Source organism: Eumetopias jubatus, unplaced genomic scaffold (genome assembly GCF_037043125.1).
Source record: "Eumetopias jubatus isolate StellerSeaLion01/CBP00866 unplaced genomic scaffold, mEumJub1_p1.0 scaffold_16, whole genome shotgun sequence".
Taxonomy (NCBI): Eukaryota; Metazoa; Chordata; class Mammalia; order Carnivora; family Otariidae; genus Eumetopias; species Eumetopias jubatus.
In genome coordinates, this window is record NW_028274822.1 from 85253942 (window position 1) to 85324749 (window position 70808).

Genomic DNA, 70808 nt, shown 5'->3' on the forward strand with positions numbered 1-70808 from the left:
CTCCAGCCACACAGGTCCTTCTGCTCCTCAAAGAAGCCAATTCACCCTCCGAGGCTTTTGCTGTCCCCGCTGCTAGGAGCATTCTCTCCCAGTCTCTGCTCAGAGAGGACCCCCGAGCCCACAGGAGGCAGCCCCTGCCCGTGACTTCCACACCTCTCTATCTCATTCCTATGGAAGATGTGTTACTACCTGAAAGTATCTGGGTTATGCATGTCTTTATCTTTGTCCATCTACTCCTTACTAAGAGTGTCATGACAGGGAGTTTGTCACCTGCCAGCCCTCTCCCCCACACTAGCACAGCGCCTGGCACACAGTGGGGGGGGGGAATGAGTGCTGGTGACACAGAGGATAAGGGGGTCTCTACCCCAGAGGGTGTCTGGAAAATTAACTATGAGCGTGAGACACGTGTACATGGTGCCTGGCACGTAGCAAGTGCTCAGTAAGTGAAAGATGTTATTTCTTCAATCAACAAGTATTCATTGAGCAGGTGCTGTACGCCCGTCACGAGCTAGGAGCCAGGGAGAGAGTAGTGAGGAAAACTGAAAAGGACCCTGCTTTCCCTGAGCCGACTGTTCACTGACACTGAACAAAATAAAGAAGTGAATTACACAGTATGTCAGGAAGTGATAAGTGCTCTGCAGAAAGACAAAGCAGAGAAGGGATTCTGGACGGCAGAGGGTGAGTGGCTATTTTAAACAGGGTGGTGGGGAGATCTCACTGAGGAGGTGATATCTGAGCAAAGATCTGAGGGAGGTGAGGGACGGAGCCTCGAAGATGTCTGATGGAAAAACACTCCAGGCAGAGGGAAGTGCAGGTGCAAAGGCCCTAGGGTGGGACCCTGCTCACGTTAGAGAATTTTAACAGTCTCCTCTCTGCCGTTTTCTTTCTCAAAATTGACAAGTGCAAGTGCCTCCCGCCCAAGGGCTGCCGAAAGTGTGCAGCATCTCTCCCTGTGACCCAGCCGCCTGTCTCTTTAACCTTGAATGCCTTTTTGGGTCTCATGTGTCACCGGGTGGCGAGTGAGCTCCCCTTACTTCAGAAGAACGGCATGGGGTGGGGGGGCCTTAGGTGGTGTCCGCCTCACCTATTACTGCCAAAAGTGGTCATGGGGTTATTTTTAAACATGGGGAGGAAGTATTTATTGTTTCCCAGCCGAGGAGAGCTGGGCAGCCTGAGGGATTCTTCTGGGGAAGCAGTGTTGTGTCCTTTCCACCATGGTGAGTAGCAAGGGCTCTGAGAGGTGTGATGCTGCAGGGGTTGGGGGTGGGGGGGGACTGCACCTGTGAGCAGAGGACCAGAGGGGGAGGGGGAGAAAGGTGGCTTTTGAGGGCCCCAGACCCTGCTGAAAAAAGCAGTGCTTGCTGTGTGCGCACAGAGGAACCCCAATCAATGCCCCGATAAGCCACAAATAACGGCAGCTCCCAATAACAGCAGCTCCCAGGGACTCGCAAAAACAAAATAAGAGAGTTGGCTTTTTTATGGCTTGTCTACTGACCTCTCTAGGAATCAATAACTCCCAGGGCTTGCAAAATGGGATTGAACGCTTTTAAGGATCAAATTGTAATTCTTTTCTCTTGTTCAGGCAGCTGGGGAAAAGAATCTTTTTGTTTTCACCTTTTGAACTTGCAAATTTAAAACCTTTCTCCCTGTGTTGTTTGGTTAGGTGTCCCCCTCCCAAAGCAGGAAGCCACCGAATCAGAGCCAGCCTGGGGGAATGGTTAGGGGCACAGACTCTGGAGGCAGATTGCCCCAAGTGCTACTCCGGTTTTGCCTTTCTGTGACTGTGTGACCTTGGGCAAGCAACCCAACCTCTCTGAGCCCAGGCTGACTCTCCAGTAAAATGGCTATGGTAGTAATAGCATCTACTTGTGGGGTGCCTGGGTGGCTCAGTCAGTGAAGCGTTTGCCTTCGGCTCAGGTCATGATCTCGGGGTCCTGGGATCGAGTCCTGCATCACGCTCCCTGCTCAGTGGGGAGTCTGCTGCTCTCTCTCCTCCCCTCTCATGCTCTATCTCGGTCTCTCTCTCAAATAAATAAATAAATAAAATCTTTACCAAAAAATAGCATCTACTTGCCTGGGGGTTAAATGAAATCCTGTATATACGGCGTTCAAGCATTTGCTCTATTTCTGGTGGGGTGGGGTGGGGACACAGGTTAACTTGCTTTTCTCTGCACTGTCTGCCATATGCAAGGACAGAAAATTCGGAGAGGAGATTTCACTGCCATCTGGATCAAAGGAGAATTTTCGGGGGAGCAGTGGGTTTTAACACCCTGAAAAAGTGTCATTTCGTAAGGGTACTCCTCATGGTTTAGAGAGCCTGACAGTGTCCCCCCTCCAATCAATTCTCCTTCTGTGCATTACTGAATTTTTGTGAAATGTCCTGAAACAAAGGCGGCTGGATCCTGCTGGGGCTGATCTGAAAGTGTTGCCTCCTTCCCCAGAGATGCAGCTCCACCTCCCCTAGTTTGCAAAGGAGGTGCTGCAGGACCCACGATCTCTGACCATCCACCAGAACCAGCGTGCTTTTGAGACACGTGATTCCGTTTTCCTCTGATCCCTCCCGTATCACTGTTTTGAGAGGAGTGTGGGCCTCATACTCCCATTTCACAGATGAGCAGCTGAGGCTCACTCAGAAATGGACAACCTCACCTAGTTCTCCAGCTCCCAGCTTCTGACTCTTTTCACTGATGCTTCCCCCCCCACCCCGACCCTCTCCAGGCACCGAAGAAAGCCAAGAAGAGAGCAGAAGGCGCCAATTCCAACGTGTTCTCTATGTTTGAACAGACCCAGATCCAGGAATTTAAGGAGGTGGGTGCAGCTGTTGAACCATCCGCCCAGATGGAGAGTCCCACCTGTTAGAGGGAGTGCTCCCTCGGTCCATGTTCCCTGCAGGGACCTCTGGGCTAGAAGTTTTTATCCTCCAAACAATCCCAGATCCAGTCACAAGACGTGGGTGAACCGCTTAAAGAAATTATTTTTAATATTTTTTGCCGATCGTCAAAGTAAAGTACGTTTCTTGTTGAAAATGTTGGGGGCTGGAATTCAGAAAAGCACAAAGAAGAACATAAAAACGACCTACAATTCTACCACCCAGAGATAATCAGTTAACATTCTGATATCCATTCTTCAAGTCGTTTTTGTATTACGCCTATATACTTTTAAACTATTTTTAAACTATTTTGCTATTTTTCTTTGAGCAATTCCTCAGCAACATTTTCTATCATTTATTGAAACCACTCCCTATGGTTGGAAGTGATCTTTGTTTAGACTGTTCTACAATTATGAATAACACATCTTTGTTTATTTCCTTGGGGTAAATTCCTAAAAGCAGAACTGCTGGGTCAAAGGCATTTTTAAAAAGGAACTAAAAACCAGGACTGCTGGCCTTCCAGAAATGCTGTACTAATCCCTACCCCCATCAGCCTCAAAAGGAAAAATTGCCTTTTCCCCCTGTATCTCCAAACATTGGGTATTAATAGCCTAAAATATCATTTCTGCCAAACTGAGAGACGAAAAAGAGTATCTCTTGGATTTTAAATTATATAGTCCCCCATTGTTGAACACTAGCCAGGTGGAAACCCCATCGCATTCTATGGGAGTGTGCCTTATTAAGTAAACCTAAGTACCAATTAGGCCAAATTAAGCCACTGCCCGCAGGCTTAGAAGGATAGACTCTAAATTAATTTTCCAGCCGTCGTGATGGCTCACACTGAGTCATCCACACTCCCATCTGGGCCTTTAGAGGAAAATATGCTGCAGAGGCCCGTGTGTTCTGTATCAAAGAGGAAACCATTTGGGGCTTCCAAGTGGGACACGAACACTTGCACTTTTTTGTCCTCACTAAAGTTTAGATCATAGGAATGTTATGTCCCACAGGCCCCCAGGGAAAGAATTCCCAGGACAAAATATTCGTATCTGAACTTGAAATTATCACCTTGCAGGGAGAAGACGCTGCCGCCCCTTCCCCCTCACCCTGTCCCAATCTCTGGAATGAGATCAGTTGCTGGGGGGCGTGGAGGGGGGGTGCAAATACTTTCAGGAACCAGCTGCAAAGAACTCAAAAAAAAAAAAAAACATGGAGATGATAAGTCATTTGTAAAATGACCAGGGCATTTACAAGGCTCTTGGGAGCCTTCATGGGAGCTTCCTGGGAAACATTACCAGCCCCATTTTATAGATAACTGGGCTTTGGTGGTGGGGTGGGGGTGGGGAATGAGACCCCAGGTATTAACTTGATTTTTTAAATAACAACTTCATAGATACGTAATTCACACAACCCTAAATTCATTTTGTTAGCTACGTGCACAATCGGTGCTTATTTACTGAAGTCACAGAGTTGTGCAGCCATAACCACTAACTTCCAAACATTTTCCTCACCCCAGAAAGAAACCGCTGAGCCATTAGCAGCCACTCTCCCCCTCCCCCAGCCTCTGGCCACCGCCCATCTATTTTCTGTCCCCACGGATTTGCCTGTTCTGGGCATTTCGTAGAAATGCATCATATAGCACGTGGCCTTTTGCCCTGGCTTCTTCCACTCAGTGTCCTGAGTCAGGGCTCATCCGTGTTGTAGCTGGTGTCAGGGTCTCCTTCCTTCTTCTTGCTCAGTAGTGGTCTGTTATGTGGCTAGACCACATTTGGTGGATCCATCCATCAGTTGATGGATATGTGGGCCGTTTCCAGGTTGGGGCTATTGTAAATAAAGCTGCTATGGACGCTCAGGCACAGGTTTCCTTGGGGACAGGTGTTTTCAATTCTCTTGGGTAGACGCCTAGCAGTGGAATGGTTGGATCCTACGGGAACTCTATGCATAACATTTTGAGGAACGGCCAGATGTTTCCGATTTTTGATTCTTGATCTCATGTCCTTCAATGCTCCCTGAATCCCAGAATCCCATTTCCCCCAGTCCATAGCCCAATCTCTTGGGCTCCTCCACCCAACTTCTCCTGGGCTGACCAGCCAACCGCCCCCTTCCACAGGCCTTCACCATCATGGACCAGAACAGGGATGGCTTCATCGACAAGAATGATTTGAGGGATACCTTTGCTGCTCTTGGTATGTGCCCCCCACCCCGCTAGGCGTGCAGGAGGGTCTCCTTATCCCACTTGCCTGAGGGGCAGAAGGTGGGACCACTGAAAAGGTCAAGAGCTTGTCATTTTTCAAGAAACGGCTCAATCATGGTTGGCCTTTAAGACAAACTTCGGAAAACAGCAAAGTGTTTAGGCTTTAAGTGTCTTCACATATCTTTCATTTTTCTTTTAAAATAATTTTTTTCTGTAATTTTGAATGCAATGCCAGCTCACAATAGAAAAATTTGAAAAATTCAGAAAAGTATAAAGAAGAAAACTTAACCACTAGGTCACATCCCACTGTCACATTTCAGCCTCCAAATCTTTTCTAGATACATCTGTTTTTTTGTGAGGTTTTTTTTTTTTGTTGTGGTGGTGGTGGCTGTTTTAAGATTGGAATCATTCTATTTTGGATTCACCTTTTTAAATTTAACATCTCAACAGTGTGAGCACAAGTGTATGGAGCTTTTTCAAAATATGTGTCCAACCCGCCACCACTCACCCCCATTCCACTCCCACTCCCAGAACTCAGGGCTTCCAGGAACAGCTGTGTAGGTTGTGCACTACACCATTTTACAGATTACTATTCATGTCTGTAGTCACCGTAGATTTTTATATTTAAAACATAAATTATCTTAAGAAGGGGTGGCTTTTAAAAATTTGCACAAAGGTGCAACGTGGACTCGTGGCAGGGGCTATAGCACAGGCGTGTTGGAATCTCCGAGGTTGTGTGGGTTACAGCTGGTATAATCTGAAAAAGTTCCAGGTGATTCTGATCTGTCTCTCCCACCTCCAGCTGAGAGGGATAATTTATAATAGGAACAGGGCGCCTGGGTGGCTCAGTCGTTAGGCGTCTGCCTTCGGCTCAGGTCATGATCCCAGGGTCCTGGGATCAAGTCCCACATCGGGCTCCCTGCTCAGCGGGAGGCCTGCTTCTCCCTCTCCCACTCCCCCTGCTTGTGTTCCTGCTCTCGCTGTGTCTCTCTGTCAAATAAATAAATAAAATATTTTTAAAAAATTAAAAAATTTATAATAGGAACATTTCCCATTTAAGTAAAAAGTTAAAAGATCTGGCTCTCTACCTCTGTCAAATAAACAAATAAAATCTTTAAAAAAAGTTAAGAGATCTGTTTAAAATGTTCCAGGTTCTGAAGACACCACTATAAAAGTAGATAGCCCCTCTCCCCATTGGATGTGTGGGTTGTTTCCAGCTGTCTGGCTATCATAAATAACACCGTGGAGAACATCTTTTCCAGTGAATCTGGCCCGCCCACTCCGTCTCTGATTGTCCCTAGACGAGATTCCCTCGAATGGAATTACGAGGGCAAATGCCAGGGTCCTGACGGCTGTTTCCGGCCCAGCCTGGGGGTCCGTGACTGTGTCTTTCCTGCCCTAGGGCGTGTGAACGTGAAAAATGAGGAAATTGATGAAATGCTCAAGGAAGCTCCAGGTCCAATTAATTTCACTGTGTTCCTAACGATGTTTGGGGAGAAACTTAAGGGTAAGTTCATGTGTAGGTCCATACGTGTATATTTGTGTATGTTTGACTGCATCTGTGCATCTCTGTGTGTCTTTACGTGTCTTCATCTTTGGGCATGAACTAAAGCACCAGCAGGGCAGACAAAGGTTGGCAGAAGATGAAGGCAGAGTAACACTGGGGGAAGAAAAAAAAAAGCAGCAGCTCCCATTGCTCCAAGGCTCACCCTGAGCCAGACCTCATGCCACGCACTTTGGATGCATTACCTCGTTTAGTATCTAGGAGGTAGGTTCTCTTCTTATCCCTAGGGTCTAAGGCTCAGAGATGGAAAGCCACTTGTCTTTGGCCACAGAGCTAGCAAATGCTGGAGTCAGGATTCGAATCTCAGTCTTTCTAAATCTAGATCCACGTTTGAGTTTGGGTTTGCTCAGAAATGACTGGATTCGCAGCCCACTCTTTCCAATTACCAAGGTTCAGTGCTCAGAGGAAGGCAGGGCCTTTCCTCCAAGCAAAACAGCCTGGCTTTGGCCCTTCCATCTTTGGAGGGAGTTGGGCCCTGCCTCCTGGAGTACCATGGGTTCTCGGCCACCCATGGCATGTTCAACCCTGTTTTCTGTTTCAGGGGCAGACCCCGAGGAGACCATTCTCAACGCATTCAAAGTGTTTGACCCCGAAGGCAAAGGGGTGCTCAAGGCTGATTAGTGAGTGGGATGTGTGGGGGAGACCTGGGGGTCCCCTGCTTCCCATACACACACCTAGTGCCAACACCTGCTGTTCTTTCTTGGCAGCGTTCGGGAGATGCTGACCACGCAGGCAGAGAGATTTTCAAAAGAGGAGGTAATGGGGCCCCTTGGACACACACTGCACCCCAGCTCCCATGTTACCCCCTTTCCTAAAACACCCTGGCCCCACACTGACCGAGTACCTGCTACTGAGCCCCCATCTCATTTCATTCTCTCAACCACTCTATGAGGTAGGGACTAGTATTATTGTCATTTTATAGTTGGGGAAACTGAGGCCCAGGGAAGTTAGTCACTTGCCTTAAAGGACACCACCAATGCTAAACTCTGGGGCCTGGATTCAAAGCCAGGTCAGTCTGACTCCAGGGCTACTTTCCTCACAGTGCACGGAGCCCTGGTTAGAGCACCAGTTTCCTGATGTAGTGAGGGTGGCTTGCAGGGTGCCACATATAGTCATGTAGGTTCCGCACTGTGCAATTCTTCTGGATGCTGTACTCATAAAATAATATTGCAGAGTATCTATTTGTTGCGATTGTTTTCCAGCAGATGGCAGTAAAGTGTCCTGTTGTAATTTTATTTTTTTCTTAAAGCAGTATACATGACTTTTTCTGGCAGGTAGAAAAGGGGGCACTTTTGCTAATTCACCCAAAGTCCTGTATCAATAAGCAATAGTCCTGTCAATGTTATTAATGAAATATTTAAAAATAGCTCCTTCTCAGGCCTGATGGCATGAGGTTTCACATTTCACTAAAAATTGTATTTAGATTTCCCCCTAAAACTCAAGCACTTAAAAGAGCCTGCCTTCACCTCCTACCAGCTTGGTGCCTTGGGACAAGCTCTTTAACCCCACTGTGCCTCAGTTCCCTCATCTGTAAAGTGGGGATGGTAATAAAACTTTCCTGGTAGTACGCTGTGAGGATTGAACAAGTTAATATGCATAATGTGCTGAAGCATGTGATAAGGACAATGTGTTAGCTATTATTGGCCAATAGGTATTTTAAAAAATAACTAGTCAATACTTTTTAAATGTGGAAATTACATGTTGAAAAAAAATCTAGATTTCTCATTTCCCTCAAGGAGTCAGATTCTCTCAAAAAACGTGACCTCCTAGCCCATTCGACAACATTCGGCTGGCTCTGCCCAGTTGCTGCCCCTGTAGATTGGTTGTGTGTCTGCTTTTAGCCACAGGCCCCCCTTTGCTCCCTTACACAATCTGCCTAGCCCCTTTGTACACCTGCATTTGCGATCCCTGCTTTACCTGCTACTACAGGCTGGATGCCTGGGAACATCCCTGCAGGATGGCCCATGGGGTCAGCACAAGGCCCATGGGGGAGGCACGGAGGGAGATGTTGAACCTCAGTTCAGGCCCAAAGAGTGTCTTGGCTTCCCCCCACCTCCCAGGGAGCCCTAGAGCTAGCATACCCTTCTAAAGGTCCCAAGTTGGGCCCCACACTGATCAGTTGGCTGTGGGCTGCCCCAGGAAGGCCATGACCTTGGGGCTGTCAGCTCTCTGCAGCAGCTGAGTGACAAGGCCTTCCTGGAAGGGGACCTGAGTGTCGTGTCTCCACACCCACCACAGCCCTGCTGCCTCTGCCTCTGCCCGGGGACCAAGCCCACACCCAGCGGTCCCTCTCGCTTCCCCTCCCATCATGCTCAGTATGTGTTGCTGGTTCATTGCAGATTGAACAGATGTTCGCCGCCTTCCCCCCGGATGTGACTGGCAACTTGGACTATAAGAACCTGGTGCACATCATCACCCATGGGGAAGAGAAGGACTGAAAGGGGCTCACCACCCAACCCTGGGCTTGTCTTTGGTGGGGAGGGGTGGTCCCTGCTCTCCTCTCACTTTGCCCAGTAATGCTGCCATCCCTGCTACTGGCCTGTTAGCTTGTGGCTGCCTCATTATCCACCTCCATCTTCTTTGCAGCCTCAGGGGCATATAGATACCAGGTGGCCACACATCCTGCAGATGGAAATCCATCCAGAAGCTGTGTTCAAATAAACAGGATGTTGTGTATTTGTTCGCGGTGTTTCTCTGACAGAAGTGCCTTGAATAAGGAAGATCCTTTGCTAGTTCCCATGAAGGCAGAGTATGAGCAAGTGATGTCCCTGCTGTCATTATTATTGAATTTTAATAACTCTTTATTTGAAATAGACCTTCACAGCCACTCAGGACTATTTCTATGAAGGACCACGATTTAGTGGAATGTTAACTAGAGGACCAAAGCCCTTCTCTTCAAAGAGCTCAAGCATCTGTAGAGCCTAGCTTCCATGACATCCTCTCCTTTAGGATGCCATTGGAATATTTCTCCCTTAGATGTGCTTAGACGGGCCCCATGAGAAATGAAGAGGAAGAGGCCTCACATTCATTCTAAGACTATGGCTCATTCAGCAAAGAATCACATCCATTAACTATAAGGTTAATTTCTAATTTCAGCGGTACTAGTGGTTTGTTCTGGTCACAATCTCGGGGGGGGGTTTCAGGAGCCATGGTAACCTCCTACAACTCTTGCTTCCTGTCTCAGCTCTTCTGTTCTAATTTCTCTATTCCATCCCAGGGTGGCTCCCAGAACCCTAGTCTAGTCTCTTTGTAAGGCGTGTGAGGAGGCACTAGGGTTACGGAACAAAACCTTTATTTTCTCTGGTTAAGGTACAAACGCAGCCCCATCCGCCTCAGATCACTAACTTCTTCTTGAGCCTCAGATCATCACCCCTCTCCGGTATGCTGTCTAAGTCCCTGCTTTGAAACTCTCTCGCAGTATAGTTGCTGAGCACCAGCTGCCGAAGGCTGCTGTGGTCCAGGGCCTGCTCCACTGTATCAAAGAAAGGATTTGTGTGAGGAGTTCGGAAGTCAAACCCAGCATGGGGTGGGCGTAGGCAGCTTCCTTTCCAGGGACAGTGCGTCTCCGCCCCGTTTATGGATGCCCAAGGCAAGGATGTCCAAGCCCGGTTTGGGGTCCCTCCACCATGCTGGGAGTGGAGGGTGAGCATTCTTGAGGTTCAGGGAGGAAGAACATTAATAGAGATATACCGCACAGGGATGCCCAGACAATATTTTTTTTTTTCTCCCAGAAGAGGATGTGAAGGTGAGTTTAGTTTAATGTCAAAGAGACAGGGCTACCATGTGCAGTCGTTCAGGATGTAGACTGCCCAGACATCTGGTGGAGACACGTGAATGAATGGGCTGAAATCCAACCCCTACTTGATTGCCAAACCATGTCCGCACAGAAGGGGCCCCTTTTCTCAATCTGTCCAGAGGGGGCGCCTTTTCGAATTCATACATATGAGCCATAGAGACTAGTGCTAAGAGAACGCAATGATTATCAACATTCCCTTGAGCAGAAGTGAAGACATCATCTGCAAGTTCCTGACCTTGTGCGGGCAGCATTACGAGCACTGCGCCCTGCCACCCTCCTTTTAGGAACTCAAAGGGCCAAGGGAAGCTGTGCTAAGGTGGCTAATGCCAGACCCAGGTTTCACTCCTGCTAAGTTTCTGTTGCCTCGACTAAATCAAACAGGAGGGGGTATGTGTGTGTGTGCGCGCACGCACCTGTGTGTTGGCACTCTTCCCTGACACACCTGCACACCTGAAGTGCTACTTAGGGAAGTGGGACAACTTTTTTTAAAAAATCCAGTTTTCTCTGATTACTAAAGCCGCTCAAGATCATTGTAAAAGAAAAATTTAAACAATACAGAATGACAATAACTTAGAAATGCAAAGTTCTCTGTAAATCACCACCAGAAGTACCCACTGTAAGTCAGCCTATAAAACCCTGTTTTTATATGCATTATCAAGATACCTTCCTCCCTCTTCCTCCTCCTCTCTCACTCTCTCTCTCATTATATACATCTCTTTCCTCATGATACATCAGGGTTGTCAAGGGCCGTCTTGTACACGGGAGGATTTTTAACAGCATCCCTGGCCACTAGATGCCAACAGCACCCCCCACCTCCCAGATGTGATAACCAAAAATATCTCCAGACATTGCCAAAAGTCCCCTAAGGGGTAAATCACCCCAGGTTGAGAATTACTGAATATATATATATATATATTCTTATAATCCATATTTATTACAATTATATACATAATTGATATTCCCTGTGTGTGAGAGTTTATATCTCCCATTGCATTCTTTCCCACGTCTGCACAGTATTCCTATTGCATGGACGGGGGAACTGTAAGTCATTTGCAACGACATGGATGGAACTAGAGGGTATCATGTAACCAGTTTCTAATGGGTGGGCATTTCAGTCACTTCCAGTTTGGGGCTGCAGTGAACATCGTCCTACTTTCATCTTGGACCCTTGAGTAAATGTTTCTTGAAGGAGCAGTTTGCGCGGGTGAGATTATGGCCTTAACAGGTGTATCCATGTCTCAGGCTTGCCACACCTGTGACCACACTGCCCTCCAAAACCCAGGTGGCCGATTTTCTCCCCACCTCCAGAGAGAAGGGCTGCTTCCCACAGTGAGGGGAGCGTCCTGAGCTTCGGCCCCAGAAAGGCGGGAAGGTCAACAGCCTGGCCCCAGGCGCCACAGTTAGACATCTGCTTCTGTCACCAGCCAAGTCACAGCTGCTTCAGCCATGAGGTTGGGGGACATGGTTGGGGCGGGCCAAGGGTGGAGTAAGACCAGGGGCATAGCGGGAGGGGGACAGATGGGATCAGGGAACCTCGTGTGCCTGCAATTTGCCAGTTTGTAAACTGTGGACATTTTAAGGTTCATTTGAAACGGTCACAAAGTAGTGCTTAAAAATATATATATATATATCCAGGATCACTAAACTCCAGGATCTTCATTGCGCCCTAAGGAGAAGCATCCCCCGGGGAAACAGTCAAGGGCCACAACCCCGGTGGAACCCAACGGAACACATGGGCCCACGAGGCTCATAAAGGGAAACTGAGGCTCTAGCCTGCACACTGTCGCCGGCACAGGTCTCCTAGCAACATGCGCAGGTCGCAGGAGGAAGAGAACTCACCTTCATCCAACCTGTCGCCAAAGGGGTCAGCCCCAAACACTGGGGGGACGACCTTGATGGGTTCTGCAGGCTTGAGGAGGGCAGAGCCGCCCCAGAAAGGGTTGACAAATGGTGGCGGGACCTCAGTCTCTGCCCCTTCCATCTCCAGGATCCGCCTGTAGGACTCTAGCAGCAGCAGGTCATTGGTCTTCTTCTCAATGATGGCTGGAAAAAAATCGATCAGAACCAAGACGGCAGCCGAGAGACCTGGTTCGGGGTGGGGAGGCGGGGTAGGGATTTGGGGTGACGCCCCCTGCTGGAGAGGAAGGGAAGGAACATGAGGAGGCCTTTCTTGTGGGTTATCCCATGCATTCTCCAGGGGGCAGTATCACCCCGAGGGGGGCAAAATTTGGTAGTTCAGAGGCAAAAACAACAACAACAACAACAAACCTGACTTTATAACATAAAACAGATATGCATACAGAACATAAACAACTATATAGTGTATCAAGAGTGTTAAAATTGCCTGAGGGCGACAATAAGGAAAAGAATGTCTAAAAAGTTTCCTTAGGAGGCAATAATGAAAAGGAGGTTGAGAAACACTAGGTTACACCAAAAACTGGGAGCCCTGGGCAGCCCCTTAAACTACTGATTTTTCCCCCTACGCACTCTCTGTCTCAGGCTTCTGGGCTTTTGCTCATGCTGTTCCTTCTGCCTAGAATGCCTTTCCCCACACCCCTCCGTGAATAATGCCTGCTGGTGTTTTCAGACTTGGATCAGGGCTCTGCCCCCTGCAGGAACATTTCTCTGACCTGCCTACTCGGGGGGACGTGCTCTTGCTCTGTGTTTCATAGGCCCCTACTGTCACCAGAGGCTTGTGTTCATTCACTCACTCTACAAATGATTATCGATGCCTGCCATGCCAGGCGCAGGGCTGGATGCTCCAGATGCATGGGGGAAAAACAACGGCGGTAACAGTAACAACGAAGACAAGATGCAGTCCCTGACCTGTTGAAGCTCATAAGTTTCAGTGTATGTGAAGAAGATGGAAAGAAAGACAAATTCAACAAGGAAACAAATAGATAAACATATCCCTTGCTATACAGATGCTCATTATCTGGATTAGGTAACTACTGGACTTGGATACAATGTTTTAAATAAACCTTACACCACCTGTACTGTGGCTATTCTTCTGAAAATCGGGAACCAAAAATATTTGCATCTGGAACTTGCTATCAGATCTCAAAAACCTCATAGATTCAGAGAGTGAGAGCCACCTGTATATGGAGACAAACTGTGTGACTGCTACATAAAGGGGCTGCCATGACAGGGAATAATAGTGTGGGGGGGGGGGGGACCAGCTACAGGTGGGGCAGCGGAGGGAGGCCTTGCTAGAGAAAGGACATTTAAACTGAGATCTGAGGGGCGCCTGGTTGTTTCAGTTGGTTGGGCGACTGCCTTCGGCTCGGGTCACGATCCCAGAGTCCTGGGATCGAGCCCCGCATCGGGCTCCCTGCTCGGTGGGAGGCCTGCTTCTCCCTCTCCCACTCCCCCTGCTTGTGTTCCCTCTCTTGCTGTCTCTCTCTCTCTCTCTCTGTCAATTAAATAAATTTTAAAAAAATCTTAAAAAAATAAATAAACTGAGATCTGAGAATGAGGAGGAACTGGGACAAGGATTCCAGGAACAGCTTGTGCAAAGGCCCTGAGGTGGGAATGTGTTGAGGGGAGGGTAGCAAGAATACATAGGAGAGTGTGACTTGAAGTGGTAAGCAGGGACAAAGGGTAGGACGAGGGAGTTGAGAAACGGAAGCAGGGGCCAGGCTGTGCAGAACCCGATAGGCTGTGGGCAGGAAGAAGTTAACACAGCAGTCCTGACTGCTATTCTTTTTTTTTATGTTATGTTAATCACCATACATCATTAGTTTTTGATGTAGTGTTCCATGATTCATTGTTTGCGTGTAACACCCAGTGCTCCATTCAATACATGCCTCTTCTTTGAAAGGCCTGCTTCCCGGGTTGGCACCAGGCTGGCATCCGGGAACTTGGGTTTCAGGAAGGTTCCTATCATCATTAACTGATAATAGCAGCTCAGTGTGCCTAAACTGTGTATACAAAACATGTTTCTGCTAAACACCTGTTTTATTTTCCACACCCTGGACACAGTCTCTCTAATGAGCTCCTCCTGGTTGACAACATTTCACCTATATTGTCACAACTCAATGCTGGGGGAATTAAGCACATCCTGTGTGACCCCACTGGGAGAGGACCCTTGGAAGCTTGCTCCTGGCTTCCTCCAGACTTCACTCCAGGCTCCTTTTTCCTTTTGTTGATGTTGCTTTTTATCCTTCTGCTGTGACAAATCATAGCCACAAGTACCACCATATGCTGAGTCTGTGAGCCCTCCTAGCAAATCACTGAACCTGGCAGGAGGGGGCATCATGGGAAACTCCCAAACACAGATTGTATTAAGAACCACAGGTTTTATTCTAAGAGCTGTGCAAGCCGTTCATTCCAAATTGTCCTGATCTGTGGAGGTGCATCCCTCCTGCTCTATCCTGAGCTCAGGTTATGGCTAGAAATGTGTGAAATAGGCATTTGCTACATGCCAGGCACTGCTCCGAACACTTTAGTTCTTCCTTTCCAACCTGTATGCTTTTCATTTCTTTTTCTTGCCTTATTGTATTGCTTAGGACCATCACTATGATATTGAATAGGAGCAGTGAGAGCAAACATTCTTGCCTTGTTCCTGATCTTAGAGGGAAAACATTCAGTTTTTCACCCTCAAGGGTGAGGTTAGCTGTAGGTTTGTTTGTTTGTTTGTTTGTTTGTTTAAAAGAAAGAGAGAGCACAAGCAGGGGGGAGGGGCAGAGGGAGAGGAGATAGCTGACTCCCTGCTGAGCAGCGAGCCCTATGTGGAGCTTGATCCCGGGACCCCAGGATCATGACCTGAACTGAAGATGGACACTTAACCACCTGAGCCACCCAGGCGCCCCTAACTGTAGGTGTTTTGTAGACACCCTTCAAGGTTAAGAAAGTTTCCTTCCAGTTCTAGTTTGTGGAGTGTCTTTATCATGAATGGATGTTGAATTTGTCAAATGCTTCTTCTGTCTCTATTGATATGATCATAAAGTTTCACTAAAATTAAATTTTATTTAATCTTCCCAACAACCTTATGAGGTAGGCATTGGGTTTACTCCTCATTTTTTTTTTTAGATGAAAAAAAATAAAGCATGGAGAGGTTCAAAAAGTTGCCCAATGACACACAACTAGTAAGAGGAGAACCAGGATTTGAACCCAGGCAGGCCAGTGTTAGTGCCCACATGCTTCACCACTAGGCTCACCGCCACCCAAAGAACAAGTCCTCGTGCCTGCTCATAGAAAGCTCTGGAAATGGTTCCTAATGGTCCAACGGGCCCCAGCTTGACTCACCAAGGTACTGTGGAAGGTTGTTGTCGGTGATTTTCCCCGTCTCCCCCAAGTGCCCCAGGATTGTGGTGGTATCACAATTAATCTTTTTAAACAGATTCTCCACCGAGTTCTTGAGATACTCCAAGGTCTTGCTGATTTCCTTATAGCTGCTCTCATACATATCTGCCTCCTCCGTGGTCTTCTTCAGTTTCTCCTGGTAACAGACCCCAATTCCCACCCTGCATCAGCCAGACTGACACCCTAGGCTCAGCTCCCCACCCCCAATGAGGACCTTCTGTGCCAATGGGAGTTTGGGACCCTCTGGAAACAGGGTCTCTGAACTACAGATTTTCAAACCTCTCAGGGGGTGCAAAATCAATTTATTAAGCCTCAATCAGCATTTTAAAGAAAGAAAATAAATAGAACAGAAAAGAAAGAGAAAATACTAGTATGCATTACAGGTAAAGAGGGGAAATATTGTTAAATGGACATTTTGTTTCACTTACAATATATGTACGTGTCTATATGTGTACTGGATTGCTTAACTTTTAATGTTTTTTAAAATAGGCTCCACACCCAGCATTGGCCCAAAGTGGGGCTTGAACTCACAACCCTGAGATCAAGACCTGAGCTGAGACCAAGAGTCAGATGCTGAACTGACTGAGCCACCCAGGCGCCCCAGGATTACAGTATCTTTTGGAAGCTGGTGATTCATTTTTTTAACGTTGTGGCCCACAGGAAGGAATACATTTTATACTGCGGCCCAATGTATGCGTGCATACATACATACATACATGTGCGTATGGGTGTGTGTTTATGTGTATCATCTAATCAAATGAAGTGAAAGTTTCACAAATCAATGCTCTCATTGTGTGTTTTAATCTTTTCTGTTCTGTTTCATTATTTTTAAATGCTGGTTGGATCCAACAAACTGATTTTACCACTTGCAGTTTAAAACACATCACTCTAGCCCAGTGGTTCTCAAAGTGGGGTCCCAAGACCAAGAGCATCGGCTTTACCAGGGAACTTGTTCAAAATGCAAATTCTTGGGCTCCAGTCCAGACCCTGATTCAGAGGCTCTGGGGATGGGCCTGGAAACGTGTGTTTTAATGAACCTCCAGGTGACTGTGATGTACGGTGAAATTTGAGAAACCCTGCAAGTCCATTGGATCTTGGCTTCCCATTGGTATCACCTGGAAGCTTCAAAACACCTGCTGCCCTGGCCCCAGCCTCAGAGATTCCAGGGCGCAGGCTTGGCCTCAGGAATTTTAAAGCCTCCAAGGAGAATCTGATTTGCAGCCCTGGGCTGAGAATCCCTGCTCTGGGGTGAGAGCTTTGGGTCACTTCCTGTCTCTCCCTCTGAGTCCTTGGCTTGCTGAGGTGAACCAGGCCCTGTGAGGAGCCATTCCCCGTGGCTCCATATGCATCATCCCAAATAACAGTCCCAAAGGGTCAGTCCTATCCACACCCCCCATTTTCCAGGTGAGGAAACGGAGGCTCCAAAGCACACAGCCTGGAGAAGGAAGCCAAGGTCTGGACTGTCACTCAACCGCCACGCCGGGCAGTTTCCTCTGTGCCCAGCGCCCGGGGCTGCGAGACCTCCGGTGGTGGCAAGATCTGCCATCTCACCTACAGGTGCATTAGGGGATCCCGTGGTTAAACGGAGAGCCTGATGTGATGGTGACAGCACCTCACACACCTCACACACATCACCTCAACACCTCCTCACAACTGCTTCGGTTTCCAGATGAGGAATATTGAGGTCAGAGGAGAAAAACAAACTTGTGTTTAGCTTCATCTACTGAGTAGTCTGAGTGCCTGACCTGAGCTTTATCTCTTGAGCAGTTATTTAGGCCCAAGGCGATGGTGATTTTGAGGTTTCATTGACTTACAGGACAACCACAGTGATAGCTACATTTAGAATTCTCTGCCCACAGCATGCCTAGCGCGTACATGCATGACTTGACAGAACCTCCGTGGCCCGCCGCAGTGAGGATGATCATTATCCACATTTTACAGGTGAGAAAACAGAGGCTCAGAGAGGTGAAGTCACTTTCTCAAAGTCACACAGCTAGGAAGTGACTTTTCTGAGAGTCATACCCAAGCATTTGTTCCCAGGGCCTGGCTGCCAAACTCCTAGGCAAAACCCTCCTGTTAAGGGACAGGTGCCACCACTACTCCCAGAGGAGCAGAAGATGATGGAATGGAAGGTGTGTGGAAAGGTTCCAAGACTAGAACAGAGGTAAACGATCTTTAGCAGGGGGTAAGAAACAAGGGCTCTTGTGATCCCATTGCTTTTAAGACAAATTCTCCTGTGTGGAGTATTTGCATTTGAAAAGAGGCCTCCAGAAGTCATGCTACAACCAAAGGAACAAAGAGGGGATGGAAGGACTTCAGAGGTGGAGGAGATGTTGGAGGCTGCCCCACCAGCCTCCCCAGTGTGCCCCTTTTGAGGCCTTCAAAACCCCGAGATGAAGAACAGCACCAGTCCCAGCCCCAAGGAAGCATCTGGACACTGGGTGGCCCTGAAGCTGAGGACATGGGACCCCAAGCACGTGCGCAGCTTGAGGAGGGTCTCCTTGGACTGGGGACCTGTCTGGAAGTTTAATTCCTGGGAGAGGCCTCTCTGAGCCAGAGGGGCAAAAATGGGTGCCTTGTGCTTTGCTGCCTCCCAGTGGCCTACTAGAGAATGGCACTGCCATCCCGATAACCAGGTGCACGCCAAGAAAGTAGGTCACAGAGAAGGAAAGGATAATGACCCAGGAGGACAGTTCCTGGGCCGGAACTACTGGATTAGAGCAGGGCTGTGTGGTCACACTCTCTGGGTTCATATCTTTGTCAGACGTTTGCTATCCATTCTCCCCTTACACCTTAACAACTAACTCCTGATTGTATTTGGGGTGGCAATGTGCCCAGCGGAAGTTCTACTTCCGATCCTCCTCTGCAATAGAGATGGCCAGTGAGATGTAAACACAGAAGGCATTGACTGAGTCTTCACGGAAGGAAACTTTTAAGCTGCCCAACAGTCAGCATAGTTGTTGTTTTTGCCTCCCTGACTTTCTTTCTGCCTGGAACATATATGTGATGGCTGGATCATTGGCAGCTACAATACAACCATGCGGCATCCTTGGGAATGTAAGCCACACACCAAAGATGGCAAACAGGAGGAGCCTGGGTCACTGGTGACATCATGACCAGCCCTGAAGGACCTATCTCCAAACTTCTTTCTTTTTTTTTTTTAAGATTTTATTTATTTATTTGACAGAGAGAAAGCTAGAGAGGGAACACAAGCAGAGAGAGTGGGAGAGGGAGAAGCAGGCCTCCCACCGAGCAGGGAGCCAGATGCGGGGCTCGATCCCAGAACCCTGGGATCATGACCTGAGCCGAAGGCAGACGCTTCACCGACTGAGCCACTCAGGCGCCCCTCCAAACTTATTTCTTAACAAAGTAAATAATTCTACCTTGCTTAAGCCATTGTTACTTTGATTCCTTGTGATCAGCAACTAAATACAATGCAAAGCTCTTATACAGCATCCCAGCTCCATAATGTTGGTCAAGTGACTTTACCTCTCTGAACCTCAGTTTCCTCATCTGTACAATGTAGAGATCATAGCACCTACCTCATAGGGCTGTTGTGAGGATTAAATGAGATAGTACAAGCAAGGCGCTTATCCCAGCGTCTGGTATGTAGTAATTGCTCAACAAATGTTCATAATAACTGTTAATTGATTGAGAGCAGGCCACAGCCAGCACAAGGAGGAGAGAAAAAAATACTAAGGCAGAGCTCTGTCTGGGACGAAGTTATAGGCACAAGTGCCTGGGCTAGGCTTCCTGAAGTCGGGGAGTCTTTAAAATGGACAAAGAAGCTATAGGGACAAAATTCTGCAGCAATATCTGTAGCGGAGGTGGCCCGAGACAAAGCCTCAGGACATGTCAATACACGAGCCAGGCCAATACAGTCTCATCGGCAGATACCATATTCTCCTCTCGAGAACCACCAGACAGGCTGCCCGATAGACAACAGAGACTCCCATGTCCCTCCCTCCCCACCCCAGTGTTACCTCCATTTCTCTCAGGACGGAGCGGTTGTCATCATGGGATGATTTCTGCTGGGACCGCAAGGAGATGATCTCATCCTGCTCATGAGAGAACCAGACCGTAAGGAAAAGCTGGTGCTCCCCTCCCACCGCACCTAAAACTGAGCCTGTGCCTTCAGGAGATGATGAGGATTTAAATTATCTGTTTTGAGAGGCCCCAAGCCCCTGGGCCCCTCTTATGCCCATGGAGGTTCTTTCTGATGTCTCTCTCTCTCTTTTTTTTTTTTTAAGGTTTGTTTATTTTTATTTTAGAAAGAGAGAGGGGAAGGGCAGATGGAGAGAGAGAGAATCTCAAGCAGACTCCCCACTGAGCACAGAGCCCAAGGTGACGCAGGTCTCAATCCGAGGACCCTGAGATCACGACCTGAGCCAAAATCAAGACGCTTAAATGACTGTGCGCCCAGGTGCCCCTGATGTTTCTTAGTTAAAAGGAGGATGAGGGCGTGGGTGGGTGGGAGGTTCATCCTTTTCGGAGAATTGTCTAGAACAGCACAGTCAGTGGAACGGTAATGGTGGCAGTGTTGCCTCAGCACCACCCAGTCCTGCAGCCACTAGCCCCTCCTAGGTACTGAGCACTCGAAGTGTGGCTAGTGCCACCGAGGAGCTAATTTTTAATTTTATTTAATTTAAATGAATTTACACTTAAATAGTCACACATGGCTAGTGCTACTATAATGAACATAAGGCAGCTCCGGAGCAGGGGTTATCAAATTCTAGCATGAATCAGAATCATCTGGAGGTTTGTGAAAACACAGATTGCTGGGCCCCTGTCCCAGAGGTTGTGGGCGAGTAGTTCTGGGTGGGGCCCAGGAATGTGCATTTCTCAAAAGTTCCCAGGAGCTGCTGCTGCTGGTTGATCCAGGGACCAGATTCAAGAACCCCTAGGGCTAGAACAATGTGTCCAAATAGAAAAGGCTACCTTTTGAGTAATTTCATCTCTAGGAATCTGTCCCATGGAATAGTAGGACATGTGGGCAAAGTGACTACTCAAGGCTGTCTGTCACGTTATTAGTGTAATGGCCCCCAGTTAGGGACAACCTAAATGTCTACTGATGGTGGATCAGTTAGATCAATGATGGCACATTCATATCATGAGGGGAATGGGTCTCAAATAAAAATATGGTTAAAAATGCAGATTCCTAGCCCATTCTCAGAGAATCTAGGTTTGTAGGTATGGGATAGGATTTGGGAAATCTGCATTTTTAAGAAGTAGCTTATGATTCTACTATAGAGCATCCACATCCCCAGAAGCCATTAAAAAGAACATAGAAAATGTTGGGAGGTGTCTATGATGAATTTCGGGAGGGGGATTTTCAAAACAGCATGAACAGTCTAGAATGATCCCAGTACCATAAATGGGCACCTTTCCTGCGTCAGGATCTTTGCACTTGCTGTTTCTTCTGCCTGGAACACTCATCCCCCAGAGATCTGCACAGCTTATTCCCTCACCTACAAGTCTGCTCAAATCTTAGCTTCTCAAATTCCCGTGCCCTCATTTGGCTCCAGAACCCCTCTTTACCTGCTGTACTTTTTCTTTTTATCCACACCACTTTTCACTTTCTAATATACCCTATAATTTATGTATTTATTAGGCTTGTTGTTTATTGTTTCTCTCTGCCAAAATAGAAGCTCCAAGCAGGCAGAACTTTTTGTCATTTTGTTCCCTGTGCCATAATCAGTGTCTAGAATAGTGCCTGGCACATAGTAGGTGCTCAATAAATACTTGCTGGGTAAACAAAACCAAAAGAACATTTTTTGCAATCAGAATATGTAACTCTTGGGGTGCCTGGGTGGCTCAGTCGGTTAAGCATCTGCCTTCGGCTCAGGTCATGATCCTAGGACCCTGGGATCGAGCCCTGCATCAGGCTCCCTGCCCAGCAGGGAGTCTGCTTTTCTCTCTCACTCTCTCTCTCTCAAATAAATAAAATCTTTTAAAAAATATGTAACTCTCTATATGCTATAGGATAATCACTATGTGAAGTTTCAAAGGCATCACCCTCCCCCAAAAAAAGAAGTCAGAAGGAAATAAATCAAAATACCAACAATGACTATCCCTAGGGAATGGGAAAATGGGTGATTTAAAAAATTCAGTCCTTAAGTAGTTTCCAAATTTTCTATAATGAGCATATCCTTCTCTTATAAGATTTTTAAAATATAAGCATTTTCACTAGAAACGAATGTTTTCAGGAATTATTCGGCAGGCATTTCCAGCTGTATTAAGTCCCAAAAGACACAGTTCTATAACTTCAAAGAAAAGCTCAGAAGCTACTGTTCTGGTCCAAACATCATTCTACTGAGAGAGAGCCTGAAGCCCAGGGAGATCATGGGCTTGCCTATCCTTCATCAGATACACTCGTGCTAAGGCCAGAGACAGGCTGTGTAGCCTAGAGAGAGGAGACCGTCATGGTGAGTGGGAAAGATCAAGTGTAATTTTGTTTAGGAACCATTTCTTGATTGGGTCAGTTCTGACTAGCATCCTCACATCCCTCTGCTATAGTCTGTCCCTGTCATCCCACTGGGACTAGGAAGGTGCTGTCTGCTAGAAAATGACCTGCCCACTTCCCAGGTCCCAAATGGACCATCCATCTTTCTTCCACCCTTCAGATCTCCACATCCAGAGATTTTCCATGCAATACTCAAGATGGCCACCTGAGGGCAGTGGCGAAGCGCCTACACCGGAGGCAGAAGCTCCAGAGGCTTGCCGGGCCCGGCGGACACAAGAGCGGACGGCACCCAGCTTGTATGGGTGGATGTGAGCGAGGGGCCTTCAGCTCAGAGTGGAGCCTGCAGGGCTAGAGTCGTCAGATCGGATTTTCCAGGAGAAACCAGAAATCCAGGTTTTCATGTGGAATATCCTGATTTTTAAATGTTGGCAACTAATAATTTTTAAATTGGCGGGGAAGGGGAGACCAAGCAAAAGAACGAGAGCGGGGTTCAACCAGTTACGACCTCTGACCCCGGCTCTCTCTCCGGAGGGGGTGAAGTCAGCTGTTAGAATCCTAATTGTTTCGGATTTATATATTTTTCTTACCTGAACCCTAGTTTGAGCAGAGGTGCCACAAGAAGACAAGAAGGTAAGGGTCCAGGCAACCCCTCCAGCCACCCTTCGCACACCCCAACCCGCTCATCCAAAGCTGCTCCGTTTTACCTGTTTTCTCTACCGTGTTTCCTCACAACCTGGCTTTAAATGAAAATGTTCTGTAGCTTTATTTTACTTTATTTTATTTTATTTCATTTCTTTTTTTTTTTTTTTTTTTACAGAAGTTTGGAAAGTACTGCTCTAGTCCAAGTAGGTCATTCTACAGATGCGGAGAATGAGGCCAGACAAGGCAGGAGAGGCCATCTGTCATCAGACACACTGGTCCTGACAGAGACAGTCTGTGTGGCCGAAGGAGAGGACACTATCCTCATGGTGAATGGCAAGGTCAAGGTCAGTTATTGTTTTGGAGCCATTTCCTGGTGCCTCCCACTGTGTGCAGGGCCATCCTGAGCATCAGGAAAGCAGAGGGAATACACAACTGTGCCTGTCCCCCGGAAGATCACCTTCCAGAAGGGAGACAGAGGGCTGTTCAAGCTCATCTCTCCCCCCGTCATCTCCTCTACACACACTGAGCTGGACATGTTCCATTTCTCCCCAAATCTACCTGCCTCTCTTCCCCACCCTCTGCTGCACACCCCAGGGGCTACGGCTCTGGGCTCCCTTGTCCCCTGGCTTGGGTTGCACCCAAGGGAGGCGCCAGCTGGAGATTAGTGGGTGGAAAGAGGTTGGGGGCACTTGCCCTCCCCACCCACCGAACTTGGCAGGTCACTAGCTTGGCCACAATCCCTCCAGGAGAAACACAGAGAAACCCTCCTCCACACACCTCATTCCTGATTCCAGAAACAGCTCCTTCCTCACAACTATTCTGGAGCCCTCTCTCGCTGGTCCTGCACTTTCCCCTTGTAATTTCCTTAAACCTTTGTAAATAGTCCCTTTTTAAAAAACCCACCTCTATTTACCCACTTGGGGCACGCCATCTGTTTCCCATGACCACCCTGATACCACCACCTTCATTCCTATCATGTTCGCATGTCACCTGTACAATTATTACCTATCACTCTTGATTATTGTCTATTAATAGTTTTCTTTCAATCAGCCAGATTGTGTTCATTGTATTATGTTTATCATTATTTGTTTACTGTTATTATTACCTATCACCCTAAGTAATTAAATCACTAGTTTGCAAACTATATTTGTCCTACTCCTCATAAAAATTAACTCACAACTAGTAAATTAAAATGTTTTCACCTGTATTCAGGCTACTAGCTATTTGCACATGGCCAATGCACCTGCTCCATATTCAGGAAACAGTGACGTTGCAAAAGGAAGTGGCTCCCTTCCCCATACAAACAGCACAGGGACCTCCAAGGGAGGAGTAATGAATTCCCAGTGATGGTGACATTTGTGCAGGGTCAGGACTAACGAGCAGTATTTCATCAGAAGAAAAGCAGGAGGTGGGGGAGGAAATGGGACAAGGAAAGCCTCAGAGGACAGCTGAGACTGGCAGCTGTGGAGGGCGCCTTTGGGGTCATGAGGGGAGGTGAACCTGCCAAGGCAGGTTGAAGCCAAATTTTTGAAGGGGCCTGAGTGTAACACTAAGGAGTTTAGATTCTATGCTATGCGGACAGTTCCAAAGGCTGTTTATGTGTGTTCTGGGGAGTAAGTAGCCCAAGGAGCCGATTAAGTTTGGGAAATTATGGACTCAACAAAGGTACATAGGTTTCGTTACTGCGGGACTTGTCAGAGCCTTTATGATGCTCAAGTACCTCAATTCTCTTCAAGATGGATTGACCATCTCTCCTCAATTCTGTGAAGCTGTTGATTAACATGAGTCAGCAAGCTCTTAAGGCAAAGGGCCAGAGAGATATTTTAGGCATTGCAGGCCACATATGATCTCTCTTGCGTATATCCTTTTTTTTTTTCTTTTAACCCTTTAAATGTGTAAAAACCATTCTTAGCCCATGGCCTGTACAAAAACCGACCGCAGGCTGTATCTGGCCATGGCTATAGTTTACTGAACCCTGGATTATGGAACATGCCATGGATTACAAATGTCACTATTGGGGGTGTGGGGGCAGGACCACATTATGTGTTTGCATCAGTTGGAAGACAAATACTAATTTCAGAAAGGTTAAAATGGAAGGGGGGATCCCTGAAGAAATATAGTGTTTCCCAAACCAATTAGACCTCGAGGCCCTCTTTACAGGGCATCTCAAGGTGTGCTTTGAGGAACCCGCTTTGAGAAAGGCTGCAGTGAGGGTGTGCACGTCCCAGGCCTATAGGAAAGAAGAGCCGCCCCCACCTGGATTCTCTGGGTCTTCTTGTGCATTGTCTCCATGTCATTGTTGAGCTCTGTGACATACGTGAACCGAGCGAAGTTCTTCTCCTCCTTGGCCAGAAAGTCCTCAATGAGCTGATTCAGGTTCCCATCCTTGGTCAGCTTCAGCAGCCGGAGGTGGGCCACCTCAAAGCTCTCGAAACTGTCACCCATGCTCTTCTTCCTGTGCTTCTTTGCCTTGAGAGCTAGGAAGGAAAAGCCAGCAACCATGAATCTGAAAGGAAGCCACTCAGAGCAGTGCCAGGCAGGGAGACATGCTCCATAATGTTGTCACTGTGCCCTGGGGAGGACGCTAGACTTTTTCAGGAGTGGGGGCAAGCGCTTTACTCCTTAGTCGCTTCACAGATATTTAATTGAGCATCTATGAGGTGCCAGACACTGTGCTGGGCTCTGCAGACACAAAATCCTTGCCCTGTGGAGCATTTAGTGGAGGAATCAGACAAAAAGAGGAAAGAAAAGGAGATACCCATGTAAACAGAAGATGTACATCACCACACTGTGGCTCACGTCACAGAGGAGCAGCATCAGATGCTGTGATGGGGGAGCTGGGTGGCCAGGGAAGGCCTCTCGAACGAGGTGATATTTGAGCGGGGTGAAGGTCAAGGGAACCTGTTGGCAGGCTCAGACGTTGGCAAATTCAAGGAATTAGAACCAAGAAAGTTCTCCAAGTTTTGTTCTCTCCCACCTGATGCCTGCCACAGCCCCACATTTCCCGAACGCAGTCTTGTCTCTGATTTAACCTCCAAATGGCCATCACAAAGATCTTTTTAGATCTTCCTAGGCACATCTGGCCATGTGACTCCTTTACCTGTTGTTATTTAGAGAGTGAGAGGTGGGGTTTCTCAGAAACACACTTTTTACAACACCACAGTCCCAAATGAAAAGGCAAGAGAAGATGGGAAATGCCAAAAGCCCAAAGCACAAATGCAGTCGCCTGGTGTGTGTGTGTGTGTGTGTGTGTGTGTGTGTGTGTGTGTGTGTGTGTGTGTGTGTGTGTGTGTGGTGGGGTGGGTTCTCCAAAGAGCTCAGATTTTTCAGTCTGTTCAGGGGAGAGTAAAAATAACAGCCCTCAGACTGTTCTCCACAGAAAGGGCTCTTCTTGCAAGGTTGGCACGTGGCCGTACCTGGGCACTTAGATGGTAAACAGTTCCCTACATGGATATCAGACTTTCCCTAAACGCTAGGAGTGCCTCACTGTGCCTAGGCTGTGCAGGTGGTGTGTGTGTGGTTCATGCTGAACACCTGCTTTCCTTCCAGGAGGCTGGAATTGGGGTATGCCAGGGAGAGGACCCCTATGTGACCAGTGCCCAGTGAGATCTTGGGCACTGAGGCTCTAATGAGCTCCCCTAGTAGATACCTCTTCATACATGTCACAGGGAGATGCTAGGGGAGTTAAGCATGTCCTGTGTGACTGCCCTGGGAGAAGGTTCTGGAAGCTTGTGCCTGGGTTCCTCCAGCCTGTGCCCCATGTGCCTTTCCTCTTTGTTGGCGTGTGCTCCGTTCCCCGACTGCCTAGGCGTGCGCGTCACTACAGGCTGAATCTCGTGAATCTTCCCAGCGGGTCACCAAACCTGGGGGGGAGTCCTGGGGACCCGACACCCAAGTCTCTTCCCCCAAACAACAGAAGAGGAGCCTCAGAGTAAGGACACAGCCTATGGGTTAGGATTGGCAGATAAAATACAGGATGCCCAGTTAAATTTGAATTTCAGACGAACCGTGTATTTTTTTTCAAGTATCATCATGTCCTAATTGCCGATAACAACCAACAAATAACTTTTAATTTCATTTAAAAAATTTATTCACTGTTTATATAAAACTTAAATTTAACTAGACATCTTGTAATGTTATTTGCTAAATTTGGCAACCCTCCTCCAGAAGGCCTTGGGCCGCCTCAGTTGAGAGGGAGCCAGAAAGAATGCCTGGAGAGTGTACCTTCTTCCTTTTTGGCCCGCTCCTCGAACTCCAGACGGTCATTCAGCTTGATAAGCAAGAAGGACTTGAGCTTGGTCTCGTGGGCATAGACACGCTCCAGCTCTCGGATCTCCAGGTTGTACTGAGAAATGTCCTTCTGCTGGCGGTCCTTCATGGCGGCCATTCGAGCCATGGCTTCCAGCCTGAGCAAGATGGTACAGGCTCTGAGGGCACGGAGGCTCCCCTCTCACCCTCCCCTCTCCCTGCCAGACCAGAGGGACTTGCTGCCAGTGACCATCACTTCTCTTACACATGGAGGCTCTGGGAGCAGATGAACAGCCCTCCTTACCTGAATGACAGGAGCTGCCAGCTCTAGACCATCCCCAGGAACAGATCGTTCTATCATCATCATCGCCACCACCATGACCACCGCCACGACCACCATCGTCATCACCACCATTGCCATTACCACCACCACCACCATCACCTCCACCACCACCACCTTATCATTATCAGCACTTGTCAATTACTGTGGCCCAGCCAGTCCTTATATACATATACTATTTAATTCTCACTAACCCCCAAAGCGGTCCTATAATAATAGTGATGGAGCCAGGATTCAAACCCCGATCTCTCCAACTCCAAAACCTATGCTCTTCACAACCCAACTATATGCCTCTTGCCCCTACGAGTGTGAGGCCAGGAGATAACCCAGAGTGAGAGACCCCAGGACTAGAGGCTGGGGCACCCAGAGGAGACGGCATAGCAGAGAGGTTTGAATCTCAGCCCTACCACATCCGCCGTTTACCTAGCTCTCAGGTTGAGTATTTCGGCAGCTTTAAGCCTTCGTATCCTGGTCTGTAATAAAATAGGGATATAACCCCTGGGGCAGTTGTGAGGGTTGAAATAATACTCAGAGCACCTAGCATCATGCTGGGCACACAGTCAGTGCTCAGAGTGATGATGATCATTTAAGATCCCTCGAGACATAAGCCCAGGGGGTTATGGCCAGCAGGGGGCCAAGAGACATCTCTGCCCCTAGGGTCTCCACCCAGCCCACCTCTGCTCATAGGCCTGGGCAGACTGCTCGATGGCCACATTCATGGTTTTCTTCTGCATCAACAAGCAGTGCTGGAGCTGTTGGTACACATTGTCGTAAGCAGCCTTCTCGTACCGCAGGTCCTCAAGCTCCTTCCGGAGCTTAGCATTGGCAGTCAGCATCTTGTCAAAGTGCACAGTGACCTGTGGGCAGGGCTGTGCTTCAAAACTGAGCTCACTCCTGGGGCACGAGACAGGCTTCCAGAAGGCAGCCAGAGGGTGGGGAGGTCTCTCCCACCCTCTGGCCGCAGGTCCACAGCACAGCGGCTGAAGTGCTGGGTGAGAGGCTTGAGTTGGTCACTCACCAAAGGGCTAAGTGGTCTTATGCAAGGTTCCTCCCCCCACCCCCCAGCCCCTGGATTTTAAATGTCTCAAGCTCTTTTATACCTAACTTCCAGTTTTTAGCAATGGCAGGGGAGAGAGGAAAAGGTAAACAGGAAAAAACACCATAAGGAAACAATCAGCCAAATCCAGAAGGTAGAACTTTCTGTATCACATTCCTTGAAGACTCAGACTCTTCAACAGGTTGATGGCCGGGAAAAGTTGTAGAGCACTGTTTTGGGACTGGATGATTCTTTGTGGTGGGGAGTTGTCCTGTGCTTTGGGGTGTTAATGAAGAAATCCCTGCTTTCTACCTACTGAATGCCAGCAGCACAGCCCCCAACCCAGCTGTGACAACCAAAAATGTCTCTTTTTGGAGACAATGTCCCTTTGGGGGCAAAATCATCTCTGCTTGAGAACCACTGCTGTCGACTAAAGAAATTTAAGAGACCTAACCATCAGGTAGAAACTTGATTGGCTCCAACTTTACAAAGACACTTTGGGGCCAGCCAGAGAAATTTTAATGTGGGCAATGTTAAGGAAATGGTATTAATTTTGTAAGGTGTGATATGATTTGGTGGCTATGAAAGAAAATGTTTGATTTTTAGAGATGCAAATAGAAGTATTTAGGGGTGAAATAGCAAGATGTCTGTAATTTACCTTAAAATACTTCAGGGGAAAGAAGGGTGAAACAAATATAGTAAAATGTTACCAATTATTAAATCTAAGTGATAGGTATGTGGGTGTTCATTATTTTATTCCCTCCACCTTTCTGCACATCTTAATAAATTTATCTTAATAAAAAAAAGTTTTTTATGCAAAGTGCTCCCATAGACACTGAAAAGAAACAATGACAGAAAATATTCCCAATGGATATAAGGCAGATTTGATCAGAGGTTTTCAAAGCATGTTCTAAGAAACTTTAGGTTTCTGCAAGGCTGAGAAGGGGGAAAGCAAGGGAGACCACCAGGATGCAAAATTTAAGAAGGTACTCACTCTCCCAGAGTCAACCCTGCATTTCCATGAGCCTAAGAGCGAGTGCCTCCTTCAGTTTTGCATCCTGGGCTCTTTACTTGCCTCACCCTAGTCCTGGCCCTGGGTTCCTCTGTAGGATGTGTCAGTGGCCACCACACAAGGGAAGGAAATCCAGGAACAGAGTCATTCTTATTCTTTCTGGGCCTTCCACTTACCCTTAAGAAGATATTGGTTATCAGTCATTTGTACTTTAGTGTGAATTGTACTCCAGGACTGTTGACATGCTACCCATCCTCTAATTGTGGGATAAAAATGGGAGGACTTTCAGGCCCCACTGAGTAAGTGGAGGAGGCTTTAGGGTCATGGGGTATTCTGGGACCCTGAAATAACCTTTAGAGATAGCTACCTAATCTACTAAAAGGCACAGCCAGACCTGGTCAGGGAAGAAGGGAAAGGGGACCCGTTTGAGAAGTAAAGAAGCAGCACTCCTCTCAGAAATGAAAGAGGGGACATTACTATAGACCTTACAGAAATAAAAAGAATTATAAGGCAATGTACTAAGAAAACTGTAAAACGACAAATTAGGATAACTTAGATGAAATGGACAAATTCCTAGAAAGAAACAAACTACCGAATTGACTCAGGAAGAAATAGAAACTCTGAATAGATCTATTATAAAAAAGCAGACCTCTATAGACAAGTCATCATTAAATCATGCATGCGTTCATTCATTCATTCATTCATTCAATCAACAGATGTTTGCCAAGTACCTACTCCAAGCCTCACACTGTGCTGGGCATTAATGATTCTTAACCAAGGGAGCTTCAGTTTCACTGGGGTTGTTAATAGTGCAGATGCCTGGGTCTAAGCCTTACAGGTTCGGATTCAAAACCAGTGAGTCTAAAGAATTACAGATTCTGACTCAAAACCAGGAATCTGCATTTTAACACACAACCTAGACCTTCTGAGGCATGGGTGCAAATCACTGTGTGTAGATACTAAGGACACTGCCCTGCCTTCAGTCCACGTCCAGGTTACTGGGGAGACAGAGATCAGATCCAATTAACTTCAACCATCCCTGATTAAAGCCTGGGGGTCAGAGTTTGGGGGAAGCTAAGAGCTTTGTATAGTGAGGCACTGACAGGCTTCCCTCCAAATCAATTCACTTGCCCTCTCACCTGGCTTATGTTGTGGGAACTGTAATTTCACAAGTCAGACTGGAACGTGTTTGTATGTGCTCAGCATTCTTTCTTCCTTTCTTTTTGCTTTTTACCACTCCTTCTCAGCTCTCAGTCTACATTGTTGGATAGGGCTGTCCTCTCTTGACTTGGGGGAGGGGGGAGTAATCCAAGGGTAGTCATGTGACTCAAGTCCATGTATTCGATTCTTCTGAGCACAGTGATTGGTTGAGGGATGGGCACTTGTCCCGAGACGGCCCAATGGGAACCCTCCCTGGGACTTGTGATTGAACTCTTAGAAAAGAGATAGTCCTTTTCTGCTGGTGTTTGTTCACACTGGGGGCAGCCCAAGAATGAAGCCATTTCCACCCAAAGGAGAGATGGACAGAGAAAGTAACCTCAAGACATGTTTGGAGTACCTGGATCCAGCTATGCCTGAAGGTGGATACTGAACTTTTTGCCCCTGATTTTTTCAGTTCTATGGCCAATCTATTCTCTTTTTTGTGTAAGTCAGTTTGTAATTTAGAGAATCCTCCTTAATGCAAAAGGTCACTATAAATTGAAAGTGATTAGGAAACACCACTTTTCTCTTTATCAAGTTATACATGTCTATGCTGAATATTTCCTAGAGATAATATCAACAACAACCAAAAAGCACTAGGTCTAATAGAGGCGTGAGCAGATCGCAATGGGGGAAGAAGGTCTCACTAATTCTGCTTGCTGAAGGGTCATATTTGAGCTGCTTCTTAAAAATAAGCAAGAGTTTTTAAGTCAAGGCACTAAAAATAGGCATCCCAGGAGGGGTGGGGGATTGGAATAGAGGGGGTGGGGGCAAGAGCATGGTGCATAAAGTGCAGAGAGCAAGAAGGCGAAAGGCACCTTGGGCAACAATGGAACAGAGTGGGTGGAGCAGGGTGGGTGGTAAGTCTAAAAGGCTGCCTGGCTTATGTGAACACCACTGGTTCACCTTCTCCTGAGTCAACGAACAAGATGCGTAGGTTCTGCTAAAGGCTCCATAGACATCATTCTCTACTCTGAGCAAGAGAAGGCAGAGCTGTTTGCAAAGCTGCAGAGAACCCCTTACGTACAAGATTCAAACGGGCTTCCAGAACATGGATCTGCTTCTGCAGTTTCCGGGGGTCATTGGCTTCCTGTATCTTTGTGAAGATCTGTTTTTGGTTTATAATTTTTTTTTCCATCTGAACAATCTGGAAAAAAAGAAAGGAGAGAGAGAGAGAGAGAACCCCCAGCTGTGTTAAATTAATATCTGTACAGGTACAAATTTTACAGTTCACTAACGTAAGCGTGCTAAAATAAAAACTGCAATGTTCTTTCTTTTCCTATCAATAGAATTTTATTTTATTTATTTTTTTTAAGATTTTATTTATTTATTTGACAGAGACAGACACGGCGAGAGCAGGAACACAAGCAGCGGGAGTGGGAGAGGGAGAAGCGGGCTTCCCCCCGAGGAGGGAGCCCCATGTGGGACTCGATCCCAGGACCCTGGGATCATGACCTGAGCCGAAGGCAGACGCTTAACGACTGAGCCACCCAGGTGCCCTATCAATAGAATTTTAATTTCTTTCTTGAATGCATGCTCAACTCAACTTAATCTTAGCCAGTTTGGGGTAAAATGAGGCAATTTAGAGGTTTTGCTTTATCTGTGCTTGTGAATTTCACTCACCTTTTGGTTCAAGCTTCTTTTGGTTGGGTTTCACATCACCTGTGGCCAAAAGCATTCCTAACACACCATGCACTTAGGATAATTGATTCTGACTTCAAATAAGTGAAATACACTCTTGCCATGGCTGGCAGGAAAGAATTTGGGTGTTTCTTCCTACCCTGGTAGCTCCGGCCAAGTTCTCCAAACCCAAACACACCCACCATCACCTTCCCAGAGAACTCATTCTATAGTTTTTCATACAAGTACCAGTGGATCAGGTCATTTCCTCACACCGCCAACAGTGTGCGTAACCAACCCACCATATGGCTTCAGCCCACACCCAGGCAGACATCCATCCAACCTGCCCAATAGTTAGCCCCATCTCGAAGCAGCTGGCTAGTGCTAAATCCTAGCAGGTTCTAGAGAAGTTTATAGAACTATTACCTGAAGACAAGTGCCTGTAAAGACTGGTGAGTGCCAGGTCCTAATGTGTCAGAGGTACCTTATCTTCTTAGGATTTGGGGTGAGACTAAGCTCTGAGGCTTTGTTTTGGAACCCTGGTGGGTGAAGGGTGGGGGCACTGTCATTTTAAGCAATTTGATATGTCCCTGTTTGTCTGGAGGTAGTAGCTTGAATTCACAGTCTGAAGCCCAGCTCCTGTTCTGGAATGGAGAAGTTCCACATGAGGCAGGTTAAATGCTTGGTGTAATGAAATATAAAGTTTGTCAGCTACATGGAGGTTGCTTCCAGCTGGGAGCAAGGCACCCCTGTGCTGAGCTTGGGCTGATGAATTCTGGGAGCAGTCTCCTCTGGGGTCCTGTGTTAGCATCCCTGAGATTTAGTTTCCTTTGTTTATCCCCAAACCTCCAGGAAGTCTATACAGCACAGTCTCAGCTATGACCATGGAACACTGAGAGAAAAATCTATACTAGAGTTTGCAAACTATGGCCAAGCAGGTGACATAAAAGAGTAAAGTGGATGCACTATAAGACAATACAGGATGGTAGAGAGTATAGAAAACTAGAGGACACACACCCTGCCTTAAGGGGCAGCAGCTTATATGATGCGACTACAAATTATAGAAAGTGCAACTAAACAGAGGCTTTTTAAAGATTTATTTATTTATTTTAGAGAGAGTGCATGCGTGAGTTGGGGGGAGGGGAAGAGGGAGAAAGAATCCTAAGCAGACTCCCCCCTGAGCACAGAGCCCTCTGAGGGGTTCAATCTCACAACCCTGAGATCATGACCTGAGCTGCAAGAGTCAGATGCTTAACCAGCTGAGCTACCCAGGTGCCCCATGGCTTAAACAAATTATGGTTTATCTTTCTGTCCATAAAGGTTGCTGGCTTAAAGTTCAGTAACTCAGGGAAATAAATACAAGATCTCTATAATTCACCTGGCCTTTCCCTGATGTTCAAAAAATGGCTACCACAGCACCAGCCTTCACAGTCATGTTCCAGGAAGGAAGGAAGAAGAAGCAATATGGGTAAAGGGGTGGAACCTAAATCTGAAGGCAAAACTTTCCCAGATACCCCCAACAAACGTCCCCTTAAATTTTATTGTCCCCCCTTAGCTGCAAGGCAGGATGGGAAACATAGCTCTTCAGGAGTCTGTTAGGAAGAAGTAGAGAGTGGCTAAATAGCTCTTGTGTCACCACAACACTATTTAGGTACAGTTGCCCCGTGGAAAATCAGGCCCAATGTTGCCAGATCTTTCAGTCTTTTTTTTTTTTTTGAAGAGAAGCCAGATACCCACTTTTTTTTCATGAAATTTCTCAATTTTTCACATGTTAACACTAATTAAAATAAATTTTATTTAATTTATTATTTAATACACTGAACAGGCCAAAGCCTTCATGTTGTCAGGCTTAATCTGTCCTGAAGATCACCAATTTGGTCTATACCCATATTTTAAGGTCTTGAAGGAACCACAGTAGACTGGTGAAAGATGGCTTAGGCAGCAAGAGATGCCAAGCAGAAGACAGAAGAGTGGTCCAGAGCCAGGTAGCTGGAAAAGGGGACAACAACCACAACTGTGGGGGACATGGTGGGTGGCTGACCACCCCAACACCCATCCCACCCCAGAAGACTGATCCAAACCAACCATGGCAACTTTACCCCCTTTGCCTATGATTTATTCATCAGGGATGGGCTGGACTAAACCACTTGGGGCCTCTGAATTCAGAAGGTGTGATTGCTAGAGAAGCTTCTAGAAAAAGTTTCATTTCCTAAAAAAACGTCATAAGAAGAGACAGTCTGTCTCTTCATTTCCCTTTGCCAGTGATTGGCCTAGAAGTAGATATATGCTCTAGCCCTAGCCAATGAGGGAAAACCAGCTAGAGAGATTTTGTGAAACAGTCTCTCCCCCATAAGAGAGGCTATCATGTAAGAACCAGCCCCTCATCCCTTCTTCATGTCACTGAATGTGATGATGTGAGAAGCTACACCAGCTAAGCTTTGGCAGCCATCTTGAGACCATGAGGGGAGGGCCAACCAAGAGGATCAGAGAGAAAAAGACCAACCTATCATTGCAGAGCTACTAAAAAATCCCTGGGATGACCTTTTTCCAGATAGACATCTTACTCTGTGAGAAAAACAAACTTCTATCCTTCCAGCCACTTCTAGTCAAGAATTGCTTTACCTACAGCCCAATCTATCCTCACTGGTACATCAAGCAAGATGGCAGCTCAGATGATCAGGCATCAAGGGAACCGCTGGGTCTCACACAATCTCATAAGGCACGTGAAGACTGTGTATGAATGATATCAGCAGCCAGGCTTTGGATCAAGTCAAGTCAGGTCCCTGTTCTACTCGGTTCTCCTGTGCTATGCACAGGCAGCCCCTCAACACAACCTCATTTCAGCCTCTCTAGACTGCAGCGTTTCCTCGTGCCCGCCCCTGAGTTGACCCAGAGACCTCAGGTTCCAGCTCCTTGACAAAGGAAGGTGTATGTCAGCACTTCCCTTTTGCTCCTGTGATTAAATTCAGCCTCCTAGTCCCTTTGGCACCTTTGTGTCAGATGTTGTTCTTGTGACGCGGAGAGTAATTAGGCCTCTGCCCGACAGGAGACACAGCCAAGGCTGCGCCCACCGAGGAGTGCATCGCCTACGTGAGGTGCTCTCTTCAGCATAAAGGCACAGGCTTATTTGCTTTTTGAGGTCAGGCAGGGCCCGGTGAGGTCCCTGCCTCCAGTGACCTCTTGCAAGGGAGCAGCTCTGGACTTTGTGTGGTGGGCACAGCCGCAGGGGATTCTGGGACCTGCCCACCCTGGGATGGAACTGGGCAAAGAAAGTTTCTGTACAGGGCAGTGAGTGCCATATTCTTTTGAGGATCCCAAAGTAGTTGGGACACCTGGGTGGCTCCGTCGGTTAAGTGTCTGCCTTCGGCTCAGGTCATGATCCCGGGGTTCTGGGATCAAGCCCCGCATTGGGCTCCTTGCTCCACGGGGAGTCTGCTTCTCCCTCTGCCTGCCGCTCCCTCTGCTTGTGTTCTCTCTCTCTCGGACAAATAAGTAAATAAAATCTTTTTTAAAAAGTAGCTTGACTTTTCCTACTGTTTCTGAGGACACACATCCCCATTTTTTTCTTCAATTTTCTGCTTTCTTCACTGTTATTGCCTTTCTCATTCATTCATATACTCATTCATCAATAATTATTAAACACCTGCTCTGTGCCAGACAACTAAGGGTATGAAGGCAATCAAGGCAGTATGATGGTCCCCGACCTCAACACTAGGGCTGGAAACGAGCTACAAAGCACAGTTAGTCCTGGGAAAAGGGAGAGGTAAGGTATTTTGGACACAGACAGCAGGGGCATCTGGAGAGGAAATGAAGGGACAACCATCCGGCAGAAACAGCATTTGGGCTGAGACCTGAAGGATGAATAGGAGCTCCCCAGGCAGAGAAGATGGGGAAGGGCAATCCAGGCAGAGGAAACAGCAGGTGCAAAGGCCTGCAAGTGAGAGACAGCACTATGGGTTCATGAAAGTGGCCAGTGTGGACGGAACACAAAGGAGGGGGCGCAGGAGAGAAGTTGGGAGAGGCAGGAGGGACACAAGGCAGCAGAGCTAACAAACCACATTGGGGAGTTTGGCCCTCATCTCTAGGAACAATAGGAAATTACTGAAGGGTTTGAAGCAGAGGAAAGATGGAATGAGATTTCCAGATTCTTTCAGTCAGTAAATATTTACTGAGGACCTCCTATGTGCCAGGCACTGGGACAGGCACAGGATGGGTAGAGAGGGCACCAAAACAGACATGGTCCTTGCCCTCCTAGAGGTGACAGGCTATGGACAGATGATACCTGTGTTAAAGTATAATTACCACGAGGAGAAGTGCTATGAGGGAAGTGCCATGGGGTGTCATGAAAGGAGTTAAGGGAGTGTGCTGAGATCTGGTTTCCCCCCTGAGGTTCACTCTCCACTCTGTTCCACGCACCCTGCTCTGGGTCCCATGAGGCTGACCCGGAAGGAGCCCATGAGGACTCCCTTGCACTGGGAGCCCGTGGGTGAGAAGACAGAGGTTGGGGTATCTATTCCCCCTGGTTTGCTCTCTGTCTTCAGGTTCCAGAGTGTCTGCCCTGCCCACTGCGGCTAACCCTACAGTGCTTCAGTGTTCCTACTCTGTGCTCACACCCTTGTAAATAGAGCCTCATAAAACTCTTCTCAAAAGTACCTTACTGAGTGTACTATTTGTTTTTGGCCAGGAACCTAATTAATGCAAGGGGGATATACTTTAAACAGGAGAAAAGGTATAGAAAAGGCCTCCCTGAGAAAGTCACATTTATGCTGAGCCATAAAGGGCAAGAAGCAGAGATCAAGGGAACATGTGCAAAGGCCCTGAGGTAAGAACAGTTTTCACATATTTGAAAAAAAAGAAGTCTTCTGCAGCTCGCTGAGAGGAGTTGAGGAAGGAATGACATCGGTTGAGGACAGAGGGGCAGGCAGGGGCTAGATCATGCAGGGCCTCTCAAGCCATAGTAAGGGATAGGACCATTAACACTGTTCAGCAAATGTCTCTAGCTCTTTGCCTTCTGGATACATGCACTTCCTAGACACTTTTGTGGATGGATAGAGTTGACTATTTGGGGGATGGGCAGTTGGGGTATATATGGATTTGGTAGACAGTTTTGAGCCTCTGGGTCATGGACAGAAGTGATGTGCCACATCCAGGCTGCAGCATTCAATTGCCAGTGTGAGACTTTCCAGAACTCTCTTTGTCTCTGTCACAACACCTGGCAATATTCAAGATGGTGGATACCCCATCAGCCTGGTCTCAGGATGAGAAGATAGAAGAGCCCACAGCCAATCCATGAGAGACATAGCATGAATGGGGAAGAAACCTTTATTGTTTTAAACCACTGAGTGGTGAGCAGGGATGTTACTTTAGCATGATCTAACCTCTCCCGACTGGCACAGTAAGGGTTTGGGAATTTACTCTAAGTGGAGTGGGGAAGTGCTGGGAAACACAGTGGAGGAATGGCCTGGGAGAGTAGGGGTCACAAGGTGGCAGAGTAAACACAGTCACCTTTAGAATATGGGGTGTCAGATCTGGCCTATGGTATCATGGGTACCCCCCTCCCCCCATTCCACCCCACCTCCTTCCCTTGCCCTGCGCTCCAGTTAACCCTCTAAGGGAAGGACCACACCTTCTCATCCAGTTCTGCCAACAGCACTTTCATTGACTTAATCAGGGCCTCATAGTCGTCCTTGGTCTGCCGCAGGAAACACAGCTCCATGTAGTTCTTCTCATTCAGATCCAAGTTCTTCGAGGACTTGATGAGACCCAAAAGCAGAGTGATCTCTTCCTGCTCTCCCTGCAGGGCCTTGATTTCCTTGCTGTGGGAAAAGCAGCGCGTGATTAGCCCTGAACCGCCGAGTTTACCTTGCTCTGCCGCTCCAGGCTCCTTAGCGCTTGCAAGGAGACACAGAGAGGTACCACCCACCCCGGCAGGTGGCTGGGGCGGGGCGGGGTGGGGGGTGGTCTAGCTCCGGAACTCTGACCGCCTGCAACTCCACGGCTCCGTCCCCTCGCTAGGGGGCCTTTTCTTCCTAGGGAACAATTTGCAGCCGTGCCTGTCAAAACCCATTACCTAGACGGGGGGGGGGGGGGGGGGGGGGGGCAGGTCCTCTCTTTTGCCAGCAGTTCACGGGCATCTGTCTGATTTTGCTGACTTTCTTTCCAGACTTTACAGCCAATTATCTCTGGTAATGAGAGGCAAGCCCATCAGGCAGGCATTTTCAATTTCGCATCAACACAGAGATGCGCAGTAACCTCCAACCTCCCCCAGTTTCCCTACGCAGGGTGTTAATGATTTATTAAATCAGCTGACAGGAGTCTCCTCTCCATCCCTCTTCCTACTCTGGAGAGGAGAGGGGTCGGAGTGTGGACAAACAGGGCTTTTGAAAAGAAAAAAGGCTCAGGAGACGGCAACTGAACGGGAAATGGCGCAGAGGCCGAGTTTCTGGCAAAGTCTGGGCACCCAACGCCCTGGGCAGTGCAGTCTGCAGACTCCATATCCTTTGGCAGCTTGGAGAAATGCAGAAGCTCAGGCCCCAACCCGGGACCTATTGAATCAGAATCTGCTTTGTGACAAGATCCTCAAGTCACGCATATGCACATTTTTTTAAAGATTTTATTTATTTATTTGAGTGAGGGAGAGAGAGAGAGCACAGAGGGAGAAGGAGAAGGAGACTCCCTGCTGAACAGGGAGCTCAATTTAGGGCCAGATCCCAGGACCCTGAGATCATGACCTGAGCCAAAGGCAGATGCTTAACCGACTGAGGCCCCCAGGTGCCCATGTCCAGTAGAATTTCTGTAATTATGGGAATGTTCTCTATCTACTGTACGATAGCATCCACCAGGCACCAAGACTATTGAGCACTTGAAATGTGGCTAGTGCAACTGAAGAACTGAAATTGTAATGTTCTTTCATCAGCTACAAATGTAAATAGCCCCATGTGGGAGTGCACCCCTAATTCTAGAGCTACTTGTCTTCTAAACCTGGCAACTGGGACCTTTCTCCCCCTCTTAAGCCACTCTTGGGAGGGGGTCTTTGTTAGGGTGGAGAGAAAAAAAGAGCACAAGAGTCCACCAAAGTTGGGAGTTCAGAGGACTCAGTAAAAGCAAAAGGAAGGTTTGTCTGTCTCATCAGCAGGGCTGGGACTGGGAGTGAGGTGCTCCCAACTCTAAGGAGGCCCTCACTCTCAGGGGGTACAGGTGCAGGACAAGCACTGAGGAAAAAGTGTCTCCTTAAATATTGAATGCTAGGCACCTCACTCAGCTCATCTCAGTCCTGGCCCCTGTTTACAAGTGTTTCACTTGAAGAATCTGAGATCTCCACTTTTCCACCCCTTCCCCTTCAGGTCCATCACGGTGAAACCAGATCAAATGGACTGGGGTAAAAGTAGGATGAAGGGTAAGATTCAAGAAAAACTGTCAGAGACCCACCAGGAAGGAGGCTTTTCCTGATGCCCACCAGAGGTAGGCTCTGAATCAGGGCTGCCAGGTACAGATGTGCAGGTTGTGGACTGCACTGTCCAAGGGAGCTCTGTCTGCTTGAAAAGCAATAATTGATTTCTTGACTTACTATACTTTCCCAGGAGACGCTTCATCTTGGTCGAACAAAATCCCTACGTGATGACAGTGTTTCCAACAGATGGCAGTAAAGTGTCTTGAGAAAGGGTGCTTTTTCTAATTCACACGAAGATCCCATATGGACTGTCTGTGTTAAATCCACAGAAACTCTGAACCGTCCCGATTCCCCTATCCTCTGAACTTCACATAATATCAAACAGTAAGATTTTCTTTCTAAGAATGGGCAGTTTCTGCCTGTATAAACGTTATGGAGGTAGCTAAGGAATTACATTCCTTTGGAGGGAATCTAAGGATATTTGTTTATTCAACCCCAGGGAACACTTTTCTATTGTCTAAAAAAGCTATCCACATCATAATTTCTAGGACAACCCAATTGCAAATATTTGATCTTGCAGATCCCATAAGGACGTATAGCAGGAAACATATTTTGGGATAGCCACAGCCTGGTGATTTCCCCTCCTCTGGGAACTCCCCCAGCCGGGTTGCTAGAACCCTGCGAGTGACACTCAAGAGCCGTTTTGGATCCTAAGGCTCCGTCCCCGCCCCCTGGCCACAGCTGATTGGACCAGGACCAGGATTAGACACCTGACCCAAGCTAAGCCAATCAGATTCCCCCTTTCCTGGGCGTTTGGGATTGGAATTGATTCATGGGGGCCTCTTGGTGTGGTGCTCCCCCTTGGAGTCCTGGTGACAGCCTGGATTCTGAGAATAAATATCCCCGGCTACTGAAGCTATCCCACCTAGGTACCCAGTATGGGTTTAGAATGGGGTCCCTGCTCAGAGGCCACATAAGAAGGCACACCGCGTGAAACCAAATCCAAAGTTTTCTCCAAGTTCACTCAGTATAATACTCTGACCATGGCTTACTGCTGGTTCGAGATCTTCTGCTCGGAGCGGAAGTTAAAGGACTTCCGACTCTCAACCATCTTCCTGAACTGCTGCCTCAGCTTCCGAAGCTCAGCCTCAGCCAGCTGCTCTTTGACCTTCTCCGAAAGTTCCTGGATGGTTTCGGAGCTTTTTCTCCTGTGCTTCTTTGACTGGGTGAGATACGGGGAGGCATTGAGCAACGGGTTAGGTGACCAGAGAAGCCTACATTTCAGCTCAAGGGCAGAGGTCAGGAAAGTGTCTAGGGGCAGGGCTAGAGGTGGAAGAACACCCTTGGGTGATGTCAACTGCTTATCTGTTACATGGAAAACCTGCTCTGTGTTGCCAGGGTAGAGAGGATGCTGGGCCTCATTATTTCATACTGAAAGGCGGCCTTGCTGTGTGACCTTGGGTGAATCACTTAACGTTTCTGAGCCTCCAGTCTCTCATCTATAAAATGGGTGCATATAGATTTGTTGTCAGGATTAGATGAGCTAATATGTGCCTAGCCCACAGTAAGCGTTCCATACACAGGAGCTAATACCTACCATCGGCATCTTGAAGGAATTGTGTTTCGCTATGCTCAGACACCAGGGAGGTCAAAGCCAGTGAGTGCTCTTCTCTCTCTCTGCAATGTCCTGTCCACAGCGGCAAAAGGAAGACAATGTGTGAGCCACCCGGCTGGCAGTGTGGGGCCCAGAGGCACCTTCTCCCTTACCTCCCCCCCCTTCAGTCCCTTCCTCCTCCCACCACTTTGGCGCATGTGGAGGACACGGCAGATGGCTGCCCGGGTGTGAGAAGAGCCTTCTTCTTCTTCTTCTTCTTCTTTTTTTTTTAATAAGCAATGTTTGCCTGAAAACTGTTCCTCTCACAATTTATTATTAGGAGCCAGGCAGATGGTTTGGCACGTTGGTTACCCTCCTGCCTCCTGTGTTCCCAAAGAAGAGGGGGCAAATGGCATCAGGGCGATGTGTCCTCTGATGGGGTTAAAATGCAATTAGTCCAACCTCAGCTTCAGCTAAGGCTAGAACACACACATACAGCTGCCTTTTAAAGCAGGAGCCACTGGTACCAAGAGGCACTTCATCAAGTCATAACTTGAACTTCATCTGGCCTACATATTCAGAGGAGAAGATGACAATGTTAACCCTACAAGACCCAGAGGGCTGTGAGATCCACTGCACCCAGACTCCCAGACTTCAAGGGCTAGAATCCTAAAGCAGAAACTTCTAGTTTTGCCACCCATTGAGGGGTCCTGCAGTCCAGTGGTTTAAAGTATTAGTTGTGCCGTGGAGCCTGTATTTTATTTATTTATTTGACAGAGAAAGAGACAGCGAGAGAGGGAGCACAAGCAGGGGGCGTGGGAGAGGGAGAAGCAGGCTTCTCGCGGAGCAGGGAGCCCGACGCGGGGCTCGATCCCAGGACCGTGGGACCACGACCTGAGCCGAAGGCAGACGCTTAACGATTGAGCCACCCAGGCGCCCCTAAATAAAATCTTTAAAAAAAATAAAGTATTAGTTGTGTGAATCATCAGATCTCGACAAATTTCCTCCTCCTCCACTTACTAACCTTGGGCAAGTCATTTCCGTTCTCTGGGCCTCATTTCCTCCTCTGGAAAATAGGAGAAGTTCTAGAAGGCACCTCACAGGTTGGGAAGCCTTAAGGCACCTCACTGAGCCTGGCACATAGTAAGTGCTCAGTAAACAGGGGCTAGTATGATATGGTATTGTATGGGTTGTTTCATCTGATGAAGGTCCAGGCTAAGAACCGTTTGTGAAGGCTGGAGGAGTGTGCAGCATTCCTCTAACTCCCGGTCACAACATCTGGATTTGTTTTGGGAAACCACCCAGTTATGTTTTTCTCCCTGGGACTGACCCCACCCCTCCTTATCGGATCGGAGCATGTGATTCTGGAAGGGCCAATCAGAGTGCCAGATCCCTAGCTGATCTGCATAATTCCACCCCCCACAACCCTCTCCCCTCCAACTCCTGCCAGTGTGATCATGTCAGGGATGGGAACGTAACCCTGACTTGTCCCAGCAGAGTGAATAGTGGGGTTTAGTCTTGAACACTCAGAAGAGAGGGACTTCGTTTCCTGCTGCTCTTGAGCCTACCGAATGAGGTAGGGAGTGGCTGGCAACCTTCTTGCCTCTGCAGGGAGCCTGAGAATAAAGCTAACATGGAGAAGACAAAATGGTGAGAGACTGAAACTTGGGGACATCATCCAAACCCCTGGACTTAACCAAGCCTGAAGATACCTCTGGGTCATGTCCAGTCACATGAATCAACATATTCTCTCTTTTTTTTTAAGATTTTATTTATGTATTTGAGAGAAAGAATGAGAGAGAGAGCACATGAGAGGGAGGAGGGTCAGAGGGAGAAGCAGACTCCCTGCCGAGCAGGGAGCCCGATGTGGGACTCGATTCCGGGACTCCAGCATCATGACCTGAGCCGAAGGCAGTCGCTTAACCAACTGAGCCACGCATGCGCCCCGCAACATATTCTCTCAAAACAATCTGAGAGGAGTTTTCTATCATTTGTAACCAAATGAGTTTTCATGCCCGAAGTGCTTAGATCCATTTAGCACACACACTAAGCCCCTACTGAGTGCTAAACATTTTAGGGAACGCAGTGGTAAGTCAGCCTTCAAGGTGGTATGAATTCTGTCCAGGGTAAAATTGTGGAAAAGAAGGAGGTAAATTTTAACTTGGGTTTTGAAGGATGAATAGGAGTTCAACAAGCAGGGAAGAAAAGTGGATAGAATTCTGGGTAGAGAGAACTGCCTGGGCAAAGGCTGAGAGGCAAGTGGATGAAAGGAGCATTCAGAGAATGGTGTGTGATCTAGTGTAGGTGGCAGCATCCAGTGGGAAGTGAATAGCAAAGAAGTCTGGATGTTCCTTAAAAGCAAGAAAGCAGTAAGATCAGTGTGTAAGAGAGCTCAAAGTGGGGGTACAGGCTGTAGCAGGATTTACTTGACTGATAAGGTTTAGGCAAAAGATACTCACTTTGGGACCTCTTTCTACTCGAGAGTTTTATGCAGCTCTAATTTCATATTGCCCAGGAGCTTTTCTATGTTCAAGAGCTCTTCTGGACTTCCGTGGATCTGTGATATACCTTATACCTTTCTAAAAGCAGGACTCAAGTAAACCTGACAATCACTGACGGTGTGATTCTACCTCTCTGAGCCTTAGTCTCCTCATCTGTAGAATGGGGATACTCACACCCACCTCTTAGCATAAACTAATGTTTATAAAGCTCTTAGCACACTGCCTAGCACATAACAGGTGTTTGATGAATGTACATTGTTTGTGAATCAGGATTGTCAAGTATCAGTTTATCTTGCCCTTGAGTTATGGTTGTGTTTTGTGTTTTTCCCCAGGAGGTGGAGGCACCATCAGCTTCCCACATTTTTGCTGATACCCACTCACACACACAGAGCCAGTCTCCCCCTGGGCTCTCTCCAGCTTCCAGACACCAACATAGGCCTGTCTCTGTCTGTGCCCATGGGGCTGGGCTCATTCTGTTCCCTACAGAGAGATTCACCCCCATTCTCACAGCTGGGCCTTCAGAGCCCCACCAGTATCCTGGCCCCTGGCTCACCACCTTCTCATTCCAGGGTTTCAAACTTGATGCCTACGGGCAGGCTCAACCTACCTTCCGTCCTGTTTATGAATCAGTGTTTTAAAATGTGAATGTCGGCAGTGTACTGACTGTCCTGGCTACAGACTTCCCTGCTCCCTAGTACCTACCTAACTCCTCTCTCCAATTCCCACATTCCCTGCAACTGCCTGGAGCTAGCAGGAATTTGAGTTTGCAATTCCAGAGCGGAAACTCAAAGCCTGCCCTCAGGCACATGCCCTCCGGTGCCCTGGGGCTCCGTCCCTCCGCTACAGTATCTCTATAGTCTGGGGCATAGGATAAGCTCTTAGCAAATAGTGTTTGAATGAATGAAGAGATCACCTTTACCAACTAACATTTAATTAGCTAGGGTAGGAAGGCAGGTTCCTCCTCTGCGGCTGAATGTTCACAATCTGCCATTAAAGGAAAAGCCAGACTCACGACTACGTGGATTATAAAATGCCAGGTCTGAGAGAGGAGCCTGTAAAACCTGAACCAAGGCTGCCTAACCTCGTAGTACGTTAAAGATATGCTTGGGGTGCTAGCCAAGTAGGGGTACAGAAACACAAAAAAAATATTTTTTAAAGATGGGATCTTTTGGGGGCGCCTGAGTGGCTCAGTTGGTTAAGCGACTGCCTTCGACTGAGGTCATGATCCTGGGGTCTTGGGATCGAGCCCCACATCCGGCTCCCTGCTCCGCGGGAAGCCTGCTTCTCCCTCTCCCGCTCCCCCTGCTTGTTTTCCCTCTCTCGCTGTCTCTCTCTGTCAATGAAATGAATAAATAAAATCATTTATTAAAATGGGATCTCTTGGGGTGAAATGGAAGTTTCTTGGACTTTCTTGAAGTTATTTTACACATTGTAAATTTATTTGTGTTTAATTGAGGGGGCTTACGATATTTTCCAGGTTTAGGGCCTCTTAAAGGAAATGGGCGAGGGGCCGCCACCAGCAGGGGGAGCTGTGGAGCAGCAAGCGCGGCCGTCAGGGCGTGAAACTTACCCGGGGCACTCAGCCCCCGCGGCGGGTCCGACCGCCGCTGCGGGTCCGACGACGGCACCAAGACCAGGGCTTGCTGCGCGGCCCCGCTGCACCCACCCCCAGCCCCGCGTCTGGGAGTTCTCGGAGCCCTGGAACGGGCGCCTTTGTGACCTGCACAGACGGGCGTTCTCCCCTGGAAGGCGCTGGAAGAAGACCCAAGCGAAGGCGAGAACGCGGAGGGTGGGGGAGCGACACCACTCTCAGCGGCCCCTTCCCGGAGTAGCGCCCCTCACGATACTCAGTAACAGCCCCTCACAGCGCCACTCAGCTGCCACCTCAGGTGCTCCCACATCGCTGGCATCTGCATTCACGCTCTCCTCACTCGGGCTCTCACAGCCCCGCATCCCTACCGCAGCCACGCTGGGTACACCCTCGACACGCACTAAAAAGGACCCATTTCTTCCTGCTCTGCAAAACAAGAGAGAAACAATTTAAGACAAAAAAGAACTTCACCAGTGCGGGGGAACTGGCCCGTCATGTTTCTTCAGGAGGACCCACACCCACCCTCTGTGAGCATGACACAGGGAACCCTGGCCTGACCCAGGTCACCAGTGACTCCTGGCATGAGCATTTGTTACAGGCCGAATGCAGTCTGGTAGTTTAAAGATAAACATTTTTCAAACACAAGCTGACCACTTCTTGTGGGGCTAAATTCAAGAAGCAGCCACATTGCTCAAGAAAAGGTTGGGGGTACTGGTTTCCTAGGGTAATCTTGATTCCATGTGATTTCTACCTTCCCTGCTAGGCCCTGGAATAATTGTAGCTCAGCCACACTAAGATCTCCATTCTCTTATCCCTAAACTCTCGGGACAGGATGTGTTTTAGAACTTACCATATTTTTGGTTTCAGAAAGATAATAAGGTGCACAAGGAAACATGTTGTCCCTGATGTTGCTGGCAGCCACGCTGTAACCATGAGGAAAGTTAGTGCAATGGTATATCATGTATGGGGTTTGGGCAACACATCATAACCAGACACATTAACATTTCTGCAAGGAAACATGAATATTCATGCCAGGTAGAATAAAGATTTTGAGCAGCCTCGTGTCAGGCCTTGATGATTCACATGAAGTGTTTTGGGGCGTGTTCCCATCCTCATTTTACAGATGAGGAAACAGGCTTGAAGAAACAGAATGACTGTTGCAGTAAGTGGAGAAGCCAGGATTGGAATCCAGGACTGTCTGTCTCGGGGGCAACCCTGAGTGAAACCCCAGCCCCACACCCTAGCAGCTCTTCTGGAAGCAAAGAGCTACCATCTCTTTGGTATTTAAAGGGCCACCGTAGCCCTCAGCTCCATACATAGCCTAGTGACTCACACATTTCAAGTGTCAGCGACTGAAAAGTGATTAAGTTCAATTAGGTTCAGGGCTTGTTAAGAATAGGCTAGAATAGGCTCTCCTCAGCAGAATTTACTCTCCCTGCCTTTATGGGCACAGATCTCAGCAGCCCCCATGCAGAGAAGTGTGAGGCTTTTTAAATTAGAACCTGCCAGAATTGATTCTGCTAAAGGGATCTTCAGCTCCATCAGCAGGGCTTGGAGCAGAGTGAGATGCCAGCTTGCCAAAGCAATGAGCCAGCGGTGAGAAATGTTGGCGATAACAGAGTCCACAGAATGGAGGAGGAAATTAGAATCAAGCTGCAGAGGAGCTGGGCAAAGGCATTTGGCTACAGACCAGGAAGCTGATTGTCCAAATGACTCTTTGGCTACAAGGATCAGAAATCCACTCAAAATAGTCCAAAATGAATTTTTTTTCCTTCTCCAGCATCTGTTACCCCTTCTTCCTCCCTAGCAGATCCCAATTTGTTCAGGTAACCAGCCCCCCCCCATTCAGCTGACTGAAGTTGATTTGCACTTGTATCTCCAGGGTAGATCTCTATTACCCTTAGCCAAGCCTTTCCAACCTCCTTGCCAATGATTGGACCAGGAACACAAATGCAAGCCAATCACGGCATAGCATTCTCCTGGAGACTGCAAGGCGGTCAACAATAGGTACATAACTGACAGTGGCCTAATCAGACAGAAAGGAAGTATTTATAGTCCGAGGTTGGAGGGGAAATGCTTTTTCTAGCTCCGTGGCTGGGAACAGGAGGAGTGTTGCCCTTGTTGTTGATGGCCCCTCTCATAACCATGAGAGAAACCAGTGTGAGATCAAAGCCAACACACGATGGAGAGAAGCGCCTAGAACTCTGATTATACCATGCCTGAAATCCACCTTGGCTCTGTACTTCCTGTTGTAAAAATTCATAAATTTTCTTACTGCAGCCAAAATCATGCTAAATTATAGGAATACCAGGGTTATTGTGTGTGAACTGGAGACACATCCCCATGAAGAACAAGAACTAAGAACTAGAGAGCTATCAGAAACCAAATCAGCTCTTCTCTCCAAATCTGTCTTTCAAACTACCTGGTCTCGCAAACTGACCTCTTGTTTTTATTTTTATTTATGTATTTTTTAAAGTAAACTTTAACCCCAACATGGGGCTTGAACTCACAACCCGGAGATCAAGAGTTGCATGCTCTCCTGACTAAGCCAGTCAGGTGCCCCTGACCTCTTATTTTTAAGCTATTTATTTTGCTCTCCTCTCCTCCCAGCTTGCTTCTTTTGAGTTCCCACTTTGGAGCCCAGTTTAAAAACAAAACAAAACAAAACACACTGATGTTCTAATCTTAACTTCTTAGGAAAGAGAATCCAATTGGCTCAGTCTAGATTTGATGTCCACTGTCGGCGCAGTCACATGGGGTCTGGGAACCATGATGAGGGAACACAATAGCCCCTTTGTAGGAATTGTGAAAGTAATCTCACAATTGGGAGAACAGGCAGGGAGGGCACAGTGTTACAGTGGAGAGGACACTGAACAAATTGTTAAGATACCCAGGTTCTAGTCCTGGCTCTGCCACTAATTTGCTGTGTGCCCTTAGGAAAGTCAGTTGACCTCTCTGAGCCTTTATTTCTTGAGACTACCAGGGCCAAATTGAGAACTTGAAAGCCTAAAAAGATCATAAAATATTTCACTCCACCTATGGGTTCAAAATAAAAACAGTAGTAATCCATAAGTTAAGGGTCAAGCAGTCTGATGGGATTCTGACTTCTGACATAATATTTTTTAAACAAAATAACAAATAATTTTGGAAAAAGTACATATGGTTTGGGTGTCCCTAATTCATATTTACAGCTTCAGAGTCCTCCCCAGCGGGATTCAAAACTGACTCCCTCTTGCCCTTCCTTCCACTAAAGCCCAAAAGAGCGATTGTAATCTCAGTGGCAGGCTTCTAATATAAGGAGTGATGAGAACCGCACATCCTTCACAAAGTAATGTGGCCTCCCACAGCGAGAGCTCTAAAAATGTTTACACCCTTCAACCAGGAAACCTAAATCTGAGGATTCTTCCTTAAAAAAAAAATAAGTGAAAGGCAGGGTCCCTGGGTGACTCAGTTGGTTGAGTATCTGGCTCTTAATTTCAGCTCAGAGCATGATCTCGGGGTCCTGGGATTGAGCCTGGCACGGGCACCCTGCTCAGCAGGGAGTCTTCTTTTCTCCCTCTCCCTCTGCCCCTCCCCCTGCTTGCTTGCTCTCTCTCACTCTCTCTCTCAAATAAATAAATCTTAAAAAGAAAAAAAAGTCAAAGGCAAAAAAAAAATCCATAGACACAAAGATGCCCCTTGTAATATCTCTACAGGGACAAGTGGAAATAAGTAAAGAGCAACAAAATAGCCATGTGGAGTGAAAGAAGCCAGACCCCAAGGGGCTCATACTGAAGGATGCCATTTATGTAAAGTACAAAATTGGGGAGGATGAACCTGTGCAATTAGAAGTCAGAATACAGGTTATCTGCTGGAGGGGAGTTGAAGCAGACATACTGACGGGGAGTCAGGGGACTTCGAATGTTCTATTTCTTGATCTGGTTACATGGATAAGCTCACTTGTGAAAACTCATCAAACTGCTCTTCTGATATGTCCTCCTTATATATGTATATTGTGCTTCAATTAAAAAGTTTTCTACAGAGATGAACGAGAGAGGGATTTTTTTTATTTTAATTTTTTACATGGTGGCATATCTATTGATGGGACATTCTGGAATATTGAAAAATAACTACAAAAATAACCACCTCTCTTGGGCATGTGCATAACACCCCTGTATCATTTGCCCACCCTACCCGAGTTCTTTCTCTACCCTTCTCTGCCTACCCTGAGTCCACATCACCCATGGGCTCCCTTGTCTTCCAGCTTCCAGTTGGGTGTAGCCAATGGGAGGGACCAGCAGGAGATCAGAGGCTTGGGGAGAGGGGGTAGGGCATTTCTTTCAAGCTCCTTTGTCTGAGCATCATGTCTCTAGTGGTAACCATGCTGTCCTTCCAGCATAGCTTCTGTCTGGATGGCTCTCCCCAGCCCCAGCCCTCTCTGGGCTTCCATCATTCTGGGTCCTTCCTATCTTCCTGTCTACTGTTGAGTTGACAAATTGAAGCTGGGAGCTTCCACCTCAAGATTTCCTGTTAGGTCCTGGTCTTCTTTTCTCCCTCTCCCTCTGCCCCTCTCCCTGCTTGCGTGCTCTCTCTCTCTCTCTCTCAAATAAATAAAAAGGAAAAAAGTCAAAGGCAAAAAAAAAAATCTTACTTTTTTTTAGGAAGAATCCCCAGATTTAGGTTTCCTGGGTTGAAGGGTGTAAACATTTTTAGAGCTCTCGCTGTGGGAGGCCACATTACTTTGTGAAGGATGTGCGGTTCTCATCACTCCTTATGTTAGAAGCCTGCCACTGAGATTACAATCGCTCTTTTGGGCTTTAGTGGAAGGAAGGGCAAGAGGGAGTCAGTTTTGAATCCCGCTGGGGAGGACTCTCCTGTTAGGTCTAAGAATCTTAGTTCTTAAGCCTTTATTAAGGGTAGTAATGACTTCCCTGTGTTGCCACTCTCTTTGTGCATCAACCTTTCTTCTCATACCCCTAACCGTGTCCACACTCTGAGAGAAGTTTCTTCTTTAAAGTCCCTTGATCCACCTGCATGGGATTCAGTTTTCTTCTGGGACCCTGACCGACACGGCCTCTCCCCAACCTCCCCCTCTGACAAGCAAGTGCCCTTCCCGGACTCAGTGCTGCAGAGATTCTGCCCTCTGGAGGGGGTGGGAACCAGCCTGGGAGTGAAGCCAGCATTAATTTCAATTTGGCACCAGGAGTGGTGCCAAATGCTTCCATCTTTTTTATATAACTGGGCCCTGCCCCCTCCCCATATGTGTCATCATCCTCTCCCCTCTCATGGTCCTGCCCCCCCCCCCCACCATCACCAGGCGAGGCTATGGATAAATAGAGCACACTGAGCTAGGGAGAGAGAGAGGGAAGGAAAAGACTCTGGATGCCCTAGATTAGCCTGGTGCTCCAAGAGGTATGAATACCCATCATGCCACCCCGTTGCTCTAACAAAATACCACCTCTGTCTGGCCTCCTCTGCATGGGACACTGAAGCTTGAGTGTGGCAGATACTACCAGTTGTCTCACCAAATCCACTCTCTCCTTCCTTTCTTTCTTTTTCTTACTTTTACTGGGAGTGGCAGGTGCCCAACTCTAAAAACTCCCCTCGAATTGGAGCTGGCCTTGTGACTGGCTTTGACCAAAAGAATGCAGTAGAAGTGAGGCCTTAAAGAAGGCCTGGCACCCCCTCTTTGGCCCTGGAAGCCAGCCACTGGGAGGGGCGTCTGATCACTCTGAGACCACCATATTGTGTGGAAGCCCAAGCTAGCCATGGGACTTGAGGCCACCCAGAGGAGCACCAAAGCCCTAGACACGTGAACAAAGCCTTCTTGAACCTTCCAGCCTAGCCCAGCTGCCAGCCGAAGGCAGTTCAGTGGATGGCCCCACTGCCATCCTGTTCCTGCACAACATGGGACAGAAACACCATCCAGCTGTAGTCATGTTCACCCGCCGAGTGTAAGAAATAATTGCGTTGTTTTACACGATGAAGTTCTGGCATGGTTCCATTGCAATAGTCATTGAAACCTCTCTCCTTCTTGGGACCACAGGGAGAGACATCACCAACATGCTGGGCAGGAAAAAAGGCAAAGGAGAGAAACGGTGTGCATCCTGGATGATACTGTTGAGTTGACAAGCTAAAGCTGGAAGCTTCCACCTCAAGTCCTCTTGGTTATGTCAGATTGAATTAAGCATCTTATTCCTTAAGCCTCTCTTAATCAGTTCTTCTGGTACCAACTGCCAAAGTCACTCCAACTGGTACAGCAGATTGGTTACAGATATGGAGTGAGCTGATGCTTGTAGGCTCGGCAGTAAGCGTGTCTTTCTATTCTGATGCTTCGGCCTCCCAGGGCCTTGCTGACTCGGGAATGACAGCCTCTCCCAAGGTTAGCTCCTTCCCGGAGACAGCCAACAACCCACCTGCGAGCGCGCTTTTCACATGCAAACCAGCCAATTCCAATGCCTACTTTATCAAGCTCTTAGCTCTCAGCTACTATCCCCCAGTCCTAATCACCCCAGGGCCAGGGAGCGACAACTGGGGACAGAGCCTGCACCCCAGGGCCTGCTGTAATTATTCAAATGAGCCAATCTTCAACCTTCTCAGCTTGCTTACCCTGGCTTGCCCATTCCTTCCTGCAGAAATCACAGCAAAGTCTCTTGCCCACATTTCCCCCTCACCCCCCTCTACCTCCAGCCTGACTGTGGTGCTTTGCCATGTGGCCCCCTGTGAAATAATAGAAAATATACACACAGTGGATCCTCGGGCCACATGAGTTTGAACTGCATGGGTCCACATTTACGTGGATTTTTTTCAATAAATAACAGAACATGCTATAAATGTGCTTTCACTTCCTTATGATTTTTTTAAAATTTTTTATTGTTATGGTAATCACCACACATTACATCATTAGTTCTTGATGTAGGGTTCCATGATTCATTGTTTGTGCATAACACCCAGTGCTCCACGCAGAACGTGTCCTCCTTAATACCCAGCACCAGGCTAACCCATCCCCCACGCCCCTCCCCTCTAGAACCCTCAGTTTGTTTTTCAGAGTCCATCATCTCTCATGGTTCATCTCCCCCTCCGATTTACTCCCCTTCATTCTTCCCCTCCTGCTATCTTCTTCTTTTTCTTTTTTCTTAACATATGTTGCATTATTTGTTTCAGAAGTACAGATCTGTGATTCAACAGTCTTGCACAATTCACAGCGCTCACCTTAGCACATACCCTCCCCAATGTCTATCACCCAGCCACCCCATCCCTCCCACCCCCCACCACTCCAGCATCACTTCCTTATGATTTTTAACATTTTTCCCTCTAGCTTACTTTATTGTAAGAATATAGTATATAATACATATAACATACAAAACTGTATTAATCAACTGTTTATGTTATCAGCAAGGCTTCTGGTCAACAGTGGGCTATTAGTAGTTAAATGTTGGGGAAGTCAAAAGTTATACAGGGATTTTTGACAGTGGCAGCGGGTCAGTGCCACCAACCCCTACATTGTTCAGTGGTCAACTGTATTTGTCTGAGCCCCCAATCCTGGCACAGAACTACTAAAATCCTTGGAATTTCCTAAGTGACAAAGAGCCCCAAAAGCATCTTGTGGTCTTTGAAATCCTGGTTCCTGACACAGTTCCTAAAGCATTTGGAATTGATATATTTACATTTATATGTAGTGCTTTTTACCACATGCCAGACACTGTGCTGGGCATTTGCAAACATTCATTCAAATATCTCTATGAGGTGTGTACTATTATTATTCGATTTTACAGATGAGGAAACGGGGGTCCAGGGAGGGGAAGTGACCTGCCCAACATCACACAGTGAAGAAGCAGAGGCAGGATCCAAATCCAGCCCGTCTGGCTCTATTCAGTGACAATCAGCTAGCAGTGGTCATAACTGACCCCTTGAGAAAGGCATGAACTCCCAGCTCACTTCGGCTGCACACCCCCAGCAGTTTTCTATTTCCGTTCCTCCCAGACCCCTGTGAGCTCATGTTTTCTGGCCCCCACATCCTGGGGTGTCTCAACCGCAATGGCAGCTTCCCTAAATGACCCCAGTAAGCAAGCCTCAGGCCACTATGTCCAACTTTCATTTTCTGGGTCCCAGGCTTTCTCGAAAATCGTTCTCTCCTCTAAGAGGTTTAGATTAATCCCCTTATTCAGTGGCTCAGGACCAGGCAGACAGTCAGGTCACCTGCTTCAGCCTAGCCAGACCGGATTACCTGCCGTGACCCCAAAATTCACTCAGGCACACCTGCTCCTGAGACGTTTGCTGATTAATAACAGCAGGGAGTTTTGGGGAGGGTGTGTTTTTCACCTTCTGGGAACATCTATGGCTTGAACACGGAGGCCACCTGATGTAGGGCTGTAGTTAAACACGCATCTCTTCACTCCTCATCCCCAGCCCCTCAGCTACCCACCCTGAATTGGCATCATTTCGGAATCCCACCAAATTCCACATCATTTAAAGACCCAGAAAATAAAGCTGATTGAGTCAACAGTCATCAAACTAAAAAATTTGAGAGTGAACAGAATGTTCTCAAATCATCCATGTGATGAACATATTTGAGCTTTCCCTGCCTTCTTCTGGTAAGAGCATCCAGAGTTCCCTTTTCCCAACCTGAGCCTGCGAGGTTTGGCGGCGGGGGGTGGGGGGGGAGGCTGCCCCATGCTAACTGGATGCAGGTGGCTTGGTTCATGGGGCTGCGTTCCTCTACCTCCAGCCCAGCTCCTGTCCCCTGTGAGACCCTAATTGCTTGCTACACCTGGAGATGGTACGCCAGTGGCCCTTTGGAGATCTGAGCCCCCCTCTCATCCTCAAATCTGTTTTCTCGGCTTCTTTTACCTCTTTGCCTCAAGCCCAAGGGACTCTTCTGCTTCCCTTTCATTGGAAAATGCTGCTCCCACTCTCTTCCTTTCCGGTTGCCCCGGACACTTAGTTGCAAGGGAGGGTTCAATTTCCCAGCAAGCCTCTTGTTCACCACTCTGAGTTACTTTTCCTTTCTTTCCTTTTTTTTTTTTTTTAAAGTAGGCTCCATGCCCAATGCAGGGCTTGAACTCATGACCCTGAGATCAAGAGTTGGACACTCCACCGAGTGTCACACCGAGCCACACAGGTGCCCTCACTCTGAGTTACTTTTCACTGCACACCAGGCACTGTGCCTGGGATTTTTGCAGGCATGAGCTCATTTGCTATGTGAGAAAATCACGTGGGGAAGGTACACAGCTCATGCAATCTCCCAAAGTTCTAACAATCATGGACACGGAACAGTTTTCCAGATTTGACAAACCAGTGGTGGGCAGGAGGGCATGGTGGTTATAGTCTTGGGCTGTGGAGTCAGACTTGAGCTCAGATCCCATCGCTGCCAGGGGCTGGCTGTGTGATTTGGGCGAGTGACATAACCTCTCTGGGCCTCTGTTTCCTGACCCAGGCTGCCATGTCGCCTAACTCCAGGAGATATCATTCACCTTGGTGCACCAGGGGGCGCCATTTACGCAGACAACAGTGAATGTCACCCTGGAGTCCTGCAGGGAGTGGAGCTCACAACACCTCTCTGGATCATTGTTGTCCAGGTTCACCCAGCAAGAATGAGCACTCAGCAATCATCCCAATAACCTACCTCCAACCCCCCCGATTTACAGAACAAGAAACTGAGGTTCAGAGAGGTTAAATGATTAACTTGCAGGTTAAACAAGTGACTTGTGTCAGGATTTGAATTCGGAGTTTCTTTTTGCCCAGAGCCTATGAGCTCTCTAGGCTGCTGTCCTGTCTCTCAGAAGATCTCCAGTTTGGAAAGCTGAGACACCACGCGTCTTTCCCTTCATCTGTCATCATTTCCCGTTTTTTTTTTTTTTAATAGTTTTCCCTGAAGTGCAAACTGCCCCCCCCCTCGCCCCCCGCAGAACTTCATACAGACCCTCACTTGCTTTTTAGCAGTCCTATTCCAAATTCTACCTGGGCTGTCTCCAACTCCAGATGAGGCATATCCTTCCTTACTCACTGCGGGGCCCGTAGCAGACATTACTAATCAATCCGGGCACGCTTCCCCTACAGATCCCCCCTGAGGCGGTCCAGGGAGGCAGGCATTGACTGATTCAGGCAATCTGTCAAGGAAAAAAACAAACAAAAAAAACAAACACTTGCTATTATTCCTTCTCAAGACTGTAATCTCATTGAGAGCAGAAGTGGAGTCTTAATCAGCTCTGTCTACTCTCTGCCCCAAAATAGTAGTAAGTTTTCATAGATCAGCAATTTTTGGTGGACAGGGAAATCTGGCTTTCCTTCCTCCTAGCAAGTGACTTTGAATGAGTCCCTTTATCTTGCTAATGTCAAACAGAAATGGAAGCTCAGGAAAATGAAGGGACTTGCCCAAGGTCACACAGCTGGTAAGAAAGGGAACAAAATTATGTCAAATAAAAACTAAGTTCTCCTTCACTATATGCTATTGGAGGCAGGGATCCATGTGAAATTCTTAGCACACTGCTTGACACATGGTCCAAACTCAGTAACATCAGACTTCTTTTGTGTAAACAGGGTTTGGCTCTCTTCCCTGGCCCCAGCCTTGTAAAAAACTGTTTTCTGTCTCTCTGGCCAGAATTCTTCCTTAATATGAGAATATAGAAGGCCGCAGAAAGCCCAGGTTATTGGCGCATAGATGTTGAGAATGCACCCTCTGGAAAACTGGGACAGAGTAACTGAGTACTTTCTAGAACCCTGGGCTGGATTCAGGAGCTGTGAGATTGTACTCTTGAGACCCCAGTTTGCCCAGCAAAGAAGCAGAGGTTGGAATGCAGATCCCAAAAAGTTCCTCTGACATTCAAAGCTGTCTTCTCCTGCTCCCCTCCCTGTGGCCCGAAGCAAGCTGGTGGGTGGTATGTTATATAAGGAGCTTCCCAGCCTGTTGTGCAACCCTGGGCTGCCACACAGCTGCTGGGAAAGCTGCACCCAGAAGGCTGGGCCTGGCTCTGGAACAGACCACTTCCTGCAGGGTCTGGCTGGTCACCCAAGGCATGACCACGGATGAGGTCTTCCTTCCTTCCTATCTGCCTACCTTTTTTCTCCCTTCCTCCCCATCTCCCTTCCCTCCCTCCCTCCCCCCTTCTCTCTCTCTCCCTCCCTTCCCTTCCTTCCTTCCTTCCTTCCTTCCTTCCTTCCTCCCTCCCTCCCTCCCTTCCTTCCTTCCTTCCTTCCTTCCTTCCTTCCTTCCTTCCTTCCTTTCTTTCTTTCTTTCTTTCTTTCTTTCTTTCTTTCTTTCTTTATCTTTCTTTCTTTCTTTTTTTTTCTTTTCTTTCTCTCTCTCTTTCTTTCTTTCTTTCTCTTTCTTTCTTTTTCTTTTTCTTTTCTTTTCTTTCTCTCTTTCTTTCTTTCTTTCTTTCTTTCTTTCTTTCTTTCTTTCTTTCTTTCTTTCTTTCTTTCTTTTCTTTCTTCTTTCTTTCTCTTCCCCAACTTTCTTCTGTTACCTAATTACCTACAAGTTTAGGGTCTGTCAATCTTGTCTACTGATTTAAAAAAAAATCCAGCTCTATTAGAATATAATTCTCATATCTTACCATTCACCCATTTCAGTATACAAGTCAATGCTAATTGGTATATATGGAGTTGTGTAACTATGACCACAATTTTAGAACATTTTCATCACCCAAAAAAGAAACTCCATACCCCTTAGCAGTCACTTCCTATTCCCCCTTCCCTCAGCAGCTGGCAACCACTGTCTACTTTCTGTCCCTGGATACTTCACATCAATGGAATCATATAGCATGTGGTTTTTGTATCTGGCTTCTTTCACTTAACATAATGTTTTCAAGGTTCATTCATTTTGTAGCATGGATCAATACCTCATTCTTTTTTTATGGCTGAACCATAGTCCGTTGTAGAGCTAGAGCACATTTTGTTTGTCCATTCATCAGTTGATGGACACTTGGGTTGTTTCTACGTTTTGAATGATGAATAATGCTGCCATGAACATTCACAAGTTTTTGTGTGGACTATTGACATTTTGAACCCGATAATTCTTTGTTTGGCAGGGGAAGGGTGGGGGGTTGTCCTGTGCATAGAAGGATGTTCAGCAGCATCCCCCCACACACTCCTCCTGCAATAATGGCAACCCAGAATGTCTCCAGACATTGCCCATTGTCCCATGGGGGGCACCATCACCCTGGTGGAAAACCACCATACTCACTGGCCCCTAGCAGTTCCCAAAGCTAGTTCCCTGAGCAGAAACTTAATCTGGTTTAGGCAGCAATATACCCAACCTCAGGGGACAAACCGTGATTAGTCAAAGCCAAATGTGCCAATCTTACTTCTCTTTGCCGATGATTGGTCTGGGTGCAGACACATGCCTTAGCCAATGAACTAAAGGTGGAAACTTTTAGAAAATATTTTTATACCCAATAAAGAGCTGCACAAAAAGAAGGCTCTCACCCACTGAGTCACAACTTCATGCTTGGGATGCTGTCTTGTGAGGACATCATGTGTGGGGCATACAGCAGCCACCTTGACAACATGAGGAGACAAGGTTAGGGAATAAAGCAATACACTGAAGATAACAGACCAGATAGAGAAAACCTGGGCCCTTTATGGCATCACTGAGCTGCCGTATCAGCACTGCCCAACCCACCTCCAACTTCTTGATATGTGAGATGATGAATCCTATCGTAACGCCCACAATTGCAGTTAGGTTAGCGAAGAGTCAGACAGATGGAGGCTCAAATCCCAGCTCTGCTACGGTGTTTGATATTGAGGTTGGCTCGATAAAAAAAAAAAAAAGTTTAAAGAAGAAAGGAGTTTATTTCTCTCTGATGAAGAAGTCCAGGCCAGGCCTGGTTATAGTGTTCGGCAGGGTCAGGGACAAAGGGTCCTCCCAGCCAGATGCACTTCCACTTGGGGCCCCACCTCATGGTCCAAGATGGTGGCATTTGCATTCCAGACAGCAAGTAAAAGAAGAGACAAAGAAGCAACAGCAAAGGGAGCACATCCACTGTCTCTCAGAGTTCTCTAGAACCCTCACTTCCTTTAGCCGTAATTCAGTCACTTGTCCCCACCTACCCACAAAGAAGGCTGGGAAATTCCAGGCAGCCATGTTCCCCACTAACAGTTGGATTTCTTTTGCTTTGAAAAGGACTTTGGGAGACACGTAGCAGTCAGGCCTCAACTTGCTCTTCTGTGAATTGGGGGTGACAACAGTTCTGCCCCATAAGGTCCTTGTGAGAATTAATTACATTAATGGGGATAAAGAACTTGGTAGATTGGCAATAAACATTAGCAATGACTGTGATAATGAGTAAAACATCCTGGTAGCAAATAAGCAGGAAGAAAAAGAAGTCAGTATTTTCTGTGCCAAGTAGGGGTGCGCCCAGATCCAGTCAGGTTCACTGATTGGGTAAATGACAGGCAGCTGCGCCAAGAGAACACTGGGACCTTTTTAACACCCAAGGAGCAGTCAGAGGTAAATTAGTGTCTCCCTTTGTCTCCAGGAAGTGAGTCAAACTCCTCAGGAACAATTTGTGCTCTTAAGAGGCCAACGGTCAAGGTGGCCCTTGAATTAACTTGCACAACCCATGACTTCTCCAGCCTATTGGGAGCCTGGGTGAGGAGGGACTTGGCCTCTTTGAAAAGGGGAAGAGTCTGAAGGTGGTAAATCGAGGCAGGGGTGAGTGGGCACTGCGAACTGAAGAGACCCCCCCCCTCAGGACTGGATTCCTGAGGCTTTTCACAGGTAGGGGGAGCGGTGTGCCTGGGCTTGGGCTCTGAACTTGGACAGGAAATCCCCCTATCAGGAGCATGACAAGTTTTTCTTGGAGGGGGGCGATTGTTATTCATTTCTGATTTCAAAATGAGCCAATTGTCTTAGATCCCAATAAACTAGCAAGTATCCAATAGGACGCAGAAGCAAACTGGAATTCTGCTGGGGGGCTCTCATGATTTAGCATCCTCCAGGGACTTGTTAAAAATGCAAGTGGCAGAGCCCAGACCCAGGACATTCTGAATCCATAGGTCAGAGTAGAAACTTTTTTTAGTGTCCGCTTGTTTCCATACATTCAGAGGGAAAACGCTTATATGGGATTCATTACATGCTGGATTTACTGCGAGTGCTTAATAAACAGTAGCTGATATCATCTCTTCTTTGAGATTCATTATTACCCCCACTTTACAGATGAGGGAACTGAGGCCCAGAGAGGTGAAGTAATTTGCACCCAGCCTTGCTGCTAGCAAGCAGCAATGCTAGGGTTTGAACCCAGGCAGCCAGGCTCAGAAACCAGGCCCCACCTCCGACCTCCTGTGCTTCTTATGGTAGCGTCTGTTGGCATTTCAGGTTCACTCCCTTCAGATCGCTAGAAACTACCCACCTTTCACATTCACCTTATTGGCATAAGGGAAACTTCCCACAACACCTTTTTACACAGGTTTTTTTTTTTTAATCATGTGAATGTATTTTCTACTCAAAAAAAAAAAAATACACTGATTTTTGCTTGAAAGGGATAATAGCACTTAAAGAACATATTTTTAATCCCACATGGGGTCAAACATAGGCTTCTATGTTTCACACATATCTAAGCACTCTGCATAGTGTATCTGGAATCAGATACATCTGGGTTCAAATCCCACTTTTGCCACTAACCAGCTACGGGACATGGGCTAGGGACATCGCCTGTCTGAGCCTCATTTTCTCATCTGTAAGATGAGGGTAATAATAGTTCCTACTTCTAGGTGAGCTATTGCATAGAAAGCCTAGCAAAGGGCTGGCCTATGTAAGGCTCAATCAAAATGTACCATGTACACATATATAAACAGACTGATGCTTGATTTTCCACTTGATGGCATGTCTCGAGCCACTTCCCATGTCAATATCAGCAGCTCAGGCTTGGGCTGCAGTCTCTCCACATCACACCCTCTAGCATGCTCATTTAAAATGCAGGTTCCCAGGCTCCCCCCAAAACTACGGAATCAGACCTGGGGGGAGAGGCAATCTGCATTTACAAGTACCTGCAGGTAATGCTTTTATACACTAAAATTTGAGAACTGTGGGCATATGTCTACTTCAGTCTTCTTGGGGGCAGATACATCCTTATTAACCAGGTCCTACTGATGGACAGTGTTTCCATTCCATAAACAGTGCTGCAGTGAACATCTTTGTGCATACATCTCTATCTGCTCCTGCCAGTGTTTCTAGAGGGGTAGGTACAGAGTACAGTTGTCCCCTCATCCTTATGCATATCTCTATTTCATTTCTAGTTGAGGTCTTACTATCTTTGATCAGGACCCTGAGGCAACTTTCAATAAGAAGATAAAAGAAAGATAAGCAGACACGAACGAGAAGAATGGGCAGACACCTCCAGGCAAAAAGGGAACCAGGATGAATCACATGATTCCTATCGAATGCTCAATGCTTTCCTCGCCAAGCAGTTAATTGTTACCTCTTCTGAATCCCTACTCAGCACCTGGCACACTGTACCTTTTATTATCATAATTATCAGATCGTACAAAAACTCTTCTCTTTATCTCCCTGTTTGCTGGTGATTGCTTGGTGGCTCCTTGATTCCTCTTTCGAGCTCTGGTCATTCATTCAGAAACATTTATAAGGCTCCTACTAAAAGTCAGGCACTGTTCGAGGTGCTGGGGAAATACCTGTGAATAAGACAGACCAGCTCCCTGTCCTTAGAGGGTTTATATTCTAATGGGAAGTCAGACATTAATAAAATGGCATACAGATATATAATTACCAACTGTGGTGAGTTCTATGTAGGAAAATCCCAGGAGGTGGTGGGGGGGGTCTGATGTAGTTATGGAAGGCTTCCTGGAGGAAGAGACATTTGAGATGGAGGAGTGAGTGTTACTGAGGCAAACAGAGGGAAGGGTATTCAGGCAGGTAGGAATCAGACAGCCTAAATGGCTGGGCCCCACATGGGAGGGAGGCATCACCAAAGTTGAGGCAGGAGGTAGAAAAGACTAGACAAGGCAGGTCTGATGGGCTGCAGTGGGGATTTGAGTCCTCCTAGCCACAGTGAGAAGCAAGTGGGTGATGTGGTCAAATTTGGAAAGACCACATTGACCGCAGTATGGACAATGGATGGGAGGGGGCGAGAGTCACTGACAGGAGACCCCTTAGGAACGATGGCAGTGTCAGCTGCAAATTCCCAGGGGAACTTTATTGGACATTGCAGGTATCCCAGAATACTCCAGGGCATCCTGGGAAGAGGCCCTTCCCTGAGTCTAAAATACTCATACACCACTCCTCCCGCCCCCTCTCAGCCACTCTCTATCGCCTTTCCCTCCTTTGCCTTTGTTTTAATTTTCATTGCCATTATTTATTTCTCTCTGCTATTATGTATTTGTCATTTACTTCCCTGCTGCCATCCCTTCCATCATGTCAGCTTCACAAGAGAGGGAACCTTGTCTCCTATTTTCCTTGCTACAGTCCTGCCCCTGCACCCTTCAAAGTGATGGGCACACAGTAGATGCTCAATAAAGGCACTGCATGAGTGTGCAAGTGAAGGAGAAGTTGGGAGGTTAGGACTGCTTATGACAGTGAGCTGGATTCCTTGCCCTTCTGGAGATGATGATGATTAATAAAGCTCTCACTTCAGTCCTGAAATATAAGAACTCAAAATTCTCAAGGCTCCTTCTGAGAGGGTCTGGAGGCCGGAGAGTTGGGGAAAGGTATCCATTTGGCAGAGGAAGACAGAGAAGTAAAATGACTTAGCAGAGACCAGCTCAGACCCAAGCAGCAGGGGGAGGAGTGAATTTGCCAAAAGTGCTCAATTCTTTCAGCTCTACCCATGCATGGGTTTGCAGTAGATAATGAGATGGTGCTGATAATGCTGATGATGGTGATAGCAAACATAATGTAACTCACAGGGTTTACCAGATGCTGTTTTGAGTGCTTTTGCTACATTAACTCATTTAATCTTTACAATAATCCTACGAGATAGGTAATGTGGTTATCCCCATTTCACAGAAGGGAAAATCAAGGCACAGAGAGGTTAAGCAACATGCCAAGGTGACAAGGCTCAGAAGGGGTTGAGCAGGGATTGGAACAGGTGATCCTGGGCATTGTGTCAGAGCAAAACATCTTGCTATCGTCCTGCCACCCAACCAGCCAAAGTGCCCCAAAGGCTTCTCGTCCCAAGATCAGGATTGGATGGATCCACTCCTGCCCTCCTGTTTCATGAATTCCCATTCAGACTACAAATTTGTCTTCATGTCCCAGAGACAGGAGAGTGGCTACAGCCTGGGTCCCAGAGTCTCGCTGTCTCTCCAGCTATGTAACATGTTGCTTGAGCTCTCTGTACCTCAGTTTCCTCATCTGTAAAATGGGGGTGATTGTATTAACAATTAAAGACTGTTAGGAGGAGTTGATACATGCAAAGGGCTTAGCACAAACCTTAGCTCATAGTAAGCCCTCAGTGAAAGTAGCTTTAGAATGAGAGTGGCTTTGCACATGCTGTTCCCTCCCCCTAGAATGCCTTTCCCCCTTCTTTGCCTGTCTTAAGCCTGCTCAACTTTCCAGGATCTGGTCAGAAGCACCTCCTCTGCGAAGTCCTTCCCTGCCTCCCTCCTCTTCCTCCTAGAGAAATTAGTGAAATGGAAAAGTTTAATAAAGGGTCCGTTGGCACAGGTGTGGGCAGGTTTGGGACACCTGTAAAGGGCAGTGCAATAACCGGTGGAGAGCAACAGCGAGGAGCCCCTCCCATCCTAGCCCAGAGCTACGAAGCCAAGAGGGGAGGGGAAGCTACCAGAACCTGGACGTGGCAGCTGTCCTTGCCATGAGAGAGGCCTAGCTGAAACGGGGCCTTTAGTAGAAGAATGCAAGGGGTCCCCCCAGAAGGAGATGAGAAAATAAATACCATCTCCTCCTAGGCTCCCATTGGCCAAACTTAACCAGAAGCAGAGGGCAAGGGAGGCTACTGCCTTCTGGGCACAGAAAGCAGGGGAGTGGAGGGAGGAATAGGTCCGGAGGGGCAACCAAGAAACAACCATCATTGCCCCAGGGCGCACCACTGGTTAACGGCAGTCAGAATAAGAACTCAGGCCCTCTGGCTCCCAGCACCATCCAGACAGTTGCTGATGGTGAGGTGGAAAGACCACCCAACAGACATGGGACAGATACCCAACACGGACCCATCACAGCCTCACTTATGCAGGTGGCTGGGTCAAATGCATGCTCCTCAGTGTCAGACTTCAGGGTTTTTCCGGAGCTCTCCCGACCTTATTTGCATTGTTCCCTGGGGGCCTTACTGGTTAAGTACCCAGTACACACCTGCTTTGGAGTCAAACGGACTTAGGTTCAAATCCCAGTTCAGCCACTCCCTAAGCACCGAGGGGTAACTGAAGGCACTTTTGGGAGCCTCAGTCGCACATCTGCAAAACGGAGCAAAGGAAGTTTCACCCGAGGTGGGTTGGGAGGACCGGGTGAGGAAATCCGGCCGAGCGAGCGCCTGCAGGTCGCGGCACGTCTGAGCGTGGAGCCAAGGGGTGCTGTTTTTCTTCCCGCCAATCTTGACCCATCTGTCCTCTTGCTGCTTCCCACCAGCCCACCTCCCACCCCAAGCCAGCAGCCTGCTCGCTGACTCTGCCAGAACCCTCCCGCCTTACAGCGGATCAAAGTCAGAGAAATTAAAAGCCCAGCGGGATCCCTCCAGACTCCCCCAGCTTAGCAATGCAGGCAATTAAAGAAATCTCTAGGATTTGAGTTCTGAGCAAATCGGATCTTAAAAAAAAAAAAAAAGTCGCAAACTCACGGACGAGCTAAATCTGGTGCCCCATAAAGCTATTGTTTCAAAATCCTCTGGACATCGACATTATTGGGAGCTAAGAGTTTTGAGCATCTGCGTCTTAGAGGGGGGTGACCAATCTTTTCAAAGGGCTCAAGGTCAACGGAGATGTTAGCAATACAGCTTCCCCAGACAAATGCAAACCAAGGGACCTTCTGCCAACCAACTGGTCTAGACTCTTTGCAAATATCAAGGTCATGAACGACCAAAAAAAAAAAAAAAAAGGCTGAGAAACTTTCAGATTAAAAGGGACAAAAAGAAATGACAACTAAAAGCACTCTGTGATTCTGGGTTATTAAGAAAGGGGGGACATGTTGAAAAATTTGCTAGGTACTGTAGATTAGATAATAGTATTGTATCAATGCTAAATATCCTGAATTTGATAATTATGCTGTAGTTATGGACAATTTCATTGTCCTTAGGAGATAAGCAAAGGTAAAAGGCATCACATTTGCAACTTCTCAAATGGTTCGGAAGGAAATCATGTGCATACTTACATATGGAAAGAGGAATAATAGAGGAAAGGGATGAAAATCGGGGTCCCCGGGATATGTGAATCCTTTGCACTAGTTTTGTAACTTTTCTGTAAGAGTGGAATTATTTCAAAGTGAGAAGTCTTTTAAAATGCAGATTTCGGAGGGGCTCCTGGGTGGCTCAGTCTGTCAATTGCCCACTCTTGGTTTCTGCTCAGGGCCCAGGGATGGAGCCTGGCGTGGCATCCACACTCAACATGGAGTCTGCTTGAGATTATCTCCCACTCCCTCTGCTCCTCTACCTGCTCTCACGCGTGCTCTCTCTCTAAAATAAATAAATAGGGACGCCTGGGTGGCTCAGTTGGTTAAGCGACTGCCTTCGGCTCAGGTCATAATCCTGGAGTCCCGGGATCGAGTCCCACATCGGGCTCCCTGCTCAGCAAGGAGTCTGCTTCTCCCTCTGACCCTCTTCTCTCTCATGCTTTCTATCTCTCATTCTCTCTCTCAAATAAATAAATAAAATCTTTAAAAAATAAAATAAAAATAAATAAATAAATAAAATATTTTAAAATAAATAAATAAATAAATAAATACCTTTAAAATGCAGATTTCTGAGTCACATCCTCCTGGAGAGCCCAACTCTTGGATCTTCAGAAGGGCCCAGGAATCCTCATTTTTAGCAGCCTTCACCCCCCCACCCCGGGGCATTCTGGCACATAGGAAGCCCGACTGTAATTCCAGCTCTGCAGAAAGCTGGGGCCTTCTTTCCCAATCAGAGGGCAGAAGAACAGCCCCCTGTGGTTTTTGCCCTCCTTCCTGCCCCCCCCTTCCCGGCAACAACCAAAGGGCCGCTAATGGAGGGTTTTGCAAACCAACAGCATGAGAGTTTCCTCCAGACTTTTGCCAAGAACAGCGCTTGCTCTGAGCTCTAACCCACTTATAATTACATGACTTAAAATACAATTTGCTAAAGACAATCTGCTGGGGAAGGGAGATAGAAATGAACTGAAGGTAAAGGAGCCTGCCAAGACAGGATCAAGGGGGGCCCTAGAGGAGCAGTGGGCTCCTGTGTGTGTGCTTCATCAGGGATAATGACATTGCTTGGCTTTAATCCTCCTTAGCTGTTTTCATTTGGGGACATTGGCGGCAGCTACCGTTTCTTAATGCATGGGAGGCACCAGCAGCTGGGCTCGGCTTTGGTGTTCAAATGTGCCAGGGGGCTGTCTCACCAAGACAGGGCTGCCTCTCACAGACGGAGCCTTGGGAAAGGTGACAACACCCCAAAAGCTAATTAGAAGGAAAACAACTCCAACGGAAGTGCGACCCAGCCCAGCCAGAAGCCTGCAAACCACTTTGACCAGGACCCACAGTTAAGGAATGCATTTGCGGCGCCTGGGTGGCTCAGATGGTTAAGCGTCTGCCTTCGGCTCAGGTCATGATCCCAGGGTCCTGGGATCGAGTCCCGCATCGGGCTCCCTGCTCCTTGGGAGCCTGCTTCTCCCTCTGCTTCTCTCTCTCTCCCTCTGTCTCTCATGAATAAATAAATAAAAATCTTAAAAAAAAAAAAAAGGAATGCATTTGCATGACAGCCTGGTTTAGCTTACACACACACACACACACACACACGCGCGCGCGCGCGCGCGCGCGCTGATGGACAGGAAATGCTCCATTCCTCCAAAGAGGGCTTTGTTAACCTCTGGGAATGCTGTCTGCAGAAAGCCTCTAGCTATCAGGCCCTCAGACTGAGTCCCTGCCTCACCTGAAGGGAGCCACCTTGCCCAAGGTCACACCCTTTTCTAGGCGGTGCTCGGGTCCAATGATTGACTGCGGGGTGGGTTGGGGATAAAGGCCTGGCTATCTTGGCTCACTCAGCACAATTCTGAAGAGCCATTTTAACTCCCACATTCCCTATGGGGTTAGTCAAGGTCATTGCAGGGCCTCTGTCCCAGCTTGACCTCTCCCCGTTGCCCACTCCTGCTTCTTTCCTCTCGCTTCCACAGGCTTGATCTCAACAATACTCCCTAATAAACCTCCCGAACACTAAATCCTGTCTCAGGACCTGCTTCCTTGAAGAACCTGACCTGACACACACATAATTAAAGCCAAAGTTCTGCGAAAACGATATTTATCCTTCCTGTGTGCCATGCATTCTCATATTTATCATTCTGTTTCATTTTTTAAATGTTGGTCATGACCCACTAAATTGATTTCATGACTCAGCCATGAAAATGCTAGCCTGGACTACACCCAGTTTGCAAATGCCAGCCTGAGCAATGCCCATGAAGCATGGAGATGGCCAGTGTGTCCTTTGAGCTGTCTTTGGCTGCAAGTAAAAGAACGCCCGAGTAAATGTGGATTAAATAATAGAGGTTTTCATTTTATATAACAGATTTGGCAATGAGTTTGTTCATAACTCAACAACTTCATCAAAAACCCAGATTCTTTCCATTTTTTGTCCCACCGTCCTTAACATGTTGGCCATATCTCCCCATAGTCACAAGAAGGCTGCCACTGCTCCAGGCATCATGTCTTCATACAACCACCTCCAAAGGAAGTTGGGGTGGGAAGCATCTCTTCACACATTTCTTTTTAATTCAGGAGAAAAAAAATCTGAAGTCCAAGGATCAGATGTCCCTTTGTTGCTCACCGGCCAGAACTAGGTCATCGTTTACGTCTTAATTGGTCTCTGCCATCCAATACCTAAGGTTCCATTAAAAAGACAAAAAGGCGAATGAAGGTTGGCAAGCAACCAACAAAGTCTACTACAAGTCATGTCAGGTATCCCATTTAGCCCTTATTTTTTTCTAGGGTCCAATGTCAAAGACCCTGAAATGAGGGCAGAGTCATTGATCTCAGGCAGATTCACAGCAATCATACTACCACCCAGCATCCCAGACCAACGATAGACAGCAGTAGTCAATTACAGCAATCTGTTCCATTAAGGAGAAATGCAATTTCACAATGTGTCCCCACAAAGTACTCCATGCACCCATTACCAATTTATTAGAATTAACCTGAGATAAAATCTGGTTCCTACTCTGGCCTCTAGACCAGAGGATAACAGTGGAAGCTGATATGAGGGAGGATTAACCAGTTTTTGCTCTACGTTTTCAGAACACTCTGACTCATGCTAACCACACTTCCCTCCTCACTTGGAATATTTCCAACTTCTCTTGGCCTATCTAAATCCCACTTGTCCTTCAAAGGGGTCCAACTCAAGCCTGACTCCTCCAGGAAGTCTCCCTGGGTATCCCAAACTTGTCTAAAATTATTCATTGAACCCACTGATAGATCTTAACATTACTCAAAGTGGGATAACCAGACATTGTGTGCCCACTGGTGTAATGCAGTGGACGTATCCCTAGAAAGTATTCTTGCCAAAAACCAACCTGAATTACATCCATCCTCAAGATTAACTAATTTACAAGAAATAGGGGGACTAACATTAAATGACACATGGGATGCAATTAGAAGAAGCCTTAGAATGACAAAAACTAAAGAACCAATGACCTCGTGTCTTAAGCAACTAAATGACATTTTTAAAAGGAGGGGAAGTTTTGTAGATTTGGATCAGTTGTTTGCCACAATCATGCTAACTAATACACCACGCAAGAATGTAGTGATTTAAAATGACAATTGATTATTTCTCAAGAGTCTGTGGTCAGCTGGGCAGTTCTTGTGGTCTGGGCCAGGCTGAGCTGATCTGGGCTGGGTTTGATGGATGGTCAGGTGGCAGGTCAGCTGAGGACCAGCTGGTCTGGAATGGCCTCATTCAGGAAAGTCCTCCTGCACAAGTTCTCTTACCCCATCGCAAGCTGCCTGAGCTGGTTCTCTGGCTGAGGCAGGGGTGCAAGATTACAAGCGGGGTCATGCAAGATATCTCACTGCCCGGGCCCAGAAGTCGTGCAGCATCACTTCTGCATCCCGCTGACTGAAGCAAGTCCCATGATCAAACCCCAGATTCCAAGAACAGGAGATAGACTCCACCCCTCAAAAGGAGAAGCCTCGAAGTCACATCACTAATGAGGTGGGTATGGAGAGAGGCCGTTTACTGCAATCAATCCAACAAGGGGTTCTGAGAGACTATGTGCCTATCAGCCAAATGCAGTGTGTGCTGGGTTCAGATCCAGATTTAAACCAATCATGTGTAAACCTCACTTTCGTGGTCACTGGGGGAAATTGAACATAGACTGAGTTTTAAGTACAATATGGTATTCCTTTTTAAACATGTTTTTTAAATGTCCTTATTGTTAGAACTATGTACTAAAGTATTTGTAGGTGCAATTATATGATGTCTGGGTTTTATTTTTAAATATACCAGGAAAAAAAGAAGTGTGTGTACGGGAGGGTAGATAGTGGATGTATAAGAATGGCAAAAGGTTGGTAGCTGTTGAAGCTGAGTAATGAACACATGGGGGTGATGCTATTATTCTCATTGCATTTATGTGTATGTGTTTGCAGTTTTCCATAATAAGAAATGTTTTTAAATTGTTCAGCTTTTTTTGTTCAGGTAATTTCATAGAGTGTGGTGTGATTATCCCTGGTGGTTTAGGAACATTAAAGAGAAAGTCTCAGTTTGATACTTGCCAAAGTACCACCTATCAAACACACATTAATCTCTCTTTATGACAAACTGAGAGCAGGTCTCAGGTTCCAGAGCCCTTGGTGGAAACAGGATCCAGCAAGAAATTCATATCATTGTTTGATTTTCAGTGCATTTATTTTTTTACTATTACCCTCTCTCTACCACGAGTGATGCTGTTTTCTGTTCACAGATAGTAACACAAAATTCTCCTTTTAAATACTTTTAAGGCCTAAAGAGTGAATTGGGTTTCTTTTAAGTGATTAAAGCAACAATGGCAGGTGGTAAAAGGTTATGGCTAGGATGGTGAATGTGGTTGCTTTTGTTAAGGTCGGGTACCCACTCCAGCGAACAACTCCAAGTCTTACTGGCTTTACCCAGCAAAGTTCTATTTCTCAAGTCACAGCCCGATGCAGGGCAGTGGGCGGTGGGGGCGGTCTCTGCTCTATGGAATCATTCGAGGACTCATGGTCCTTCCAGCTAATGGCTCTGAAACGCTTCAGGCCTTGGAGTCCACTTGGACTTCTGCATTCAGCTCGCCGGCTGGAGAATAGAGGGCAAATCCACAGTGTCACGTGGAAGGACTTGGGGGCTAGGTCTGGACATGCACTCTTCACATCAGCCCACATTCTTTCAGCTAGAACTTCATCACATGGCCACACCTAGCTGCAAAGGAGGCTAGAGATGTAGCCACACGCTCAGGAAGAAGAGGGTTTGGGTAACAGCATTACCTGTGTCACAGTGGCCCTAAAATGAAATTTGAGGAAAAAAACCACATTCTAAATGATGAAACCCAAACTCCTCAGAGTGGCGCACAATGGTCTCTATGATCCTGGCTGTATCAGGCACCAGAGAATCACTATGAACAGCACAGAAGAAAGGATAGAACACATACAATTATGGAAGCTGGTAGAGGTGCCTAGGCAATGACCTTGTGTCTGCATCACTTAGATCAGCTGTCAAGGAGGAGGGCTGGGCATGAATGGGAGCAAGGCCAAACTGGAACCTGGGCAGATGAACTTGGAGCCATGAGGCCAACTGAGAGCACCAACTGGAATGTGTGTCCGCAGTGCCCGGGGCCCTGCACTGACCTTCCAAGCATAAAAAACATGGCTTCACTTCCACCTTCCACATCTCACACAGATCTCTCTTGTGGCCCATGCCAACCCAGAACCATCCAGGGAAGGGAATCCTGGAAAATGACTTCTAGCCTAGCCGAACACAGTAGAGGCTGTACTGTTCATGGACCTGTGGAACACTCTGGCCTCATCCTCCACAACTCCTTGCACTCAGCACTCGAGATCATACCTGCCACGCTAGCCATGCCAGCTACTTCCATTTTCTTAACTCTGCCAGACGTTTCCTCACTTTATCTATGCTGTTCCCTCTCCCTGGAATGTTCTTTCCTATCCTTGTCTTGTGCTCAACTCCTCCTTAGCCTTTTAAGATCTGGTCCAATGTCACCTCCTCCAGGAAGTCTTCCCCGTAATCTCCAGGCAGAGACAGGAGAGTGGTAGAGCCATAAATACAGTGGAAGTTTGTGCAATGTGCCGTGTGATCTTTCTCCATAAGCCTTGAAATCTGCAGCAAAGTTCTGAAAAGCACTAAATGCTGAGCGTGATTGCATTTCTTCTCAA

At 47.3% G+C, this 70808-nt stretch overlaps 2 protein-coding genes across 3 annotated transcripts; one reads left to right on the top strand and one right to left on the bottom strand.

Annotated features, from left to right (window-relative positions):
* The first annotated feature begins 617 nt into the window (after positions 1-617).
* MYL2 (myosin light chain 2) lies at positions 618-9172 on the top strand. 2 transcript variants are annotated; one of them, XM_088019294.1, is made up of 7 exons: positions 618-678; positions 2719-2808; positions 4977-5052; positions 6463-6567; positions 7166-7244; positions 7332-7380; positions 8964-9172. In XM_088019294.1, the coding sequence occupies exons 2-7, from the start codon at positions 2773-2775 to the stop codon at positions 9060-9062; spliced, it is 444 nt and encodes a 147-aa protein (XP_087875420.1). In that variant the 5' UTR covers positions 618-678; positions 2719-2772; the 3' UTR covers positions 9063-9172. The 2 variants fall into 2 exon arrangements, with proteins under 2 accessions (XP_087875420.1, XP_087875421.1); XM_088019295.1 differs by lacking the exons at positions 618-678; positions 4977-5052 and having other exon boundaries at positions 2758-2808; positions 6402-6567.
* Positions 9173-9956: 784 nt separating this feature from the next.
* Positions 9957-41281, bottom strand: CCDC63 (coiled-coil domain containing 63). The gene is made up of 11 exons (XM_028116419.2): positions 41273-41281; positions 40728-40891; positions 37912-38101; positions 31693-31812; positions 28093-28274; positions 27054-27235; positions 25086-25306; positions 19708-19782; positions 15668-15860; positions 12260-12463; positions 9957-10096 (listed from the first exon to the last, which is right to left on the bottom strand). Exons 1-11 carry the CDS (start codon positions 41279-41281, stop codon positions 9957-9959), a joined length of 1680 nt encoding a protein of 559 aa, XP_027972220.2.
* Between the last annotated feature and the right edge of the window lie 29527 nt (positions 41282-70808).

Excerpts from the sequence above, each read along its gene's own strand:
- MYL2 (XM_088019294.1), top strand. The coding sequence starts at position 2,773 with ATGTTTGAACAGACCCAGATCCAGGAATTTAAGGAG. Across the intron at positions 5,053-6,462 it reads GGATACCTTTGCTGCTCTTG|GGCGTGTGAACGTGAAAAAT; the intron begins GTATGTGCCCCC and ends TTCCTGCCCTAG. Across the intron at positions 7,381-8,963 it reads AGAGATTTTCAAAAGAGGAG|ATTGAACAGATGTTCGCCGC; the intron begins GTAATGGGGCCC and ends GGTTCATTGCAG.
- CCDC63 (XM_028116419.2), bottom strand. Across the intron at positions 28,275-31,692 it reads TGGAAGCCCGTTTGAATCTT|GTCACTGTGCACTTTGACAA; the intron begins GTACGTAAGGGG and ends CCCTGCCCACAG. Across the intron at positions 15,861-19,707 it reads CCGTCCTGAGAGAAATGGAG|GAGAAACTGAAGAAGACCAC; the intron begins GTAACACTGGGG and ends GTCTGTTACCAG.